This window comes from Aegilops tauschii, chromosome 4 (genome assembly GCF_002575655.3).
Source record: "Aegilops tauschii subsp. strangulata cultivar AL8/78 chromosome 4, Aet v6.0, whole genome shotgun sequence".
In the NCBI taxonomy this organism is placed as follows: domain Eukaryota; kingdom Viridiplantae; phylum Streptophyta; class Magnoliopsida; order Poales; family Poaceae; genus Aegilops; species Aegilops tauschii.
In genome coordinates this window covers 127,233,294-127,305,382 of record NC_053038.3, presented here as the reverse complement: position 1 = coordinate 127,305,382, position 72,089 = coordinate 127,233,294, and the positions used below count along the sequence as shown (strand labels likewise).

At 44.0% G+C, this 72,089-nt stretch overlaps 2 protein-coding genes and 1 non-coding gene across 10 annotated transcripts; all 3 read left to right on the top strand.

Moving 5' to 3' along the window:
• Positions 1-31,664: 31,664 nt before the first annotated feature.
• LOC109779567 (probable GTP-binding protein OBGM, mitochondrial) lies at positions 31,665-38,830 on the top strand. 8 transcript variants are annotated; one of them, XM_045227544.2, is made up of 7 exons: positions 33,432-33,739; positions 34,530-34,668; positions 36,155-36,297; positions 36,401-36,509; positions 36,887-36,969; positions 37,272-37,334; positions 37,425-38,830. In XM_045227544.2, the coding sequence occupies exons 3-7, from the start codon at positions 36,163-36,165 to the stop codon at positions 38,586-38,588; spliced, it is 1,554 nt and encodes a 517-aa protein (XP_045083479.1). In that variant the 5' UTR covers positions 33,432-33,739; positions 34,530-34,668; positions 36,155-36,162; the 3' UTR covers positions 38,589-38,830. The 8 variants fall into 8 exon arrangements, with proteins under 8 accessions (XP_020193775.1, XP_045083479.1, XP_020193777.1 ...); XM_020338186.3 differs by lacking the exons at positions 33,432-33,739; positions 34,530-34,668 and adding an exon at positions 31,665-31,834; XM_020338188.4 differs by lacking the exon at positions 34,530-34,668.
• Positions 38,831-39,188: 358 nt separating this feature from the next.
• On the top strand, positions 39,189-39,261 carry TRNAK-CUU (transfer RNA lysine (anticodon CUU)). Its single transcript has one exon. It is a non-coding gene; the product is annotated as a tRNA-Lys (tRNA).
• Positions 39,262-41,434: 2,173 nt separating this feature from the next.
• On the top strand, positions 41,435-42,351 carry LOC109779568 (metallothionein-like protein 1). The gene is made up of 2 exons (XM_020338190.3): positions 41,435-41,725; positions 41,906-42,351. The coding sequence occupies exons 1-2, from the start codon at positions 41,673-41,675 to the stop codon at positions 42,078-42,080; spliced, it is 228 nt and encodes a 75-aa protein (XP_020193779.1). The 5' UTR covers positions 41,435-41,672; the 3' UTR covers positions 42,081-42,351.
• The last annotated feature ends 29,738 nt before the right edge of the window (positions 42,352-72,089 follow it).

The following is a 72,089-nucleotide window of genomic DNA, read 5'->3' as shown; positions in this document are numbered from 1 at the left end:
TACATGAACTCCTCAAACTACGGTCATCACCGGGAGTGGTCCCGATTATTGTCACTTCGGGGTTGCCGGATCATAACACATAGTAGGTGACTATAGACTTGCAAGATAGGATCAAGAACTCACATATATTCATGAAAACATAATAGGTTCAGATATGAAATCATGGCACTTGGGCCCTAGTGACAAGCATTAAGCATAGCAAAGTCATAGCAACATCAATCTCAGAACATAGTGGATACTAGGGATAAAACCCTAACAAAACTAACTCGATTACATGATAAATCTCATCCAACCTATCACCGTACAGCAAGCCTACGATGGAATTACTCACGCACGGCGGTGAGCATCATGAAATTGGTGATGGAGGATGGTTGATGATGACGACGGCGACAGATTCCCCTCTCCGGAGCCCCGAACGGACTCCAGATCAGCCCTCCCGAGAGACATTAGGGCTTGGCGGCGGCTCCGTATCGTAAAACGCGATGAATCCTTCTCTCTGATTTTTTTTCTTCCCGAACATGAATATATAGAGGTTGAGTTGAGGTCGGTGGAGCGCCAGGGGGGCCATGAGGTAGGGGGCGCGCCCAGGGTGGTAGGCGCGCCCCCACCCTCGTGGACAGGGTGTGGGCCCCCTGGCCTTGATTCTTTCACCAGTATTTTTTATTAATTCCAAAAATATTCTCCGTGAAGTTTCAGGTCATTCCGAGAACTTTTATTTCTGCACAAAAATAACACCATGGCAATTCTGCTGAAAACAGCGTCAGTCCGGGTTAGTTCCATTCAAATCATGCAAGTTAGAGTTCAAAACAAGGGCAAAAGTGTTTGGAAAAGTAGATACGATGGAGACGTATCAACTCCCCCAAGCTTAAACATTTGCTTGTCCTCAAGCAATTCAGTTGACAAACTGAAATTGATAAAGAAAAACTTATACAAACTCTGTTTGCTCTTGTTGTTGTAAATATGTAAAGCCGGCATTCAAGTTTTCAGCAAAGATTATGAACTAACCATATTCACAATAACACTTAGGTCTCATGTTTACTCATATCAATGACATAATCAACTAGCGAGCAATAATAATAAATCTCGGATGACAACACTTTATCAAAACAATCATAATATGATATAACAAGATGGTATCTCGCTAGCCCTTTCTGAGACCGTAAAACATAAATGCAGAGCACCTTTGAAGATCAAGGACTGACTAAACATTGTAATTTATGGTAAAAGAGATTCAGTCATACTCAATACAAATTAATAGTAATGGATGCAACGGTGCTCTCCAGCTGGTGCTTTCTAATAAGAGGGTGATGACTCAACATCAAAGTAAATAGATAGGCCCTTCACAGAGGGAAGCAGGGATTTGTAGAGGTGCCAGAGCTCGGTTTTGAAATAGAGATGAATAATATTTTGAGCGGCATACTTTCATTATCAACATAACAACCGAGAGATCTCGATATCTTCCATGCTACACACATTATAGGCGGTTTCCAAACAGAATGGTAAAGTTTATACTCCCCCACCACCAACAAGCACACTCCACGGCTGGTCCGAAACAACGGGTACCGTCCATACCAACAACAGTCCTGGGGGAGTTTTGTTTGCAATTATTTTGATTTGATTTGCTTAGAGCATGGGACTGGGCATCCCGGTGACCAGCCATTTTCTTGTTAGTGAGGAGCGGAGTCCACTCCTCTTGAGAATAACCCACCTAGCATGGAAGATATAGACAGCCCTAGTTGATACATGAGCTATTCGAGCATACAAAATAGAATTTCATTTGAAGGTTTAGTGTTTGGCACATACAAATTTACTTGGAACGGTAGGTAGATACCGCATATAGGATGGTATAGTGGACTCATATGGAATAACTTTGAGGTTTCTGGAAGTGGATGCACAAGCAGTATTCCCGCTTAGTACAAGTGAAGGCTAGAAAAAGACTGGGAAGCTACCAACTAGAGAGCGACAACAGTCATGAACATGCATTAAAATTAATAAACATTGAGTGCAAGCATGAGTAGGATATAATCCACCATTAACATAAATATCGTGGAGGCTATGTTGATTTTGTTTCAACTACATGTGTGAACATGTGCCAAGTCAAGCCACTTGAATCATTCAAAGGAGGATACCACCCTATCATACCACATCACAACCATTTTAATAGCATGTTGGCACGCAAGGTAAACCATTATAAACTCCTAGCTAATTAAGCATGGCATGAGTAACTATAATCTCTAATTGTCATTGCAAACATGTTTCATTCATAATAGGCTGAATCAGGAACAATGAACTAATCATATTTACAAAAAAAGAGGTCGAGTTCATACGAGCTTTTCTCATCTCAATCAGTCCATCATATATCGTCATTATTGCCTTTCACTTGCATGACCGAACGGTGTGAATAATAATAATAGTGCACGTGCATTGGACCAAGCTGGAATCTGCGAGCATTCAATATAAGGGAGAAGTCAAGGTAATATAGGCTCTTGGTTAAATCAACAATAATGCATATAAGAGCCACTTCAACATTTTCATTATGGTCTTCTCCTCTCGACCCCCAAAGAAAAGAAAAGAAATAAAACTATTTACACAGGAAAGCTTCCAACAAGCAAAAGAAGAACGAGAAATCTTTTTGGGTTTTCTTTTAATTATTACTACTACCAGCATGGAAAGTAAACTAGCTAAAAGCTACAACTAATTTTTTTGGCTTTTTCTTAAGGTTATTCAAGCACACAAGAAGAAAGCGAGAAAAGAAAATAAACTAGCATGGATATTACAATGAAAAAGTATGAGCACCGACAACTAGCATGAGTGTGTGAACATGAATGTAATGTCGGTGAGAAATACGTACTCCCCCGAGCTTAGGCTTTTGTCCTAAGTTGGTTTATGCCCATGGATCAAAGTTGTAGTTGGGGTCATACTGAGAAGCAGCAGCTATTGCCTCATGAGCTGCCGCTTGGAGGCGAGCTGCCTCCGTCCTCCTCTTATACTCGTTCGCCTCCTCCCTGGTTATAATATATCTCCCTTTTGCCTAAAAGTCAAAGAAAGTAGGAGCAGGGAGAGCAACATGGAAAGTGTGGCGCCTGTCAAACATTAGTCAGTACTGGAGAGGCTGTTCATTCCTCTCAATAAACTGATGGCGAACCATAGCATCATAATCTAGAAAAATGGGAGGCAATTCCATATCATTTTCATGTATGGGTATCTCAAGAAAATTAGCCACACGGGTTGCATAAATCCCACCAAACAAATCCCCACTTAAACCATTATTATGCAACCTTTGTGCAACAATGGCCCCCAAGTTATATTGTTTATCTCCTAAAACAGCACTCTTGAGAACACTAAGATCTGGAACACACATGTGACATGCCTCATCCTTACTGTTTATGCATCTGCCTATAAAGAGAGCAAAATAATGTATAGCAGGAAAATGAATGCTCCCTATGGTAGCTTGTGTTATTTCCCTAGATTCCCCCACAGTGATACTAGCAAGAAAATCCTTAAACTCAGATTTGCGAGGTTCACTAGCACTACCCCACTGCGGGAGTTTGCAAGCAGTATTAATATCTTCTAAGTCCATAGTATAAGATTTACCATAGAGATCAAATAGGACAGTGTGAGAATTATGTGAAGATGAAAATTTGAACCTTCTCACAAAGGAATCAGTTAGGTGATAATACTAAGGGCACTTATCTAGCATGAAGCCCTCGAGTTCAGCATTACGCACATATGCGTCAAATTCCTCCTTAATTCCTGCTCGAACCATGAAATCTTCTGACGGCCATTCACAAGGCCGCACTTGAGCTTCTCTTGGTAGTTCATGGTCCAGCTCACGCATTGCGGGCCTGGGACCTTGCTTCCTTGAAGAACCACCTTAGTACATTTTCCTAAACATATTTCTTCCTCTGAAAAATTGCTGAAAATTTTAGTAACTTAAAATAAAAGTGAACCAAACTCAACAATATTGATAGCAACTACTCCCACAAGTGCCTAGAGACTATATCATGCATTAGAACTACTTGGGACCATATAAATTTGACATGCAAGCTCAAGAACAGGGTCACCTAAGCAGCAAAAATTTGCAATGAATGAAGCACTAGAACAAAAACTAATTGGACCATTGGAGGAGTCACATACCGAAGAACACTCCCCCAAAGCAGTTTTGTGAGTGCAGCTTTGAGCAAGGAGATCGAAAATGGCAGCAAGATGAGCTAGAACTCGTGCTTGAGCTGGTTGGTGATTTTTTTGGGAGTAAGAAGGAGTGTGTGGTGGCTGGAATAAGTGGAGGGGGCTACTAGGGGTCCACGAGGCAGGGGGCGCGCCCAGGGGGGTGGGCGTGCCCTGGACCCTCGTGGCCAGGTGCATGCTCCCCCTGCTGTGTTCTCAGTGCCAGATATTCTCAAATATTCCAGAAAAAATCATATTTCAATTTTGGGGCATTTGGAGAGCTTTTATTTTCGGGGTATTTTTTATTGCACGGATAATTCAGAAAACTGACAGAAAAATACTATTTTTGCTTTATTTAATATAAATAACAGAAAGTAAAAGGAGGGTACAGAAGGTTGTGCTTTCTAACTTCATCCATCTCATGCTCATCAAAAGGAATCCACTAACAATGTTGATCAAGTCTTGTTAACAAACTCTTTTCGAATAACATGGAACCAGAGAAATTTCGAATAACACTAGGTTACCTCAACGGGGATATGCACATCCCCAACAATAAGAATGTCATATTTCTTCTTGACAGTAGGAAGAGAAAATTCAAAACCTCCAATAGTAATAGTTGAAATTTTTCTGATAGAATTTATACTGTGGACTTGAGGTTGTTTCCTCGGAAAGTGTACCATATGCTCATTACCATTAACATGAAAAGTGACATTGCCTTTGTTGCAATCAATAACAGCCCCTGCAGTATTCAAAAAGGGTCTACCAAGGATAATCGACATACTATCGTCCTCGGGAATATCAAGAATAACAAAGTCCGTTAAAATAGTAACGTTTGCAAGCACAACAGGCACATTTATCAGCCATTTGCAAAGATATTTCAGTAGGTGTCAACTTATTCAAATCAAGTCTACGATATAAAGAGAGAGGCATAACACTAACACCGGCTCCAAGATCACATAAAGCAGTTCTAACATAGTTTATTTTAATGGAGCATGGTATAGTTGGTACTCCTGGATCTCCAAGTTTCTTTGGTATTCCACCCTTAAAAGTATAATTAGCAAGCATGGTGGAAATTTCAGCTTTCGGTCTTTCTCTTATTTGTAACGATATCCTTCATATACTTGGCATAAGGATTCATTTTAAGCATATCAGTAAAACGCATACGCAAGAAGATAGGTCTAATCATTTCAGCAAAGCGCTCAAAATCCTCATCATCCTTTTTCTTGGATGGTTTTGGAGGAAAAGGCATGGGTTTCTGAACCCATGGTTCTCTTTCTTTACCGTGCTTCCTAGCAACAAAGTCTCTCTTATCATAACGTTGATTCTTTGATTGTGGGTTATCAAGATCAACAGCAGGTTCAATCTCTACATCATTGTCATTGCTAGGTTGAGCATCAACATGAACATCATCATTAATATTATCACTAGGTTCATGTTCATCACCAGATTGTGTTTCAGCATCAGAAATAGAAATATCATTGGGATTCTCAGGTGTGCCAACAACAGGTTCACTAGAAGCATGCAAAGTCCTATCATTTTTCTTCTTCTTCCTCTTAGAAGGACTAGGTGCATCAACATTAGTTCTCTGAGAATCTTGCTCAATTCTCTTAGGGTGGCCCTCAGGATACAAAGGTTCCTGAGTCATTCTACCCCCTCTAGTCACAACTCTAATAGCATTATCCTTTTTCTTATTATTTAATTCATTGAGCAGATCATTCTGAGCTTTAAGCACTTGTTCTACTTGAGTGGTAACCATAGAAGCATGTTTACTAATAAGTTTAAGTTCACCTTTAACACTAGCCATATAATCACTCAGGTGTTCAATCATATAAGCATTTCGTTTCAATTGTCTACCAATATAAGCATTGAAGTTTTCTTGTTTAACAATAAAATTATCAAACTCATTTAAGCATTGGCTAGCAGACTTAAAACGAGGAATATCACCTTCATCAAATCTATAGAAAGAATTTACCTTTACTACCTATGTCGGGTTATCAAGACCATGTATTTCTTCAACAGGTGGCAAATTAAGACCATGTATTTCTTCAATAGGAGGCAAATTATTAACATCTTCAGCTTTAATACCTTTTTCTTTCATAGATTTCTTTGCCTCTTGCATATCTTCAGGACTGAGAAATAGAATACCCCTTTTCTTCGGAGTTGGCTTAGGAGTTGGTTCAGGAAGTGTCCAATTATTTTCATTAGTCAACATATTATTCAATAGCAATTCAGCTTGATCAACTGTTCTTTCCCTGAAAACACAACCAGCACAACTATCCAGGTGGTCTCTGGAAGCATCGGTTAGTCCATTATAAAAGATATCAAGTATTTCATTTTTCTTGAGAGGATGATCAGGCAAAGCATTAAGTAATTGGAGAAGCCTCCCCCAAGCTTGTGGGAGACTCTCTTCTTTAATTTGCACAAAATTATATATTTCCCTTAAAGCAGCTTGTTTCTTATGAGCGGGGAAATATTTAGCAGAGAAGTAATAAATCATATCCTGGGGACTACGCACACAACCAGGATCAAGAGAATTAAACCATGTTTTAGCATCACCCTTTAATGAGAACGGAAGTAACTTAAGGATATAGTAGTAGCGAGTTTTCTCATCATTAGTGAATAGGGTGGCTATATCATTTAATTTAGGAAGATGTGCCACAACAGTTTCAGATTCATAGCCATAAAAAGGATCAGATTCAACCAAAGTAATTATCTCAGGATCAACAAAGAAATCATAATCCTTATCAGTAACGCAGATAGGTGAAGTAGCAAAAGCAGGGTCATATTTCATTCTAGCATTCAAAGACTTTTCTTTCAGCTTAGCTAATAATTTCTTAAGATCATATCTATCATTGCAAGCAAGAAAGTCTCTAGCAGTTTCTTCATCCATAACATAACCCTTAGGCACAACAGGCAATTCATATCTAGGGGGAGAATCTTCATCATCACTTTCATCAATATTATCAGTTTCAATAATTTCATTCTCCCTAGCCCTAGCAAGTTGTTCATCAAGAAATTCACCTAGTGGCACAGTAGTATCAAGCATAGAAGTAGTTTCATCATAAGCATCATGCATAGCAGAAGTGGCATCATCAATGACATGCGACATATCAAAATTAATAGCAGAAGCAGGTTTAGGTGTCTCAAGCTTACTCAAAACAGAAGATGAATCAAGTGCAGAGCTAGATGGCAGTTCCTTACCTCCCCTCGTAGTTGAGGGATAAATTTAGGTTTTCTCGTCTTTCAAGTTCCTCATAGTGACCAGCGGATATAAATCCCAAGTGACTCAAAGAATAGAGCTATGCTCCCCGGCAACGGCGCCAGAAAATAGTCTTGATAACCCATAAGTATAGGGGATCGCAACAGTTTTGGAGGGTAGAGTATTCAACCCAAATTTATTGATTCGACACAAGGGGAGCCAAAGAATATTCTCAAGTATTAGCAGTTGAGTTGTCAATTCAACCACACCTGGATAACTTAATATCTGCAGCAAAGTATTTAGTAGCAAAGTAGTATGGAAGTAGCGGTAACAGTAGCAAAAGTAACAGTAGCAGCTTTGTAGTAATTGTAACAGTGGCAACGGAAAAGTAACTAAGCGGAGAACAATATGTGACACTACTAGGAAAAGGCCTATAGATAATATGGACATTAATGGCGCACCACACATGTGGTGCGCCACTACTATATAGCAGTGGCGCACCATGTGTTGGTGCGCCATTAGTGTCCAAATACTAATGGCGCACCACATCCACGGTGCGCCACTACTAACAATTTTTCTTTTCAAAACTAGTAATGGCGCACCAGGGGATAGTGCGCCATTACTAGTTTTAACTAGTAATGGCGCACCACACCCTCGGTGCGCCGCTACTATTTTTTTTCAAAACTAGTAATGGCGCACCGTGGGTGTGGTGCGCCATTACTAGTTAAACTAGTAATGGCGCACCACATCCACGGTGCGCCATTACTAGTTTTGCCCAAAAATTCCACCGAATGCACCCCCCCTTGGACCGCCTTTTCAGGTTTAAAAAAATAAAATAAAATGATGGAAATGTCAAAAAAATTTAAGTTTCCCATGTGATATGTGGTCTAGTTGTTGGGAAAATTTACAAATATGAATTTCGACTTTATTTGCAAAATCTCTCTGGAATTTGTAAAATGGGCATAACTTTTGCATACGAACTCGGATTAAAAAGTTTTTATATGAAAAATTATCTACTCGAAAAGATACATCCGAATTCAACCGGAGGGAACCCCGTTGAACATTTTTAGAACCCCCAAAAACCTAACAGAAAAAAGATACGGGGCTTTTAAGATCTAGAGGGGGAAAATGGAAAAAAAATCAAACTTACTAGTGGCGCACCATTTGATAGGTGCGCCACTAGTAACAGAAAAAAATAGTTTCAAATTTTTTTTTGGAAAAAATGTTCAAAATATGATACGTAATATGAACGAAAGTTTGAAATATTTTTTCAAAATTTCATCACACTCATGAACATGAACAAAGTCCTAGACATCAACAAGGTTTAATAGGATTGATATGCTAGATATATCAAGAAGTGCGTGTTAAGTGAGCTGGTGCTGGGGTTGGATAGAACTCTGAAGTTAGGCGTGCTTGCTGGAGTAGTGTGAGGATGGGTGACCTTTCGGGAAGTTTGACCACGGAGTGCGATTTGACTTGAGATTAAGCATATTGACCTGAGATTAAGCCATAATGACCCGAGATTAAGAAAAAAACGAAAAATAAATTTTGAAACAAATTTGAAAAAAAAATCTGAAAAAAAATTGAAAAAATTGTTAGTAATGGCACACTTCTATGTGTTGCGCCATTAGTATCTGGTATACTAATGGCGCACCGTGTGATATACTAATGGCGCACTCCCTGGTGCGCCATTAGTATCTGGTATACTAATGGCGCACCAGGGGTGCGCCATTAGTATTAATTACTAGTGGCGTGATGCTAGTGGACCACCTGTAGTGCGCCATTAGTGGCCAAAACAGGTGCGCCACTAGCAGGCCTTTTCCTAGTAGTGTGAAAAGCTCGTAGGCATCGGATCGGTGATGGAGAATTATGTCGGATGCGATTCCTCATGCAATAGTTATAACATAGAGTGACACAGAACTAGCTCCAATTCATCAATGTAATGTAGGCATGTATTCCGAATATAGTCATACGTGCTTATGGAAAAGAACTTGCATGACATCTTTTGTCCTACCCTCCCATGGCAGCGAGGTCCTATTGGAAACTAAGGGATATTAAGGCCTCCTTTTAAAGTACCGGACAAAAGCATTAACACTTAATGACTACATGAACTCCTCAAACTACGGTCATCACTGGGAGTGGTCCCGATTATTGTCACTTCGGGGTTGCCGGATCATACACATAGTAGGTGACTATAGACTTGCAAGATAGGATCAAGAACTCACATATATTCATGAAAACATAATAGGTTCAGATCTGAAATCATGGTACTCGGGCCCTAGTGACAAGCATTAAGCATAGCAAAGTCATAGCAACATCAATCTCAGAACATAGTGGATACTAGGGATCAAACCCTAACAGAACTAACTCGATAAAATGATAAATCTCATCCAACCTATCACCGTCCAGCAAGCCTCCGATGGAATTACTCACGCACGACGGTGAGCATCATGAAATTGGTGATGGAGGATGGTTGATGATGACAACCGCGACGGATTCCCCTCTCCGGAGCCCCGAACGGACTCCAGATCAGCCCTCCCGAGAGAGATTAGGGCTTGGCGGCGGCTCCGTAGCGTAAAACGTGATGAATCCTTCTCTCTGATTTTTTCTCCCCGAACGTGAATATATAGAGTTGGAGTTGAGGTCGGTGGAGCACAAGGGGGCCCACGAGGCAGGGGGCGCGCCCCCACCCTCGTGGACAGGGTGTGGGCCCCCTGGCCTTGATTATTTTGCCAGTATTTTTTATTAATTCCAAAAATATTCTCCATGAAGTTTCAGGTCATTCCGAGAATTTTTATTTCTGCACAAAAATAACACCATGGCAATTCTGCTGAAAACAGCGTCAGTCCGGGTTAGTTCCATCCAAGTCATGCAAGTTAGAGTCCAAAACAAGGGCAAAAATGTTTGGAAAAGTAGATACGATGGAGACGTATCAAGTCTCCATAGGTGGTCCACTAGATCCTGTTGTAGTTGTTAATGCACCTGTGTGTCTTGGATCTCCTGACACATATTGAGGAAGGCAGTCCAGGTTGCCGGTAGCTGATGCTCAACTTGTGCAAGAGGACCCTTGATACGTCCATTTTGCATCATGCTTTTATATTGATATTTATTGCATTATGGGCTGTTATTACAAATTATGTCACAATACTTATGCCTATTCTCTCTTATTTTACAAGGTTTACATAAAGAGGGAGAATGCCGGCAGCTGGAATTCTGGGCTGGAAAAGGAGCAAATATTATAGACCTATTCTGTGCAACTCCAAAAGTCCTGAAACTCCACGGAAGTCATTTTTGGAAATAATAAAAAATATTGAGCGAAGAAAATACCAGAGGGGGCCCACACCCTGGCCACGAGGGTGGGGGCACGCCCTACCCCCTGGGCGCGCCCCCTGCCTCGTGGGCCCCCTGGTGGCCCTCTGGTGCCCATCTTCTGCTATATGAAGTCTTTCGTCCGAGAAAAAATCATAAGCAAGCTTTCGGGACGAGACTCCGCCGCCATGAGGCGGAACCTTGGCGGAACCAATCTAGGGCTCTAGTGGAGCTGTTCTGCGAGGGAAACTTCCCTCCGGGAGGGGGAAATCATCGCCATCGTCATCACCAACGATCCTCTCATCGGGAGGGGGTTCACCTTCATCAACATCTTCACCAGCACCATCTCCTCTCAAACCCTAGTTCATCTCTTGTATCCAATCTTTGTCTCATAGCCTGAGATTGGTACCTGTAGGTTGCTAGTAGTGTTGATTACTCCTTGTAGTTGATGCTAGTTGGTTTATTTGGTGGAAGATCATATGTTCAGATCCATTATGCATATTAATACCCCTCTGATTATGAACATGAATATGCTTTGTGAGTAGTTACGTTTGTTCCTGAGGACATGGGAGAAGTCTTGCTATTAGTAGTCATGTGAATTTGGTATTCGTTCGATATTTTGATGAGATGTATGTTGTCTCTCCTCTAGTGGTGTTATGTGAACGTCGACTACATGACACTTCACCATTGTTTGGGCCTAGAGGAAGGCATTGGGAAGTAATAAATAGACGATGGGTTGCTAGAGTGACAGAAGCTTAAACCCTAGTTTATGCGTTGCTTCGTAAGGGGCTGATTTGGATCCATATTTTCATGCTATGGTTAGGTTTACCTTAATACTTCTTTTGTAGTTGCGGATGCTTGCAATAGGAGTTAATCATAAGTGGGATGCTTGTCCAAGCAAGGACAGCACCCAAGCACCGGTCCACCCACATATCAAATTATCAAAGTACCGAACGCGAATCATATGAACGTGATGAAAACTAGCTTGACGATAATTCCCATGTGTCCTCAGGAGCGTTTTCCTTCATATAAGAGTTTGTCCAGGCTTGTCCTTTGCTACAAAAAGGATTGGGCCATCTTGCTGCACTTTATTTACACTTCTTACTTGTTACCCTTTACAATTTATCTTATCACAAAACTATATATTACCTATAATTTCAGTGCTTGCAGAGAATACCTTGCTGAAAACCGCTTATCATTTCCTTCTGCTCCTTGTTGGGTTCAACACTCTTACTTATCGAAAGGACTATGATAGATCCCCTACACTTGTGGGTCATCAAGACTCTTTTCTGGCGTCGTTGTCGAGGAGTGAAGCGCCTTTGGTAGGTGGAACTTGGTAAGGAAAATTTTATATAGTCTGCTGAAATTTACTGTCACTTGTTACTATTGAAAGTAATCCTTTGAGGGGCTTGTTCGGGGTATCTTCACCCTGACCAGTAGAGCAAATAGTTACTCCTCAACCTACTGAACCTACTGAAAATGTTTACTTCGAAATTCCTTCGGGTATGATAGAGAAACTACTAGCTAATCCTTTTGCAGGAGATGGAACATTGCATCCCGATTTACACTTAATCTATGTGGATGAAGTTTGTGGATTATTTAAGCTTGCAGGTATGCCCGATGATGTTATCAAGAAGAAGGTCTTGCCTTTATCTTTGAAGGTAGATGCATTGACATGGTATAGGCTATTTGATGATATGGGATCATGGGACTACAAACGGTTGAAATTGGAATTCCATCAGAAGTTTTATCCTATGCATCTTGTTCATCGTGATCGTAATTATATATATAATTTTTGGCCTCGCGAAGGAGAAAGCATCGCTCAAGCTTGGGGGAGGCTTAAGTCAATGTTATATTCATGCCCCAATCATGAGCTCTCAAGAGAAATGATTATTCAAAAAATTTATGCTCGGCTTTCTGACAACAATCGCTCCATGCTCGATACTTCTTGTATTGGTTCCTTTATGATGAATACTATTGAATTCAAATGGAAATTATTGGAAAGAATTAAACGCAACTCTGAAGATTGGGATCTCGATGAAGGTAAGGAGTCAGGTATAACACCTAAGTTTGATTGTGTTAAATCTTTTATGGATACCGATGTTTTCCGTAAATTTAGCACTAAATATGGACTTGACTCTGAGATAGTAGCTTCTTTCTGTGAATCATTTGCTACTCATGTTGATCTCCCCAAGGAGAAGTGGTTTAAATATCATCCTCCCATAGAAGTAAAAGTAGTTGAACCTATTAAAGTTGAAGAAAAGACTATCACTTATAATGATACTATTGTTCCTACTGCTTATGTTGAGAAACCACCTTTTCCTGTTAGGATAAAGGATCATGCTAAAGCTTCAACTGTGGTTCATAAAAGTAATATTAGAACTTATACATCTCCTGAGCAAGTTCAAGTTGAACCTAATATTGCTATTGTTAAAGATCTCTTGGCTGATAATATTGATGGGCATGTCATTTATTTCTGTGAGGAAACTGCTAGAATTGCTAAGCCTGGTGCTAAAGATAAACATAGACATGTTGTAGGCATGCCTGTTATTTCTGTTAAAATAGGAGATCATTGTTATCATGGCTTGTGTGATATGGGTGCTAGTGCTAGTGCAATACCTATTTCCTTATACAAAGAAATTATGCATGATATTGCACCAGCTGAGATAGAAGATATCGATGTTACCATTAAGCTTGCCAATAGAGATTCTATTTCACCAATTGGGATTGTAAGAGATGTTGAGGTCTTGTGTGGGAAAGCTAAATATCCTGCTGATTTTCTTGTTCTTGGTTCCCCACAAGATAGCTTTTGTCCCATTATATTTGGTAGACCCTTCTTGAACACTGTTAATGCTAAGATAGACTGCGAAAAGGATGGTGTTACTATTGGTTTGGATGATATGTCTCATGAGTTTAATTTTTCTAAATTTCGTAGACAACCCCGTGATCAAGAATTGCCTGGTAAGGATGAAATTATTGGTCTTGCTTCTATTGCCGTGCCTCCTAGTGATCCTTTAGAACAATATTTGCTAGACCATGAGAATGATATGTTTATGAATGAAAGAAGGGAAATAGATGAAGTATTCTTCAAACAAGGACCTATTCTGAAACACAACTTGCCTGTCCAAATCCTAGGGGATCCTCCTCCACCCAAGGGTGATCCCGTGTTTGAGCTTAAACCACTACCTGATACTCTTAAATATGCTTATCTTGATGAAAAGAAGATATATCCTGTTATTATTAGTGCTAACCTTTCAGAGCATGAAGAAGAGAAATTATTGAAAACTCTGAAGAAGCACCGTGCTGCTATTGGATATACTCATGATGATCTTAAGGGCATTAGTCCCACTCTATGTCAACACAAAATAAATTTGGAGAAAGAGGCCAAACCAGTTATTGATCATCAACGACGGCTGAATCCTAAGATGAAAGAAGTGGTAAGAAAGGAAATACTAAAGCTCCTTGAGGCAGGTATAATTTATCCCGTTGCTGATAGTTAGTGGGTAAGTCTTGTCCATTGTGTCCCTAAGAAGGGAGGTATTACTGTTGTTCCTAATGATAAAGATGAATTGATTCCGCAAAGAATTATTACAGGTTATAGGATGGTAATTGATTTCCGCAAATTCAATAAAGCTACTAAAAAGATCATTACCCTTTGCCTTTCATTGATCAAATGCTGGAAAGATTATCCAAACACACGCATTTTTGCTTTCTAGATGGTTATTCTGGTTTCTCTCAAATACCTGTGTCGTCTGATGATCAAGCAAAGACCACTTTTACTTGCCCTTTCGGTACTTTTGCTTATAGATGTATGCCTTTTGGTTTATGTAATGCACCTGCTACCTTTCAAAGATGCATGATGGCTATATTCTCTGACTTTTTTGAAAAGATATGTGAGGTTTTCATGGACGATTTCTCCGTTTATGAATCCTCTTTTGATGATTGCTTGAGCAACCTTGATCGAGTTTTGCAGAGATGTGAAGAAACTAATCTTGTTTTGAATTGGGAGAAATGCCACTTTATGGTTAATGAAGGTATTGTCTTGGGGCATAAAATTTCTGAAAGAGGTATTGAAGTTGATAAAGCTAAAGTTGATGCTATTGAAAAGATGCCATGTCCCAAGGACATCAAAGGTATAAGAAGTTTTCTTGGTCATGCCGGTTTTTATAGGAGGTTCATTAAGGACTTCTCAAAAATTTCTTGGCCTCTGACTAATCTATTACAAAAAGATATACAATTTGTCTTTGATGATGATTGTGTAGAAGCATTTGAAATACTTAAGAAAGCATTAATCTCTGCACCTATTGTTCAGCCACCCGACTGAAATTTACCCTTTGAAATTATGTGTGATGCTAGCGATTATGTTGTAGGTGTTGTTCTGGGGCAAAGAGCTTATAAGAAATTAAATGTTATTCAATATGCTAGTAAAACTCTAGACAATGCCCAGAGAAATTATGCTACCACTGAAAAAGAATTTTTAGCAGTTGTTTTTGCTTGTGATAAGTTCAGACCTTATATTGCTGATTCTAAAGTAACTATTCACACTGATCATGCTGCTATTAAATATCTTATGGAAAAGAAAGATGCTAAACCTAGACTTATTAGACGGGTTCTCTTGCTACAAGAATTTGATTTACATATTATTTGATAGAAAGGGAGCTGAGAACCCCGTTGCAGATAACTTGTCTAGGTTAGAAAATGTTCTTGATGACCCACTACCTATTGATGATAGCTTTCCTGATGAACAATTAAATGTCATAAATGCTTCTCGTACTGCTCCATGGTATGCTGATTATGCTAATTACATTGTTGCTAAATTTATACCACCTAGTTTCACATACCAGCAAAAGAAACTTTTTCTGTGATTTAAGAAATTACTTCTGGGATGACCCACATCTTTATAAAGAAGGAGTAGATGGTGTTATTAGACGTTGTGTACCTGAGCATGAACAGGAATAGATCCTACGCAAGTGTCACTCCAAGGCTTACAGAGGACACCACGCTGGAGATAGAACTGCACATAAGGTATTGCAATCCGGTTTTTATTGGCCTACTCTCTTCAAAGATGCCCGTAAGTTTGTCTTATCTTGTGATGAATGTCAAAGAATTGCTAATATTAGTAGACGTCAGGAAATGCCTATGAATTATTCACTTGTTATTGAACCATTTGATGTTTGGGGCTTTGATTATATGGGACCGTTTCCTTCCTCTAATGGGTATACACATATTGTAGTTGCTGTTGATTACGTTACTAAGTGGGTAGAAGCTATTCCAACTAGTAGTGCTGATCATAACACCTCTATTAAGATGCTTAAAGCAGTTATTTTCCGAGGTATGGAGTCCCTAGATATTTAATGACTGATGGTGGATCACATTTTATTCATGGTGCCTTTCATAAAATGCTTGCCAAGTATGATGTTAATCATAGAATTGCATCTCCTTATCACCCACAGTCTAGTGGTCAAGTAGAATTGAGTAATAGAGAGCTCAAATTAATTTTGCAAAAGACTGTTAATAGATCTAGAAAGAATTGGTCCAAGAAACTTGATGATGCATTATGGGCCTATAGAACTGCATATAAAAATCCTATGGGTATGTCTCCGTATAAAATGGTTTATGGAAAAGCATGTCACTTACCACTCGAACTAGAACATAAGGCATACTGGGCCATTAAAGAGCTCAATTATGATTTTAAACTTGCCGGTGAGAAGAGGTTGTTTGACATTAGCTCACTTGATGAATGGAGAACCCAAGCCTATGAGAATGACAAACTGTTTAAAGAAAAGGTTAAAAGATGGCATGACAAAAGGATACAAAAGTGTGAGTTTAATGTAGGTGATTATGTGTTGCTATTCAACTCTTGTTTAAGATTTTTGCAGGAAAACTTCTCTCTGAATGGGAAGGTCCTTACGTTATCGAGGAGGTCTATCGTTCCGGTGCCATAAAAATCAACAACTTCGAAGGCACAAATCCGAAAGTGGTGAACGGTCAAAGAATCAAACATTATATCTCAGGTAATCCCATAAATGTTGAAACTAATGTTATTGAAACCGTAACCCCGGAGGAATATATAAGAGACACTTTCCATAACGTTTCAGACTCCGAAAAGGAATAGGTATGTGGTACGGTAAGTAAACTGACTCCAAAACAGTTCTAATGGCAATTTTTTCCGTTTTGGAATATTTAGAAAAATAGGAAAATAAGAAGTAGTCCGGGAAGGACACGAGGCTTCCACGAGGGTGGGAGGCGCGCCCCCCTGCCTCGTGGGCACCTCGTGTGCTCTCCGGACTCCGTTTTCTTGCACGATACTTCTTTTGGTCGGTAAAAATTCATTATATAATCTCCCGAAGGTTTTGACTCCTGTATCACACAAATATCCTCTGTTCTTGTTTCGAGCTGTTTCCGCCGCAGATTAGAGCAAAATGTCATCTCAGGATTCTGACGGAGAGAGCTATATCGCACACCTCACTGCTGACCCCAAGACCTATGGAGATCTATCTCCTTGTGGACGAACTACGGATGAGGAGGAGGATGCTCATTTAATTAAGATCAAAGATTCAAGTTTGGAGGAGGAAGATGTCCCTCTACCTCAACCTTGGGATATGCACGTGAAGTTTAAGAAGTCTAGTCTCCCTAAAAGGGCTAAATTTTCTAACAACCAATCTATTCCTTCTCGTTTTCGGCAGAAAAGCAAAGGAGATTTATGCGACAAGATCTTGAAGCTGGAATCGGAGGTCGATGATTTAAAGGAGGAAATCGCTCTTCTCAATTACAACATGAAGAAGCTAAAAAGAACAATTGTCATCATCACCACCACCTTCCTCGCCCCCGAAGAAAGAGACATAATCACATGGGTATGGGCACTCCCCTTGGCAACTGCCAAGCTTGGGGGAGGTGCCCTGGTATCGTATCACCATCACACTCCTATCTTTACCGTTTTTCTTAGTCCGATCCTTTTAGTAATATCTTGATCTAGTAGAATAAAGTTTTTGGTATGATCTAGTTTTGAGTTTTGCTTTATGATCCCTCTATGTAATCGAGTCCGTGAGCTATATAATAAAGATTAGTGTTGAGTCAAGGGCTTGATTATCTTGCTATGATCTTGAGGGAATAAAAGAAAAAGAAAAAAAATAAAAAGAAATAAAGAGATCATATTGATCTTATGGAGAGTAATGACTTCACATAGAAAGAGTATGATGATTAAAAGTTGTTGAGAGTTGACAAACATAGCTTTGGTCATCGTTGCAATTAATAGGAAGTAATAAAGAAAGAGAGTTTTCACATATAAATATACTATCTTGGACATCTTTTATGATTGTGAGCACTCATTAAAGTATGACATGCTAAAGAGTTGATGTTGGACAAGGAAGACAACGTAATGGGTCATGTTTTCTTATATCTGAGATAAAGTATATTGTCATGGATCATCCAACATGTTGAGTTTGTCGTTCTCCCTCATGCTAGCCAATTCTTTGCACCAAGTAGAGATACTACTTGTGCTTCCAAACACCCTTAAACCCAGTTTTGCCATGAGAGTCCACCATATCTACCTATGGATTGAGTAAGATCCTTCAAGTAAGTTGTCATCGGTGCAAGCAATAAAAATTGCTCTCTAAATATGTATGATTGATTAGTGTGGAGGAAATAAGCTTTATACGATCTTGTGATGTGGAAGAAATAAAAGCGACGGACTACATAATAAAGGTCCATATCACAAGTGGCAATATAAAGTGACGTTCTTTCGCATTAAGATTTTGTGCATCCAACCCTGAAAGCGCATGACAACCTCTTCTCCCCTCTGCGGAGGGCCTATCTTTTACTTTATCTCTTACCCTTATGCAAGAGTCATGGTGATCTTCACCTTTCCTTTTTACATTTTATCCTTTGGCAAGCACATTGTGTTGGAAAGCTCCTGATGTATGTATCCAATTGGATGTAAGTTAGCATGATCTATTATTGTTGACATTACCCTTGAGGTAAAAGGTTGGGAGGCGAAACTATAAGCCCCTATCTTTCTCTGTGTCCGATTAAAACTCCGTAACCACAAGTATTGCGTGAGTGTTAGCAATTGTGAAAGACTAAATGATAGTTGAGTATGTGGACTTGCTGAAAAGCTCTTTTATTGACTCTTTCTGATGTTATGATAAATTGCAATTGCTTCAATGACTGAGATTATAGTTTGTTAGTTCTCAATGAAGTTTCTTATTCTTATTGACATTGTGAATAGATTGTTACTTTATCATAAGAAATCATATGACACTATCCATATATGTTGCTGTTATGAGAATGATCATGATGCCCTCATGTATGTATTTTATTTTATCGACACCTCTATCTCTAAACATGTGGACATATTTATCGTTATCGGCTTCCGCTTGAGGACAAGCGAGGTCTAAGCTTGGGGGACTTGATACGTCCATTTTGCATCATGCTTTTATATTGATATTTATTGCATTATGGGCTGTTATTACACATTATGTCACAATACTTATGCCTATTCTCTCTTATTTTACAAGGTTTACATAAAGAGGGAGAATGCCGGCAGCTGGAATTCTGGGCTGGAAAAGGAGCAAATATTAAAGACCTATTCTGCGCAACTCCAAAAGTCCTGAAAATCCACGAAAGTCATTTTTGGAAATAATAAAAAATACTGAGCGAAGAAAATACCAGAGGGGGCCCACACCCTGGCCACAAGGGTGGGGGCGCGCCCCTGCCTCGTGGGCCCCCTGGTGGCCCTCCGGTGCCCATCTTCTGCTATATGAAGTCTTTCGTCCGAGAAAAAATCATAAGCAAGCTTTCGGGACGAGACTCCGCCGCCACGAGGCGGAACCTTGATGGAACCAATCTAGGGCTCTGGCAGAGCTGTTCTGCCAGGGAAACTTCCCTCCGGGAGGGGGAAATCATCGCCATTGTCATCACCAACGATCCTCTCATCGGGAGGGGGTCCATCTTCATCAACATCTTCACCAGCACCATCTCCTCTCAAACCCTAGTTCATCTCTTGTATCCAATCTTTGTCTCATAGCCTGAGATTGGTACCTGTAGGTTGCTAGTAGTGTTGGTTACTCCTTGTAGTTGATGTTAGTTGGTTTATTTGGTGGAAGATCATATGTTCAGATCCATTATGCATATTAATACCCCTCTGATTATGAACATGAATATGCTTTGTGAGTAGTTACGTTTGTTCCTGAGGACATGGGAGAAGTCTTGCTATTAGTAGTCATGTGAATTTGGTATTCGTTCGATGTTTTGATGAGATGTATGTTGTCTCTCCTCTAGTGGTGTTATGTGAACGTCGACTACATGACACTTCACCATTGTTTGGGCCTAGAGGAAGGCATTGGGAAGTAATAAATAGATGATGGGTTGCTAGAGTGACAGAAGCTTAAACCCTAGTTTATGTTTCATGCTATGGTTAGGTTTACCTTAATACTTCTTTAGTAGTTGTGGATGCTTGCAATAGGAGTTAATCATAAGTGGGATGCTTGTCCAAGCCAGGATAGCACCCAAGCACCGGTCCACCCACATATCAAATTATCAAAGTACCGAACGCGAATCATGTGACCGTGACAGGATTTTGAAAGAGTTCAAAATAGATCAGCAAAGAAGGAGTTCTTGGCTGTGTTACAAGGTGTGAGTATTGAGTAAGACTCAAGACCTGACCACGGCAGAAGAGAGAGAAAGGACGAAGGTCGTCCCCTATGCTTTAGACGTAGGCTCTACAGTATGCTATGCTGTGTACCGCACCTGAAGTGTGCCTTGCCATGAGTTAGTCAAGGGGTAAAATAGTGATCCAGGAATGGATCACATGACAGCGGTTGAACTTATCCTTAGTATCTAGTGGACTAAGGAATTTTCTCGATTATGGAGGTGGTAAAAGAGTTCGTCGTAAAGGGTTACGTCGCTACAAACTTTGACACTAATCCGGATGACTCTGAGTAGTAAACCGGATTCGTATAGTAGAGCAGTTATTTGGAATAGCTCCAAGTAGCGCGTGGTAGCTGCATCTACAAGATGGCATAGAGATTTGTAAAGCACACACGGATCTGAAAAGTTCAGACCCGTTGACTAATAACCTCTCTCACAAGCGATGAACAAACCCCATGGGTGTTGGATTCATTACAGTCACATAGTGATGTGAACTAGATTATTGACTCTAGTGCAAGTGGGAGACTGTTGGAAATATGCCCTAGAGGCAATAATAAAATGGTTATTATTGTATTTCCTTGTTCATGATAATTGTCTATTGTTCATGCTATAATTGTATTAACTGGAAACCGTAATACATGTGTGAATACATAGACCACAACATGTCCCTAGTAAGCCTCTAGTTGACTAGCTCGTTGATCAATAGATGGTTATGGTTTCCTGACCATGGACATTGGATGCCATTGATAACGGGATCACATCATTAGGAGAATGATGTGATGGACAAGACCCAATCCTAAGCATAGCACAAGATCGTGTAGTTCGTTTGCTAAGAGCTTTTCTAATGTCAAGTATCATTTCCTTAGACCATGAGATTGTGCAACTCCCGGATACCGTAGGAATGCTTTGGGTGTACCAAACGTCACAACGTAACTGGGTGGCTATAAAGGTGCATTACAGGTATCTCCGAAAGTGTCTGTTGGGTTGGCACGAATCGAGACTGGGATTTGTCACTCCGTATGACGGAGAGGTATCTCTGGGCCCACTCGATAATGCATCATCATAATGAGCTCAATGTGACTAAGTAGTTAGTCACGGGATCATGCATTACGGAACGAGTAAAGTGACTTGCCGGTAACGAGATTGAACGAGGTATTGGGATACCGACGATCGAATCTCGGGCAAGTAACATACCGATTGACAAAGGGAATTGTATACGGGATTGATTGAATCCCCGACATCGTGGTTCATCTGATGAGATCATCGTGGAACATGTGGGAGCCAATATGGGTATCCAGATCCCGCTATTGGTTATTGGCCGGAGAGGTGTCTCGGTCATGTCTGCATGGTTCCCGAACCCGTAGGGTCTACACACTTAAGGTTCGGTGACGCTAGAGTTGTTATGGGAAATAGTATGTGGTTACCGAAGGTTGTTCGGAGTCCCGGATGAGATCCCGGACATCACGAGGAGTTCCGGAATGGTCCGGCGGTGAAGATCGATATATTGGACGAAGGGTATTGGAGTCCGGAAGTGTTCCGGGGGTACCAGGCTATGGCCAGCATGACCGAAAGGTGTTTCGGGAGCCCCGGCAAGTGTTGGAGGGCCTCATGGGCCAAAGGGGAAGGGGGCAAACCAGCCCACTAAGGGGTGGTGCGCCCCCCACGCCCTTTCCCACGTTACTTGGGGAGGTGGGGCGCCTCCACCTGCTTGGCTTGGGGGGCAAGTCTCCCTAGGATTTTCCCTAGGGAGATCCAATCTGCTTGGCCGCCGCCCCCTAGGGGAAACCCTAGGGCGCCTCCCCCTCTCCCCTTGCCCCTATATATAGTGGAGGGGTGGGAGGGCAGCCGCACCTCTTCCCTGGCGCAGCCCTCCCTCCTCGTACACCTCCTCCTCCTCCGTAGTGCTTAGCGAAGCTCTGCCGGAGAACCACGAGCTCCATTGCCACCACGCCGTCATGCTGCTGGAGTTCTCCCTCAACTTCTCCTCTCCCCTTGCTGGATCAAGAAGGAGGAGACGTCCCCGGGCTGTATGTGTGTTGAACGCGGAGGCACCGTCCGTTCGGCGCTAGATCGGATCTTCCGCGATTTGAATCGCTGCGAGTACGACTCCATCAACCGCGTTCTTGTAACGCTTCCGCTTAGCGATCTACAAGGGTATGTAGATGCACTACTCCCCTCTTGTTGCTAGTAAACTCCATAGATTGATCTTGGTGATGCGTAGAAAATTTTGAATTATTGCTACGTTCCCCAACAGTGGCATCATGAGCTAGGTCTATGCGTAGATTCTATGCACGAGTAGAACACAAAGTAGTTGTGGGAGATGATTTGTTCAATTTGCTTACCGTTACTAGTCTTATCTTGATTCGGCGGCATTGTGGGATGAAGCGGACCGGACCGACCTTACACGTACTCTTACGTGAGACAGGTTCCACCGACTGACATGCACTTGATGCATAAGGTGGCTAGCGGGTGTCTGTCTCTCCCACTTTAGTTGGATCGGATTCGATGAAAAGGGTCCTTATGAAGGGTAAATATAAATTGGCATATCACCGTTGTGGCTTTTGCGTAGGTAAGAAACGTTCTTGCTAGAAACCCATAGCAGCCACGTAAAACATGCAACAACAATTAGAGGACGTCTAACTTGTTTTTGCAGGGTATGCTATGTGATGTGATATGGCCAAAAGGATGTGATGAATTATATATGTGATGTATGAGATTGATCATGTTCTTGTAATAGGAATCATGACTTGCATGTCGATGAGTATGACAACCGGCGGGAGCCATAGGAGTTGTCTTAATTTATTGTATGACCTGCGTGTCAATGAAAACGCCATGTAATTACTTTACTTTATTGCTAACCATTAGCCATAGTAGTAGAAGTAATAGTTGGCGAGACAACTTCATGAAGACACGATGATGGAGATCATGATGATGGAGATCATGGTGTCATGCCGGTGACGAAGGTGATCATGCCGCGCCTCGAAGATGGAGATCAAAGGCGCAAGATGATATTGGCCATATCATGTCACTTTATGATTTGCATGTGATGTTTGTCATGTTTACATCTTATTTGCTTAGAACGACGGTAGCATAAATAAGATGATCCCTCACTAAAATTTCAAGAGACGTGTTCCCCCTAACTGTGCACCGTTGCGAAGGTTCGTTGTTTCGAAGCACCACGTGATGATCGGGTGTGATAGATTCTAACGTTCGCATACAACGGGTGTAAGCCAGATTTACACATGCGAAACACTTAGGTTGACGGTAGCATAAATAAAGCCCATTAAACATCCAAAATAGAATATATAATAGCATGGAGCAATCAAAAATTATAGATACGTTGGAGATGTGTCAGTGGCCGAGCGCGCGGGGGTGGGAGGCGAATCTGGACTATTGGCTTGACTTTTCGCGTGACAGTGTGGCCCAGGCGTGTTTTCCCCTTGCGCCGGAGCCAGCGAGCGCCCCCCAGTGCGTTGGGTTCGGCCTGCGATCGCCGGGCCCAAAAACAGGCCGAGCCGGTGGATTTCGGCGACTTGGGGGCGCGAGTGGGGGGTTTTTTCGGTGGCAACGCGTAAAAAGGCGCCCTGGGGGGCCTGTTGGGGGTGCGGGTGGAGATGCTCTTACTTGGTGAACTTACCAGCTACTCGCTTCTACATGCTTCAAGATGGAGGCTGCCAGAAGCGTAGTCTTCTATAGGACTAGCTATCCCCCTCTTATTCTGGCATTCTGAAGTTCAGTCCACAGATACTACCCATTTCATTGATATCGATGCATATGTAGTGTAGATTCTTGCTTGCGAGTGCTTTGGATGAGTACTCACGGTTGCTTTGCTACTTCTTTTTCCCCTTTTCCCGGTTATTGTGATCATATGATGGAGTCCAGGAGCCAGAGGATCCCGAGGATGTTTCTACGTGGATTTCGGCTTCAAGGAGTAGTTAGGAGGTCCCACGCGGGAGGCCTTGCCTTTTCGATCGTTGCTAATTTGTGCTAGCCTTCTTAAGGCAATCTTGTTTAACTTATGTCTATACTCAGATATTGTCGCTTCCACTGACTCCTTTGTTTTTGAGCTGATGTATTCGAGCCCTCAAGGCCCCTGGCTTGTAATATAAAGCTTGTATTATTTTAATTTGTGTCTAGAGTTGTGTTGTGATATCTTCTCGTGAGTCCCTGATCTTGATCATACACATTTGCGTGTATGATTAGTGTATGATAGAATCAGGGGCGTCACATGAGTGGTACGGTAACCCTGTCTTAGAGGTCATGTTGTTGCACAAGATGAACCTCCGAGCTATGGAGAAGCGATGGTAGGCCTGGATTCCGACAAATAGTTAGAGGCCGTGAAATCCGAGATGGGATCCATGTATGAAAACAAAGTATGGACTTTGGAAGTATTACCTGAAGGGTGAAGGCCATTCAGAATAAATGGATCTTCAAGAAGAAGACGGACGCGGACGGTAATGTCACCGTCTATAAACCTCGACTTGTGGCAAAGGGGTTTTCACAAGTTCAAGGAGTTGACTACGATGATACTTTCTCACCCGTAGCGATGCTTAAGTCCGTCAGAATCATGTTGGCAATAGCTGCATTTTTCGATTATGAAATCTGGCAGATGGATGTCAAAACAGCGTTCCTTAACGGTTTCCTTAAGGAAGAGTTGTATATGATGCAATTGGAAGGTTTTGTCGATCCAGAGAATGCTGACAAAGTGTGCAAGCTCCAGCGATCCATTTATGGACTGGTGCAAGCATCTCGGAGTTAGAATCTTTGCTTTGATGAGGTGATCAAAGCGTTTGGGTTTATACAAGTTTTTGGAGAATCTTGTATTTACAAGAAAGTGAGTGGGAGCTCTATAGCGTTTTAATATTATATGTGGATGACATATTGCTGATTGGAAACAATGTAGAACTTTTGGAAAACATGAAGGCATATCTGAACAAGAGTTTTTCAATGAAGGACCGAGGAGAAGATGCATTCATATTAGGCATCAAATCTATAGGGATAGATCGAGACGCTTAATAGGACTTTCACAAAGCACATACATGATAAAGTTTTGAAGAAGTTCAAAATGGATCGGTCCAAGAAGGGGTTCTTGCCTGTCTTGCAAGGTGTGAATTTGAGTAAGACTCAATGCCCAACGACTACAGAGGATAGAGAAAAGATGAGTGTCATCCCCTATGCTTCTGCCACAGGCTCTATCATGTATGCGATGTTGTGCACAAGACCAGATGTCAGCCTTGCCATAAGTATGGCCGGAAGGTTTCAGAGTGATCCAGGAGTGGAACACTGGACGAGGTCAAGAATATCCTTAAGTACCTCAAAAGGACTAAGGAAATGTTTCTTGTTTATGGAGGTGATTAAGAGCTCGTCATAAAGGGTTACATCGATGCAAGCTTTGACACTGATCCGGATGACTCTAAGTCTCAAACCTTTTATATTTCCTTGTTTATGATAATCGTTTATTATCCATGCTATAAATTGTATTGACTGGAAACTCAAATACATGTGTGGATACATAGACAACAACGTGTCCCTAGTGAGCCTCTACTAGACTAGCTCGTTGATCAAAGATGGTTATGGTTTCCTAGCCATAGGCACGAGTTGTCATTTGATAACGGGATCACATCATTAGGAGAATGATGTGATGGACAAGACCCAAACTATGACTTGATCGTATCAAGTTTATTGCTATCGTTTTCAGCATGTCAAGTATTTGTTCCTATGACCATGAGATCATGCAACTCACTGACACTGGAGGAGTACCTTGTGTGTATCAAACGTCGCAACGTAACTGGGTGACTATAAAGGTGCTCTAGAGGTATCTCCGAGGGTGTCTCTTGAGTTGGCATGGATCAAGACTGGGATTTGTCACTCCGTATGACAAAGAGGTATCTCAGGGCCCACTCGCTAATACAACATCACAATGAGCTTGCAAGAAACGTGACTAAAGAGTTAGCCACGGGATCTTGTATCACGGAATGAGTAAAGAGACTTGCCAGTAACAAGATTGAACTAGGTATGGAGATACCGATGATCGAATCTCGGGCAAGTAACATATCGATGGACAAAGGGAACTGCATATGGGAGTAGCTGAATCCTTGGCATCGAGGTTCGATCGATAAAGATCTTCGTAGAATATGTAGGAACCAATATGGACATCCAGGTCCCGCTATTGGTTATTGACTGTAGAGGTGTCTCGGTCATGTCTGCATAGTTCTCGAACCCGCAGGGTCTACACACTTAATGTTTGGTGACGATCTAAGTATATTTGAGTTATTGTGTTGGTGACCGAAGGTTGTTCGGAGTCCCGGATGAGATCTCGGACATGACGAGGAACTCCGGAATGGTTCGGAGGTGAAGATTGATATATAGGATGAAGGGATTCGGATTCCGGAAGTGTTCCGGGAGGTACCGGGTTTTCGTCGGAGAACCGAAAAGAGTTTCGAGGGCCCCCGACAAGTGCTTGGGGGCCTCATGGACCAAGGGAAGGGGGCACACCAGCCCATAAGGGGCTGGGCGCCACCCAAACCCCATCCCAATTGGCCAAGGGGTGTGGGAGCCCACCTAGGGCTGGCACCCCACTTGGCTTGGGGGCCAAACCACCCTAGGGTTTCCCTAGGGCGCCCCCATCTGTGGTGGCCGCCCTCCCCTAGGGGAAACCCTAGGGCGCCCACCCCTCCTCCCTTCCCCCTATATATAGAGGTGGAGAGGGAGGGCAGCCGCACTCATCTATGCCACGACGCTGCCCTTCCTCTCCCTCATAGTTCCTCTCTCTCTCTCTCTCTCTCTCTCTCTCTCTCTTGGATCGCTTAGTGAAGCTCTGCCGAGATTGCTTCACCACCACCGTCACCACGCTGTCGTGCTGCCGGGAACTCGAGCTACTACTTCACCATCGCTCGCTGGATCAAGGAGGTGAAGGCGTCATCAAGCCGTACGTGTGTTGAACGCGGAGGTTCCGTCCGTTCGGCACTTCATCAGGAGTTCGTGAACGGATCGTGATTGGATCGCGAAGATGTTCGACTACATCAACTGCGTTTCTTAACGCTTTCGCTTAGCGATCTACAAGGGATGTAGATCAAATCTCTCCTCTCGTAGATGTTTGTCTCCTAGATTGATCTTGGTGAGCGTAGGAATTTTTTTGTTTCCCATGCAACGTTCCCCAACAAAGAGTATTCCTTCGGAAGCCCTCGCAAGAGTCACCTCGGGTGGGCTAAGAGCGCGCCACTCTCAGCCGCCGTCACGTGTCGCACTCTCGGCGCTCTCTTTGATTTTTGTTTTGTTTTTATTTTTCCACATGCGTTTTCGGCCTTTTGGTTTTCCTCTAGTTTTCCTTAGGTTTTAGAACAAAAAAATTGATTTTTTCGCGAAAAAACTCGGTTTTTTCCTTTCACGAGAGGCACAGATTTACTTCTCGTGGAGGTATAGATTTGCTTCCGTGAGAGCATGGTTGTGCCTCTTGGAAACGGAAAACAAATGATTTTTTTTCCTTCCGCGAGAGGCACAACTAAACGCGTTTTCCCTTCCGTGAGAGGCACAGCCGTGCTTCTCGAAAATGAAAAAAACACACGTTGTCTCCTTCCGTGAGAGGCATGTATTTGCTTTCGCGAGAGGCACAGCCATGTCTCAGAAACAAAAGAATACGTTATTTTCCTTCTGCGAGAGGCACATTCATGCGACCGTGCCTCTCGAAAACGAAAAAATGTGTTTTTTCTTTTTTGCGAGGCACAGATTTACTTCTTGTTAAGGCACGGATTTGCTTCCGTAAGAGGCACAGTCGTGCCTCTTTCGGAAAGTGAAAAAATGTGCTCCCGGCTCAGTTTTTCCGTCTGTTTTTTTCGTGAAAACCTATCAACATGGGATCTACTTTTGAAGATCTCGGCGCGAGGAATTCAATGGTGAAAACGGTTAGAGATTTGAGGCACGGTGTCGGTGTACAAAAGTAGGGGCTCTCCTTTTTACCCCTTTACTTGTGCACGGGCAGTCGGAGCCGCGCCCACGGCCACACTAAGGAGGGCAGAGGAGGAAAGCCGGAGGCACAAGACGTCCAGAGCAACGCCAAGACCAGAGACACAAAGAGCCGGAGGGCGAGGTGGGCTCCCCCGGCAAAGTCCTTGCCAGGGCGGCCTCCGCAGCCCCGGCAAGAGCCTTGTCGGGGCAGCTTGCCCGATGCCAGCAAAGTGCGCCACCCTTGAGCCAAGGGTTCCAACACCATCAACCACATCGGGACCAAGGCTCGGGAGGCACCTCCGTGGTGGCATGCAGATCTTTGTGAAGATCAGAAGCATACAAGATCAGATGAGGACCAGAAGACGACGATCCTCGGCGGGACCCTAGCCGAGGAAATCCATGAGACCCCCGGCAAGATCCTTGCTGGGGACGACCGCGATGCCGCGGCAAAGCCCTTGCCGGGGCCCCGGCAAGGCCCTTGCCGAAGACACCTGCGAGGCCACAACCAGGCCCGCGTCTGCCAAGACTCCACCGCCGTTCCCATACAGCTGCCAGCCCAACCAGCTTGGCAGGCACCTGCATGGCAACGTGCGGCTTCCAGACCAGCTCAGCAAGCACCTGCGTGGTGGCATGCAGATCTTCGCGAAGACCCTACCACCGCGCCATCTCAGCAGCCTGCCAGCCTACATGGCGCTGCATGCATCATTGGCCTGGACGCGTGTCGGAGCAAGGCGAGGCGGCGACGGACGGGACGGGCCTCGTTACCGCCCCCAGTAAAGCAACGGGACACCTGGGGGGCGCATTTCATGCGTCTTGTCCCGTAATGATAAGCGATAAGCTTGCGCACTGTACACCTTTCCACCTCCTGTGTGCCACTGTGGCGACCCCTTTTTGTCTATAAAAGGAGTCCCGAGGCGTCTAGGAGAAGGATTCGGATCTTTTGGGCCGGACACGCACCGTAGCTAGCTCAAGAACTCAAGAACACTCAAATACATACACCAAAGCAGGACTAGGGTATTACGCATCTTCGCGGCCCGAACCTGGGTAAACGATCCTTGTGCTAACCGCCAGACCCGCTCTTTGCACAACCCCGCGCCCGCCAACCATAGAAGGGATCCCAGCGATCCCATAGGTGTCGTTTCCCCGACATCTTTGGCGCGCCAGGTAGGGGGCACGATTGTGGAAATCTAGTTTGGTTGGAGCAGCGACTTCATCGTGGTCATCACCCCAAGGAATAAGACGACCAAAGGGGCGACGTCATCGACCGGTGCGGTGGACGCTCACGCAACAGCAGAAAAGCTAAGTCATGCGAAACTTTGAGCAATTCCCTTTTGTATATAAGGTTATTGTCCTCAAAGATTTTGCCCTATGTATGGAAAACCTGCACGCGATGGGGCCCTTCCACTATTGGCAACGCCTTTGCTCTGTTTCGAGTCCGCTCAACAGTTCAAACGGCTGCGTCGAGAACGGCAGGGTGACCTTCTGCAATTGGCAACGTTCTCGTTCTGTCTCGAGTCCGCTCGACGGTTCGAGCGGCCGCGTTAAGAGCAGTAAGGTGGTTTGCCTGGCAGCAAGCATACCCGGCAGGCTATTGGGGATCCGTCCTCAAGGCGCCGTGGCCTGGGTTATGCGCCGGCCAGCCTACCCGATCCACGTAGGGTGGACATACAAAGGGAGATCAAACAGGGAAATAACATGCATCGTTTCCAAAAGTACTGCAGAGTTATATTACACCAATTGTTGCTACGGTTCTAACTAAAGATAAAAATTGTCTTGGTCATGAACCTGCAGCGGCGATAAGAAACGGGGCGCCTAATCCCGGCGCTGGCCCTCCACCCTCTGGATTCCGCCGACGCGGCTGATGATGGGCTTGATACGCTCCTCGAGCGCTGCGAGGTCCACGCCCTCTGGCAAGCTCTCCAGCGCAGCGTCGAAGTCAAGGTTGGGGTTCCAGTACGCCACCTTGGTGAGGACCTTGGTCATGGCACCCCGGCAAAGCTTCCGGGCCTCATCGGCCAGAGAGGCCGCCCTGTTGGAGCGGAACAGCTCCAGGGCTCCAAGAACACCCTCGAAGAACAGCGTCAGCTTGGCCTTGGGACTCACGTTTGGCTCCGGGACGTACCTCACGTGCGGCATCCCCATGGCAGCCGGCTGCGTGGTAATCCTGCCAGCGACGTCGGTGAGGCGGCTGACCCAGAGGTTCTCGCCTTTCACGAAATCCTCGTGGTTGGCGGTCTCGTTCTTCCGCAGCTGCCTCTCCTTCTCCAGATTCTTGGTCAGGGTCTCTTCCCGGGCCCTGACCTCCGAGAGCGTCTCCTCGAGACCCTCCAGCTTCAGCTTGAGGTCTTTTATGGAGTCGTTGGCTTTGGAGAGCTCCTCCGCCTTGCCGAGGACCACGCCCTGCGCCTCCACCAAGGCACCGTTGAGCGTGTCCTTCTCCTTCGCCACCTTCAGAGCTTGCTCCTTTAGCCTGTCTCGCTCTGTCTCCAGCTCTTTCACCTTGCCGGTATGGACCAGAGCTTGAGCATCGAGCGCTTCCTTGTGTTTCTGCTCCAGCTCCTGGGTCCGCTGCAAGACGAGCTTCTCCACCTCCTCGTCCTTGCCGTGGAGTGTGGCAGCAAGCTTCTCCTCACGGGCGGCGAGATCCTCCTCCTGGGAGTTCAGTTCGGCTTGGTGCTGGTGCCGGGCGGCCTCGTCCTTGGCGGCCTGTGCCCTCGCCTCGTCCTGGGCCTTCTCGATGTCGGCCTGCTTCATGACAAGCTCCAACTTGCGCTCGGCCAGCAGGTCCTGGGCAACCTTCAACTCCTCATGGGCTTGGCGAAACCAAGCCTGCGTCTCGGCGATGCGCCCCTCAAGGTCCACCTCCGCCTTGTCCACCGTCGTCATCCTGGACTTGGCCTTGTCCAGGCGGGCACGGTGAAGCGCCTGGAGCTTCTAGAAGTTGGCACTCATCGCCCGAAGGAGCTCCTCTTCTTGGGAACCGCCGCCACCGGCGCTCGGCTCGTCGTCCACCTCCCACGGACGGTGAGCACACGGTTTAAGAGATAAAACATTTTGAATAAACGGATCTATGAAAAAGGAAAAATTCTTATATTGTACTAAAAACTAGCGCATATGCAATGGGCCATTTATCGCAACCTTGAAAGATGGGAGTGACCTTTGTAAGAGAAAAGAAGTATACAAATCACCCCCAAATCCACTCTTTGGGATACATAAGCCCCTGAACTCAAAATCGGGACAAATAACACCCTGAAATTACTAAAACCGGGTTAATAACCCCCTTGAGTGGTTTTTGTCTAATCTGAAGCGGTTTTTGTCCCACCATGATGTTGATTACGCTGGACAAAAATGTTGAGTGGGTCCCATTAGTCAGTTGTCTCTCTCCTTTCTTTCCTTTATCACCTAGTCCCCTTCCTTTCTTTCTTCGTCAGAGCGCCGTCGCCTCCAGAAACGCCTCTCCTCTTTCGTTTGCTAGGGCTCGGCAATCGCAGGCACTGTCCGCCGCCCGCCATCACCGCCGTCGTCTGCCGCTTGCCCGTCGCCGAAGGAACGAAGCCATGTGTCCAGGTGCGTGTGCCTCCATCTCCGCTGCCGCTCTGCTTGGCTTCTGGTGTCGTTCGTCGGCGGAATCGCGAGCTCCGGTGTAAGATTGCGTGCGCCGAAGAGGTGTGGGTTTCGGGTGAGGGGAATGGGGCGTCTCAGTGCTAGGGATTTAGGGGGAGAAGGAGTGTTTTGGATGATGCCCTGTTCTGCTCAAGTGCGTTTTGGATGATGCCCTGTTCTGTTCATGAAAAAAGGGGTGATTTTGTTAGGAAAAATGTGTGACTTTTCAGCAGAATTTGGTGCAGGACAAACTGGTCTCTCTCGTGCAAAGTAAATGGGGCTGAATGAACTTGCATTGCTAGGAGAATTTATTGTAGATGATTACCCTGTTTGGTTAAGGAGAAAAGTGCACTTTCTTGTCTGAATGAACTGAACATGTTAGTCCCATAGTAAATATCTGTTATGCTTGTCTGAATGAAGTGTTTTTGTTTTTGTTTGTAATATTTGGTTCACTGTAGATGATCTTTTCATAACAGCATACACTATATTTGTATATTTGGTTCATTGTAAATAAAACATAGTATTGCATACAGGACAACACATATAAGAAGATCAGACATATATTCTGAATCTTTTCAGATCAGCATACAGTATACAATATACATAAGAAGATCAGCCATAGCACTGGGATTTTGCTTTGAACCAAATTCTGAATCTTTTCATATCATCATAGAGTATACAGTACACATAAGAAGATCAGACATAACACTGGGATTTTGCATTGTACCAAATTCCAAATATTTTCATAACACTTCCAAGAAGCATTGTACCAAATTCCGAATTTTGCATAACAAGATACAAGACAAATTCTGAACCTTTTTAACAGCATACATTCTGAATTTTGCTTAACAGCTTACAAAGAAAAACAACATACATAAATGACTCCCTACTGGACTAATTTCTCCAGAATGCATCTTCTTCTTCATGACAATCATTCCCAAAAGTGTGAAATGACAAAGCAGAACAGAGTAAACACAAAGGACAGCTGCAGTTTCTGATTCCTCTTCTTCAGGACATCAACTTCTCCACAATGCTGACTTCCAAATCACACACATACGCATCCAGCATCTTGTTCTTCGCCAAGCTGGCATTGAGCAGACCATTTTCATTCCTCAGCCGTTCCTTCAATCGATACACAACATCCCGCAAATCACCAGAGCATCCTTCGGAACCTCACCGTCCGGATATAAAAAGCAACGGGCTCCTGTAGGAGAACAGCAACGTTGATTATTGATTTGGTCCCTCCTTCCAGCGAAGACCGGGCGACGTAGCCCTGTTGCAAGCTGAGAACGCTCCACCACAACCGCAGAGTGCGCGTGCAGGACGCAGCGCCGCAACAGTTTCACTGCCACACGACGGACGGCTCAGGCTCGGCCATGCAGGGCGGAGCTACAGGGTGTCCAGGGTGGGCCGCGGCCCACCCTGGAATTTTGTAACAGCCCTATAGACCTATACATATAGAGATGGGCCATTGCCTAAAAATAGATATGGGCCAGAGAAGGAAAAAAATGGCCCAGCAACACTTTGACCCAAACAACGATCCACGCTCAAACGCCAGACAGAGCCGTGGAGACGCACCACGCACACCCACCCTCACTACCTGACGCACGGGAGAACCTACCCGCCGCCCAGCCGCCGGCCGCCCTGTCCCTGCCTCCGCCTGCCTCGCCGCCCTCGCCGGTCGCCGGAAACTAAGCCGCCCAGGAGGCTCCTCCGCTCCTCCCTCTCTGTCTCGCCCGCGGCCCGCCCGGCGCTCGGCGCCAACCTCGCCAGCGCCCCCGGCCGAGACCCTGCCCTGACCCGGCCGCCTGGCGCCTCTGCAAGCCGGCGGCAGCCGCCCAGTCGGCACTCGGCTCGGCCTGATTTGAGGTACCATTCGTCCATTCCCCAATTCCCTAATTTTTAATTTAGGTTTTGCGACGACGGCGATCTTTTTCTTTTGAATGAGTGCACCGAGCATTAGTAGTTTGGACGGATAGGTAGAGCAATTTAGTGGGGAGACAGCTAGTTGCATGAGTAAGAAATTTCGCCCGGGTTAATTAATAACAAGCATGGCTTGGTGAAGATCCTTGTTCAGATCAGTTCGAATATATACTACTCCGTACTATAGAAAGACAAAATCCAAAAAGCACAGATCTTATCAGCTATGAAACATTGAAACCTCCCCAAATTAACACATCAACCAATTTGCTCGCGTAACCATTTGCTTCTATTTGTTGTGTTGTGCATTATCCAGTACAACACACGAACATGAACCGACGAACACACATATTGCAGAATTATTGAACAATGAAAAGGACCGGAGGTATTGCAAAACTTTTTCACAAACATGCTTTGAAGATAGGAAAAAAGGATATGTCAGATTGGTATTGATTCTACCGGTGGAAACGACAAATGTTGAGAACATTTTCTGCCATAAGTTTAGTCAAGAGCAAGTTGAGAAATAAGATGGGTGATAGTCTTTTGGATGATTGCCTAGTCGCATTGCTCACATACATTGAGCGGGATGTTTTCTCTGAGGTCAATTAAGATGATATAGCTGATACTTTCATGGCCATGCAAAAGCGTAGGCCAGAACATAGTCTTCTTTAACTTCTCAAAGTGTGTATACTTTTTAGCCTTCTTTTATGCAAAACTGAGACTTGAATGTGAATTTTAGGCCCTGTTCAGAATCTCTCCACTCCGTGGAGCTGTGGAGCTCGGTTTGAGCCGCTCTGTGAAAATGAGCTGCAGCCTGCTCCTCTTCGGGAGCGCAGTCGAGGGAGCGGAGAGGAACCGAACAGGCTCTTAGTGTGTTTGTAAGGCCATATTGATCTATTTCTATGTGGTATTGGCAATTAGTTACGATGTACACACGTCATATTTGTTGTCAATTTTTTTTTTGAGGCGGACCACCCTGATGTCAAATGCTAGCTCCGCCGGCCATGGCAATGTGTCGTGCGCCCAACGGCCGGACGGGAGACTAGTAAATTCGAGGAAACGCCAACAGTGGCCGGCCGCACGTACGGAGCCATCGTCGCTGGCCGCTGCCACTTGTATGAGCTCGCGATTCCGCCGACGAACGACACCAGAAGCGAAGCAGAGCGGCACCGGAGATGGAGGCACACGCACCTGGACACATGGCTTCGTTCCTTCGGCGACGGGCAAGCGGCAGACGACGGCGGCGACGGCGGACGGCGCCTGCGATTGCCAAGCCCTAGCGAACGAAAGAGGAGAGGCGTTTCTGGAGGCGACGGCGCTCTGACGAAGAAAGAAAGGAAGGGGACAAGGTGATAAAGGAAGGAAAGGAGAGAGACAATTGACTAATGGGACCCACTCAGCGTTTTTGCCCAGTCAACACGTAATCAGCATCATGGTGGGACAAAAACCACTCAAGGGGGTTATTAACCCGGTTTCAGTAATTTCAGGGTGTTATGTATCCCAAAGAGTGGATTTGAGGGTGATTTGTATACTCATTTCTTGTAAGAGTGCTCCTTTGCAATCAGCGGAAGGGTGGAGGGCCAACCTGGGCCGTGGCCCGCCCATCGCTGGAAACCAAATTTAGCTAGGCCCAGGCCACACCACCTGACCAGCATAACGCAACACGCAGCAGCCCAGCATCCAGGAACTCACGGCACGGACAACAAACACTGTTTTCTCTACCGGCCGCCGCCGGATCGTCACACAGGGCACAGCCGCCTCTCCCCCCCCCCCCCCCCCCCCCCCCCCCCCGCGTGCGTATGACTAGCCTACCGGCAGCCAGCAGCGCGACGACGGCGAGTCGGCCGACCCGCGTAAGCTGCACAGCTAATTTTCTTTGATTCATTCAAATTTCTTTCATTTAGGTTATTGTCTATTCGTATGTGGACTGTGGGGGCATAAATAAACCACTGAAAAATCTTATTGTTTACATTTTATGCAAAGCCATTATTGTTTACAGTTTAGGCATTGTTCTGTACATTTTGACAAAAAAATGATCCAGTTTGGCAGGTATCAATAATTCACTCAATTCGTCTGTGGTTTGATGTCTCCAAGCTTTTGTAATGGCTAACTAAAATAGTCTAATGGGGAAACTGTATTTCGGTATAGCTTCTTTTGTTTATATGATTATGTCTACTCACTTGATCTTGTAACAAATGTGAACAGAGGGTACTCACTAATGGCAACGATTCAGAATTTGAATTTTTTCGCGTTCTTCTGTAGCTTGGCCCGCCCAACAATTTGTTTGTAGCTCCGCCATTGCGGCGAAATCAACGCTACTGCGGCTTTCTAATCCAGCAGTTTGTGTTTCTGCTAAGACTACAGTAGTGAAGATGTGGCGGCGGCCGCAAGCTGTCCTGTGTCGCATCTCGCCGGCGAACCTGTCTCCAGTGGCATGGGCTGGTGGTGGGGCGAGCTACCATGGCTCCTTGCCAGAGGGGGGGAGGGGAAAGGCGGCGCCTTTGCAGGTCACAGCCTATCTTCTTACAACTTTACGTGGGCTACACTTTTCCTCAAGCTTGTTCCGACGAATCAACGATGAGCCGAGGCATTGAATACCCATTGTTCCAGGCACGTGGGATGGTGGACAGGTTCCGGCTACTTGCCAGAGGTGGCGATGGTGGCAATGGCTGCATCAGCCAAAGGCGCTCCAGGTCCGACCGCCAAGGCAGGCCCGATGGTGAGCCTTTCCAAATTTAATCCATTCTCTTTTTTTGTGCACTGCTCATTGCTGTCATATGTATGCAAACCATCCAAGTCCTTGTAGACTGATAAAGCTCTGAATTCAGAGTCTGAATATTGATGCAACTATGGTTGTGGTGTTATCGGTTCTGTTTGTTTGCACCATTGACCATCCAATTGTATGTTACTATGGTGCAACGGATCATCTGATTTGTTTGTGTTTCATTGAGCTCCGGATGCTGTGAAATATCATTGTAGATTTATACTGTGCCATCTACACTATGTCAAAATGTTTCTAATAGCCCAAGTTATTTTCTGCTACTTAGTCTAGTTTTCATGCGCCCAGAATTTCTTATTCACAATAAAATATTGCAGGTGGCGATGGAGGGACTGGTGGTAATGTCATTCTTGAGTGCTCAAGATCTGTCTGGGATTTCAGTAACTTGCAACATCACACGGTATGCTTTTGGTATCATCATATTTTGTGTTTCGGTATGAGATATATAGATGTCATGTGCTCTTTGTTTTGCTAGATGCATGATCCCTTTTCTTAAAAGAACTAATCTCTTGGTGTAAATTCTTAGCTTGTGTATATTATCGAGTTAGAAGCTCACCCTTACTTCTGTTGGACTTACGACTAAGAGTGACTTACTCACACTGTATCTTAATATCACATTGAGCCTTTGCAAATGAAGAAGATTCTGCAGAATTTATGCTTTTCCATGTCATGGTTTTACACTTATTTACTTCGTGTTTCCAGAAAGCAGTCCGAGGAGGCAATGGACTTTCTAAGAAACAGATAGGGACAAGAGGTCCTGACAAGGTTACCACAAATATATGTACATACATGTGCATTTCGCATTTACTAAGTTCCTTTTCGAAATATATAACATTCTCTTCGTGTGTCTGACAGGTCGCCCAAGTACCAGTTGGCACAGTGATTCATCTAGTCCGAGGAGAGCGACCGTCTTTCACTGTAAATAAACCAACCAGATCTCTAGATCCATGGGATATCCCAGATGCTGTGGATGACTCTGCAGACAGTTCCAATCAGAAGAACAAGGATGGCATTAATGGAAATGAAGCTGAAAGAGAAAGAAGCAATCAGTGGGAGAAGCAAACATACCCTAGTACATGCTCCAAGGCTAGATTTTCGAACGCTGAAGATAGTGATGCAAGTAGCATTCAACCTCAGGTCGATTTGGATGAAAATGATCAGTTTGATGACGACGATGAAGAATTTTGGGAGGATGAAGAAGAGACGGAGGAAGAGGCTCTAGATTCAGATGAGGAGGGGGAAGAAGATGACATACAGTATTCTGTTGCTGAAATGACAAGACCTGGGCAACGGTTGATCGTAGCACAAGGAGGGGAGGGTGGGCTAGGGAATGCTTCTATCGGCAGAGACGTCCGTCTATCCAAAGGAAACAGACAAGAGGAGGTAGCCCGTTTAAGTACTGGACAGCCAGGAACAGAGTCTTTTCTTGTCTTAGAACTGAAGAGCATTGCTGATGTTGGCCTTGTTGGTTTGCCTAATGCCGGAAAGAGCACACTTCTGAGTGCTCTCTCTAGGGCTCGCCCGGAGATTGCTGACTATGCGTTCACCACACTAAGGCCCAATATTGGTAGCCTAACCTACGACGACTACTTGTCAGTGAAAGTTGCTGACATACCTGGTCTTATCAAAGGTGCCCATGAGAACCGTGGCCTGGGCCATGCCTTCTTGAGGCACATTGAGCGCACCAAAGTTCTGTCCTATGTGCTTGACCTGGCAGCAACACTCAACGGTAGGAAGGGTATCCCACCATGGGAGCAGCTACGCGATCTGGTCGTGGAGCTAGAGCATTACCAAGAAGGCATGACAAAGCGGCCATCGTTGATTGTGGCAAACAAAATAGATGAAGAGGGAGCTGACGCGATGTATGAAGAACTGAAGGGGAGAGTGCAAGGTGTTCCGATATTTCCAGTGTGTGCCATCTTGCAAGAGGGAGTACCTGATCTGAGAGTTGGCCTGAGAGACCTTATGGATGCCTCGGATCGGCAAGGTGTCGATTTGAGCAAAATTATTGTAGACTAAAAGGCTTTGCCCCTCGTTGGAGAAGAATTGTTCTCCGATTTTTTCCCCTTGGGCACTGTCTGCTTACAGATGCACTGTAGATCCGTGTTGCAAAAATTGCTCTAATTTTCTGTGTTGCAGAATAGATCATCCATTGTTTTAGAAAATTCAGTGTAATAATAACTAAGGGTAACCAGTATGTATGCTTTGGTCTTTCATAGGAACAGCAATGCGTACTACCAAAAAGGTTCATTCAAGTGCTATTTCTAGTGTCCCAAAATTTTACAGTAATTATTTCTCTCGAAATAAATATAATTTGCATTTGCATTTAGGACGGTGTACTGGTGAGTTTTGCATGGGGCCTATCACCAAGAACTTGACTGAAACCTCTAGGCGTACTTTGCTTTGTTTCTCAACGTCATGGTCTCATGGACGTGCACTGACGTCCATTTGGTCCAGATGCCATGGATTTTCATTGTTGGTGACTGGTGTCTGCTGAAAATTGCGCCAAAGTTAAGCAACTTTGCTGATCTCCATTTATTTTATTTCAAAGAATTTAGGTCACCGTTTGTCAACTTTTCCGAGTATAGAGAAGAATTAGGATGCTGAAAACTGTCACAAGCCCGTCTAGCTCAGTTGGTAGAGCACAAGGCTCTTAACCTTGTGGTCGTGGGTTCGGGTCCCACGGCGTGTTCATTTTTTATTAACCACCATTGTCTTGGGTTCGAGCCCCACGGTGGGCGTGTTCATTTTTTTAACCACCCTTGTCTTCCTGTGCTTAGAGAACGGTTTGTTGCGTGTGCAACACTAGAGCTCGCAGTTAAATGGAGTCGTTTTTTTTTCTGAACATTCCCAGCTGCAGTTTTTTTGGATCCACCAGGCCATTACTTTTCCTGTCAATTCTCAGCTGTCCATCTACATACATATATTGGTATTTATATACTGTATATGCTACCAGTTCAATGGAGCCAGTTCATGATTTCAAAAAAAAGTCCATGCTACATATATTGGTATATTGTTGACAAGATCATGCCCCAACTCACTTGGGTATTAAGTCTGAACAAAATGAACCTAGTCCTGAAAGCGTTGTCATTTCTGAAAAAGACGGCACGGCTGCCAAACCAATCCTCTAAACTTGCTGAATTTGAATGACCATATTACACAGGAAGCGTTTCAAAGTGACAAGTAACAGCAAGCATCTTTCGGCTTGAAATTTAGGCATGAAAGCTATCTTTCTGGTACAAGTGCGAAGCATTTCAAAACGATAAGTGACAGCAACCAACTTCAACTTGAAATCTAGGCATGAAAGTTATCTTTTGGATATGGGCGCAAGCATTTCAAACTCACAAGTCACATCAACAATTTTAAGAAACTAGGCATTAATAAGTGACGTAGCAAATAACTCCAGCACGTTAGTTCAATCTAATAGAAATTTACTGCAAAATATGCTGATTTCTTTTTCACTGAAGACTCTTGTGATCTGATGCCTGATGTTTCCACGTTTGTAGCCATAGTTTAGAAACCTGCCCAGGTTTGTTTTTCTTTGAGATTGGAAGTAATTATTGGAACAAATAGTTTCATCTAGCTTCATAATCCATGTGCAGCCAAGACGTCATTAAAAAAAATCTTCAAACTGTGATATGAATAATTATTCTGAAACTATGATTCATAGGAGAAAATAGGCCTTGTTGAGTTTCTGTTGATGAGATATTCTCCGCCGCGGAGTTTGTCCAGTACTCAATTCTCTTTATTTTTTGACGTGCAGGACTAGTTAGTACCTAAGGATGTGACATAATCTTTGTTAATGTTTTGTGATAAAGTTTTCTATGTCCCGCATCAAACTAAGATATCTCCTTCTAGATTGTCGACGTATTGGATGTGATGTTTTGTTGCGGTTTCGGTTAAAAGAATTATAACAAACAAGTTGTGATCTAGCATCATCAATGTTTCAAAAAAGTAGTTCTCACATAGTAGTCTTCATAAGGATCATTGCTGGTAATGCATACCATTGTGATTCATACGGGCTCTTCCTGAAACAGAAAACTGTTACTTGCAATTGGAGTGGAGAAAACAATTGCTTCCAGTACAAGTATACCCCATGCTTTCAAAATACTAATTCGTTATGTGCCCGCTCGATTCCAGAGGGAACTAGTAAAATAAGAAGAAAGTTACCCCAAGAAAAAAAACAAAGAAAGTACTTATGTTCACCATACTTTCTTTAAAAGAAATAGAAATATTACACTTTTATTCCCTACAATTTGTAGATAGATATTGAATGAATGGTTCTTTGTTTAATATCTAAAGCTACTTGATGTACCGCAAAAGAAATTTTGAGAAGCAACAAAGAAGGCCCATTTCTTGCCGTCTTGCAGTTGAGAAAGTCTTATATAGAAAATCATAGATTTTTCTTTTCTTTTTGAGAAGATACAAAATGATGTCGAATAGTGTGAAATCAAAAGAAGGGGAAGGGAAGGGAAGTCAACTACGCATTATTCCTCTTGACACAAACCATCCAAGTCTTCATCAAGGAACAGTATACTGCGAATGTAACCCAGAGATAGAGATTTGAAGGTAGAGGAGGTCCATACGTTGGATTTGTTGTCGTGCCGAACTATTATTAGTGGGCTTGGATATTTTTTTATTCGTTCTTCAGAAAGCAACCAGAAAGATCAGCTCAGATTGTCTTTGTGCTTAACTTAACCAGCTACCGCAACCCCTTTTATCACTACAAGAAATTCACTTGTAATGTCAAAAACGCTCTTGTATTATGAGACGGAGGGAGTTACATCTAACAGTCTCAAGGATAATCAAAATTATCGAGTGGAGAGCTTTCTGTCTCTGTCTTAAGGCAATCGATTTCGAGAAATTGGATTAATTCGGGGAGGCCGGCGTACGTATAGCATCGTGCCACGCAACGGCAGCTTATTAGCTAGACTAGCGTGGCCTCCTCTTGCACGCTACCAAAGCTTTGTGTACACCATTCGGCTATAAATAGTGGCGCCGGTGGGAGGCTATCCATTCAATTCAATTGTGCTCATCATCATCCCCGATACCAAAGCTCATCTTCTTCTCCTTGAAATCTTTTTGGGTTCACAGATTTGGAGGATGTCTTGCAACTGTGGATCCGGTTGCAGCTGCGGCTCAGACTGCAAGTGCGGGTATGGATGTTTTTTACAATTATTTTTTAACATTAATGGATGCTTCTCCTTGCAAACTACTCTCGTGCTATTTATGTACTACTTCATCCGGTGATCCTTTTAGCTGTTCAAGCATCAGTTCCTTTTGTGGTGATGAACTATTGATCTGATTTGCCGACCGGTTGCCTTCGCCCGTTTCAGGAAGATGTACCCTGATCTGACGGAGCAGGGCAGCGCCGCCGCCCAGGTCGCCGCCGTGGTCGTCCTCGGCGTGGCGCCTGAGAACAAGGCGGGGCAGTTCGAGGTGGCCGCCGGGCAGTCCGGCGAGGGCTGCAGCTGCGGCGACAACTGCAAGTGCAACCCCTGCAACTGTTAAGCTGCATGCACTCGTACGTACGTGTGTTGGTGTGAGAGTATACGTGAATAACGAGCGTCTGATCTGATGGAGTCGAGCAAGGGTGCGTGTGCGTGTGCGTGTGGTTTGCTTGCTCGCTCTCCCATGCTCTGCCCATGGTGTCCTTGTGTGTATGTGTGTGTGCATGTGTCCCTGTAATTGCTTCATCTATCCCCACTATGGATGGAGTGATGAATATGTAAGAATGAAAGATTTACCTAATTAACTACTCCTAAATCGCTACTTCGGTTAACTGATTTTCTTGGCGGCGCATCTTCAGCTATTTATCCCCTAACATGAAGTATACAGCGAAGGAACAAATTGCCCCAAAAAATTATTGATTCCTCCTATTTTTTCTTTTCGAAAAGGGGGCTCCCCGGCCTCTGCATCAGAACGATGCATGCGGCCACTTTTATAAAAAATAAATAGGTTCAACAAGGTCTTGCAGTCTCAAAACAAGTAAATAAAAAGCTCACAAAGAGCCAAACAAGCCACAACCGGTTGGCACAAAAAAGATAGGAAAACTAATTGCCTATCCTATTACATGACCGCCATCCAAACCGGTTGAAAATATCCCGTGCTACCATCTTCCACCGGATAGATCCAGTAACCAAACGCTCCCTGGCCTCCGTCGGAGTGTGTAGCGACCACATACGGATCAATGCAGTGGCCCGAAAGATAACGTGCAAAAAATGAATATTTGATGTTCTGTTAAAGACCAAATCATTTCTGCAGTTCCAGACTGCCGACAATAAAGCACATACTCCTACGCGGATGTGGCTGGCTGTTTCGAACTCTATCCCGTTAATCCACGTTCCAAATAACGCGCTGACAGAGTTCGGAGGAGTAATGTTAAAAGCGATGTGCACCGTCCGCCATAGAATCTTAGCCAACGGGCAATCCAGAAACAGGTGCTGGATAGTTTCATCCCGATCACAGAACCTACACCTAGTAGGTCCTGTCCAGTTACGCTTTGCCAGATTGTCTTTAGTTAAGATAACTTGTTTATGCACAAACCACATAAACACTTTGATCTTCAACGGAACCTTGACTTTCCAGACATATTTGGAACTAGGAATGGAGCTAGAATTGATAACATCAATATACATTGATTTAACTGTAAACTCCCCAGTCCTAGTAAGCTTCCAGCGCAACTTATCGGGCTGTTGAGACAGCTGAACCTCCATTAGTCTAGTCACTAAATGGAGCCACGCATCCCAACGATTGCCGACTAGCGTCCTTCTGAATTGAATATTAAGGGGGATGGATTGAAGTACTGTTTCAACGTAAGCATCGCGTCGTTGAACAATACTATAAAGCGATGGGTATTGAAGCGCAAGGGGTGTCTCTCCTAGCCAAGTATCTTCCGAGAATCGCATGCTAGCACCATTTCCAACAATAAACTTTGTCCTATTGAAAAAGGTTGCTTTAACTCTCATGAGCCCTTTCCAAAAAAGGCGACTCCAGCGGCCTCGCTGTCACCTGTGACAATGTTTTGGACTGAAGATATTTACTACGGAGAATCTGTGCCCATGTGGCCTCAGTCTCAACAGATAACTTATACAGCCACTTACTGAGAAGACATCTGTTCTTGACCTCAGGATTTTCAATCCCAAGACCCCCTTGGTATTTTGGTTGACAAATGATATCCCATTTGGCAAGTCTGTATTTTCTTTTTAGCTCATCACTCTGCCAGAAGAAACGGGATCGATAGAAGTCCAGCCTTTTCCTTACTCCAACTGGAACCTCGAACAAAAGAAACATAGGCATACTCGTGAGAACCGAATTAATAAGAATTAATCGGCCTCCGTATGACATGAGCTTGCCCTTCCAGCAACTCAGTTTATTCTCAAATCGATCCTCGATGCACTTCCATTCTCTGTTCGTCAGCTTACGATGGTGAATTGGTATACCTAAATACGTAAAAGGTAACGACCCCAATTCGCACCCAAACAATTGCTTATAAGCCTCTTGTTCATCCTTGGCTCTTCCAAAACAGAACAATTTGCTTTTATGAAAGTTAATCTTTAACCCGGTCAATTGTTCAAATAAGCATAACACCAGCTTCATATTTCTCGCTTTCGCCAAGTCATGCTCCATAAAGATGATCGTATCATCGGCGTACTGAAAGATAGAGACACCTCCATCCACTAGGTGAGGCACTAAACCACCCACCTGACCGGCCTCCTTAGCCCTTCCTATTAAAATTGCCAACATATCAACTACAATGTTGAACAAAATAGGAGACATCGGGTCACCTTGTCGCAGGCCCTTATGTGTCTAGAAATAATGACCTATGTCGTCATTCACCTTAATTCCAACACTCCCTTTTTGTGTGAAAGATTCAACCTGGCGTCGCCAGGCTTCATCGAAACCTTTCATGCGTAAGGCCTGTTGAAAGAAAGGCCATTTGACTTTGTCATACGCCTTCTCAAAATCCACCTTGAAAACCACTCCATCGAGTTTTTTAGTGTGAATTTCGTGGAGCGTTTCATGAAGGACCACAACCCCTTCTAGGATGTTTCTGTCCGGCATGAAAGTAGTTTGGGAATGCTGCACCACAGAATGCGCAATCTGCGCGAGCCTATTAGTCCCAACCTTGGTGAAAATTTTGAAACTAACATTAAGAAGACAGATCGGCCTGAACTGCTCAATCCTCACAGCTTCTGTTTTCTTAGGAAGCAGGGTTATCATTCCAAAATTCAGGTGAAATAGCTGAAGCTGACCAGAGAATAAATCATGGAACATCGGTAACAAATCCCCCTTAATAATATGCCAGCACTTTTTATAGAACTCCGCCGGAAATCCATCCGGCCCAGGAGCCTTATTATTTTTCATCTGAGAGATAGCTTCAAACACCTCCTTCTCCGAAAATGGGGCTGTCAGAATATCATTCTCATCAGCAGCAAGTTGAGGAACATCCTCAATTCTAGACTCATCCAGGGATACACTATTATCCTCCGGAGGCCCAAACAACTGCTTATAGTATTCGGTGATGTAAAGTTTTAGGTTTTCCTGTCCTAAAATCATCCCTTCGTCATGTTCAAGCTGAAAGATTCTCTTCTTTCTATGCTTGCCATTAGCGATCATGTGAAAGAATTGAGTGTTTGCGTCCCCCTGGACGACTTTGCGAACCTTAGCCCGCAGCGCCCACTTCAATTCCTCTTCACGGAGAAGCTCTTTCAACCTCATCTCCGCCTCAAGCTTTTCATGAAGCTCCGTGGCTTGAAGAATTGTGGACTCGGCTTTTAGATCCAGGGACTGAATAAGTGAAAGGAGCCTTTCCTTCTCAACCTTATAAATCCCACTAAGATGCTTAGCCCACCCACGCAAGAAACTTCTCAAGTGCCTTATCTTATTCTGCCAACGCTCAACCGCAGTCCTACCTCCTGCATCCTTCGCCCATTCCCTAGCTATCAGATCCAAAAAGCCTTCTCGTTCAAACCAAGCCATTTCGAACGAAAAGGAATTTTTGTTCCCCATGCGAGTGGCCTCACCAGAGTCCACGAGCAGAGGCATGTGGTCAGAAATACCGTGCGAAAGTGCCTGGACCGTAACCAAAGGAAATTTCTATTCCCATTCGATGCTCGCAAGGACTCGATCCAACTTCTGAAACGTCGGGTTAGGCAAATTATTAGCCCAGGTAAACTTTCTACCCGAAAGCTCTATCTCTCGCAGATCCAAGCTTTCAATAATGGTATTAAACATGAATGACCACCTGCCGTCTAAATGATCATTGTTCTTTTCCTCTCTTCTTCTAATTATGTTAAAATCACCCCAACCAGGATTGGAAGCTGCTCGGAACTGCAAATACGGACAAGGTCTGCCAAAAACTCTGGTTTAAGTTCAGGCTGTGCGGCACCATAAACCGCCACGAGAGCCCAATTAAACCCATCGGCCTTCGACCTAACCCGGAACTTAACTGCAAAATCACCCATCACGACACTTCGGACTTCGAGCGAATCGCATCTAACTCCAAGTAAGATCCCACCCGATCTTCCTCTCGGAGGCAAGCAATGCCAATCAAAATCGACACCGCCCGACAAAGTACTAAGAAACTGGGGAGAGAAATTATCTCTACCAGTTTCCGAGAGCGCAATAAAATCCAGCGTATGCTCGATAGACACATCTGCAAGAAACCTTCTTTTAGCCAAGTCTTTCAGACCTCTGCTATTCCAAAAGATTCCTTTCATATTTCATCATGAAATTTTTAGTAGTACGGATCCTAGCACTCCTATGCACCGCCAACGCAGGATAGACCTTCCGCTTCCACTTGCGTTTAGGCTTGTTTTGATCCTCCACCCGGTCCTCACAACCGGGCTCCATGGACCTAACTACTGCGTCATCAAAGGTATCATCCTCTTCCTCTGACTCAGGGTGGGATGGTACAAGATCCGTACAGAAATTATCGAGTACTCTGACCCCCAACGCATCTATCTCAGAATCATTCATAATCCTGACCGCAGCTAAGTTACGAATCATTTCTAAAGCGCGTTCCGCTTCCAAATCCAGAATATCATTAACGGAGTTAGAGATTTCACTATCATTTCTCCCTAGTGAAACTCCTAATTGATTTGCATTATTAATAATCTCATCATTAGAAAAATGCAGAATGGAATTGGAGGTATTGACCGACATACCAGTAGTGGCCTCAATGCCACGAAGCTTGGCCGCCCTCATGGCGCACCGCTGCTGCATGTCATCAACCTCCGGGAGATCCTGGAGACGACAGCTCATCCGTCGCCCCTCGGAGACCGGATCCGGAATCCCTCCAAAAGCAATGACCTCCTCCCAAGATGCGGTCGCCGTCGGCCTCGAACCGAGTCCCGGGGCCGCCGGTGCGCCAGCAGAGGTAAGCACATGGGCCTCCTGCCCGTGCTTCCCTGCCACCCCTGCCCTCTGGCCGGTGGGCATCGTGGGCGCCACCGGAGGCGCGCCCCCCTAGTCGCTGGGGAAGAGAAGGGAGTCGAGGCCACCTGCCCCGGACTCCCTCCCCTAGGCCTAGCCGCCAGCATCGGCCTCGTCGCCGCGAGAGGAGAAGAGGGAGCCGAGGCCACCTACCCCGGGCCCCCTCCCCTAGGCACAACTGTCGTCAGCGGCTCCGTCGCCGCCAGAGGAGAAGAAGGAGCCGAAGCCACCTGGCCCGGGCCCCCTCCACTAGGCGGCCCTGAACCGACGCCCTGGGGCGCAGGAGCGTAAGCGGAGGGGGTACGTGGGCCGCCTGCCCGTACTCCCCGCCCGCGGGCGTCACAGGTGAAGCGGCCACCCTAGCCGCTGGAGGAGAGGAAGGGGCCGAGGCCACCTGCCCAGGCCCCCCTCCCCTAGGCCCAGCCATCGTCGTCGGCACCGTCGCCCGAGTAGAAGCAATGGTCAGAGCGGGAGAAAGAGGGGCCTCCTGCCCAGACTCCTCCCCCCTCCATCGACCGAGGTCATCACAGAGACAACCACCTCCGAGCCCCCGAGCACGGGACCATCAGCAGCATCAAAGTCTAGCGGGGGTAGCACACGCTCCATCACGTCATCAGACTCCATCCGGTCACTCCATAGTCTGGGAGGAGCAGAAGCTGGCTCAAACGACCCAAATCTCAGAGTGCTCATCGGCACCGAGGGGGATGGAGCCGTCCCGTCCCCGGGCGTCTGAGAGACGGACCCCGAACCGTTGGACAACTCTCGTCCAACATCATCTACTGGCGCCTCCTTTGCACCAGCAGGATCATCTCCCTCGTGCATGTCTACATCAGACCCATTGATGGCCTCTGCGAAAAGATCGGCATCCTCAGACTCAATCTCGAGGGGGAAGATTTCACCCCTATAAGTCCACTTAACCACATCAGGCACAAACTCAATATCCAGAACACTCACCAACAATCGGGCCACCCCGTGAGCTCTGGTGAAGGCCATATCCACTCTCTCAGTTTTCCCAACCAAAATACCCAGGCTAGCGACAACCCGAGCATCCTGCATCGGCTTTGAGGGAGCCCCAGAGACGTAACCAGACCTGAGTAAGAGGCTTGCCCTATGGCTCAACCTTCTTCCACTCATGGAACTCCAGGATACATTCTGTGCCAGGCACTCTACACAGCCCGAAACTCAGAAGTCTCTGCAAATACTCAACAGAAGGGAAGTCAACCTTATACATGTTACCCTCGAGACTGACAAGCTCCCACTGGTAGTCACCTGGAACCAACTCCATAAGCCTCTGCACAATCTGAGTCTCAGAGACATCACATTTGGTAACTTTCACAATTCCAGTGGTCATGCTCTCGGTCTCCTCTGGGATCTCCCTCGCACTAGGAGACTCAAAGACAATCAACTCAGCACAATACACTCCATAAATGGTAATAGTCGGCATCTGATCACGCAGAATCGGGCACTCTCCCGTAGCATGTGCCGGCTTGAGGCAGGTATCACAAAGCTCAGTTACGCATTCCGCAATAAAGTGGCCCTTCTCACCACAACTATAGCACATCATCTTCTCCTTCTTGAGTGCCCACTTGGACGCGCTATCAGTGTCTGCCATGTCTGCAATCTCGACTGGACCCGTAGCTGGGATCTCTGCCGTAGCCAGCGCGGTGACCACCTCCATGGCCTGACCGGACAGCTCCGGCATCTGACCGGGGTCGGCCGCCTCCGCGGAGTCTGTCTGCTGCAGGACAACAGGTGGAGGAGGCTGACGTTGCCGGTACTGGCCACCTCGGCCACCATGGCCACGATGACCACGGTAGCCACCTCGCTGCCGGTAGTCAGGACCCGATGCCCCCTCAACAAAGCCCCCCGGAGGGCCGTAAAAAGGCCTCTCAGCTGTACCATCGCTCTGCCAAGCATAACCACGGTCGCCACCCGTCAACGACGATCCTCGGTGTTGGCCTTCACCATACGCATTGTACCCATCGTCACCCCATTGTCCCCAGGGCGGTCCGTTAGCACCACTGTTCCCTCCAGCACCTGACTGAGTCGTCGGTGCATGCGCCTGCGCCGTCCCAGACCGCTTCTGCGTCGGCCTCACGACGTGGTGCGGCGGCGGCGCCGTCTGCGGCTGATTGCTGGGCACCTGAACGGGCACAGCGGCCGGCCTAGGCTGCGGTGACCGAGGCCCTTGCGTAGCGCCGCCCCGTCCCGCAGCCCCAAGCGACCCAGCGGTGGTGGCCGAGGTCCAGAAGCAGTCCCGCCCCGACCCGCGGCGGCCACTGCAGCGGGATTCTGCACGGGCGGACGCAGCCCAGGCTGGCCTCCACCGCCCCCCACCGGAGGTCTCGGAGCAGACGAAGCCACAACACCATGCCCGACTCCAGCCGCCTGCACCGTCACACCAGCACGAGCAACGGCAGCCGCGGTCGGCGGCTTCTTCCCTGGCGACGCACCCGCACCTCGTCCAGCCATGGCCCCGAGGGGAGGAATACTCGTAGCACGCTCCGAACCACACGACGGGAACCCCGGTTTCGCCCAGCATCGAGGAACCCTAGCACTCCGTGATGGCAAACGAGACGAGCATCGATCGTACGATCTGTTGCATGTGTCGGCGCCTCTGAGTTGGGTTGGTGCCGGTTTAGCCTGGGCCTCATACCTAGCTAACCCCGGCCCTCCCAAACTCGGCCCATGCACATTCAGAGACGGCCCATCTCAGCCAAGCAAAGAATTCAAACGCAGCGCTCGGGCCGCAGCGATCCCGATCTCCAGATTTCCTGGCGTGACCGCCGCGGTCATCGCCGGCGCCGATGTAGCCATAGTCCGGCGAGCGTTCCTCTTTTTCTTAACTAGGATCCACGATTCTGGCCGAATTAAATAAAAAACAGTAAGGTTTGGGAGACTGACCTTCGGGAGAGGACCCTTCCAAGGCCTGATCGCCGTCGCCGCCGTTCTCCGATGAATGACACGGCGAACCATCTCCTTCTTCTCTCCCGCGTGCAGCCCTATCCTGGCCGGATCATTAGGGGGCAAAACCTTGTCGATAGTTGTCACCACTTCATCTTCGTCGTAGCGGCATTGAAGAACTCGCAAATTTGGTCGGATGGCGTCGGTGTCAAAACCGGTGGATCTCGGGTAGGGGGTCCCAAACTGTGCGTCTAAGGTCGATGGTAACAGGAGATAGGGGACACGATGTTTACCCAGGTTCGGGCCCTCTCTATGGAGGTAATACCCTACTTCCTGCTTGATTGATCTTGATGAATATGAGTATTACAAGAGTTGATCTACCACGAGATTGTAATGGCTAAACCCTAGAAGTCTAGCCTGTATGACTATGGTAATGTGTATCTGTCCTTTTCGGACTAAGTCCTTCGGTTTATATAGGCACCGGAAGGATCTAGGTTTACACAAGGTCGGTTACAAAGGAAAAGAATCTACATATTTGGTCGCCAAGCTTGCCTTCCACGCCAAGGAGAGTCCCATTCGGACACGGGTGTAGTCTTCGGTCTTTGTATCTTCACAGCCCATCAGTCCGGCCCATGGCTAACAGGCCGGACGCCTGAGGACCCCTTAGTCCAGGACTCCCTCAGTAGCCCCTGAACCTGGCTTCAATGACGAGGAGTCCGGCGCGCAAATGTGTCTTCGGCATTGCAAGGCGGGTTCCCCTTTCCGAACCAAGATAGTCTCCGGACGTGATGATTGTATCCGGACCTGTAACACACACCACACACAACCGCAAAGAGAATATAATACTCTGCGAGTCCAATCTGCTGATGACATCATATCTATCCGGTCATAATTTCGAACCGTCGTCTCACCTGCGGCCCCACGTTCCGAAACGTGGTTGTCATTGACACGTCTTATCCAAGCAGAGATCGTGTCCCCTTATTAAGGGATTCTTTTATCGACACGGGCGTGGGTAACCCAACCGTCCTCAGGGTACAACTCCTTGGGAATAGGATTTTAAGGCCCGGGAGGAGGCGTTCGATATTCTCGGCCTTTATAAAGGGACGTAGACCCGCCCTTCCTCTCCACGCTTGCTTCTTCCTCGACTCTTACTACCTCGAGTTCCAACACCCAGGTTTCACCCTCCGTAAGCTTCAGTCATGTCCGGATCCAGCCGTCAAGGCCGGTGGGTGGCTTCTTCTGTCACAGAGGAGGATATTGCAAAGCTTCGGGCGGCAAGATATCTGACTGCAGAAATCCTCCATCGGCTTCCTGCGGAGGGGCAGGTTATCCCTACCCCTAGATCCGGTGAGAGGGTCGTGTCGTTTCTCACTTCCTCCAAGGATTAGGGTTTGCCCTCAATCCCTTTGTTCGGGGGCTCATGTTCTATTACGGATTAGATTTTCACGACCTCGCCCCGAACTCTATTCTTCTCATCTCGGCATTTATCGTCACGTGCGAAGCCTTCCTCCGAACTCCTCCACACTTCAGCTTGTGGCTCAAGACCTTCAATGTGAAACCGCAAATGATAGAGGGGGAGCAGGCGGATGATACGTCCATTTTGCATCATGATTTTATATTGATATTTATTGCATTATGGGCTGTTATTACACGTTATGTCACAATACTTATGCCTATTCTCTCTTATTTTACAAGGTTTACATAAGGAGGGAGAATGCCGGCAGCTGGAATTCTGGGCTGGAAAAGGAGCAAATATTAGAGACCTATTCTGCACAACTCCAAAAGTCCTGAAACTCCACGAAAGTTATTTTTGGAAATAATAAAAATTACTGAGCAGAAGAAATACGTCAGGGGGGCCACCACTTGTCGATGAGGGTGGGGGGCGCGCCCCCTGCCTCGTGGGCCCCCTGTTGGCTCTCCGGTGGCCATCTTCTGCTATATGAAGTCTTTCGCCCAGGAAAAAAATCATAAGCAACCTTTCGGGACGAGACTCCGCTGCCACGAGGCGGAACCTTGGTGGAACCAATCTAGGGCTCCGGCAGAGCTGTTCTGCCGGGGACACTTCCCTCCGGGAGGGGGAAATCATCGCCATCATCATCACCAACGCTCCTCTCATCGGGAGAGGGCAATCTCCATCAACATCTTCACCAGCACCATCTCCTCTCAAACCCTAGTTCATCTCTTGTATCCAATTCTTGTCTCCAAGTCCGGGATTGGTACTAGTAGGTTGCTAGTAGTGTTGATTACTCCATGTAGTTGATGCTAGTTGGTTTATTTGGTGGAAGATCATATGTTCAGATCATTTATGCATATTAATACCCCTCTGATTATGAACATGAATATGCTTTGTGAGTAGTTACGTTTGTTCCTGAGGACATGGGAGAAGTCTTGCTATTAGTAGTCATGTGAATTTGGTATTCGTTCGATATTTTGATGAGATGTATGTTGTCTATCCTCTAGTGGTGTTATGTGAACGTCGACTACATAACACTTCACCATTATTTCGGCCTAGAGGAATGCATTGGGAAGTAATAAGTAGATGATGGGTTGCTAGAGTGACAGAAGCTTAAACCCTAGTTTATGCGTTGCTTCGTAAGGGGCTGATTTGGATCCATATGTTTCATGCTATGGTTAGGTTTACCTTAATACTTTTGTTATAGTTGCGGATGCTTGAAATAGAGGTTAATCATAAGTGGGATGCTTGTCCAAGTAAGGGCAGCACCTAAGAACCGGTCCACCCACATATCAAATTATCAAAGTACCGAACACGAATCATATGAACGTGATGAAAACTAGCTTGACGATAATTCCCATGTGTCCTCGGGAGCGCTTTTCTCTATATAAGAGTTTGTCCAGGCTTGTCCTTTGCTACAAAAAGGGTTGGGCCACCTTGCTGCACTTTATTTACTTTTGTTACTTGTTGCTCGTTACAAATTATCCTATCACAAAACTATCTGTTACCACTTATTTCAGTACTTGCAGAGAATACCTTGCTGAAAACCGCTTATCATTTCCTTCTGCTCCTCGTTGGGTTCGACACTCTTACTTATCGAAAGGACTACGATAGGTCCCCTATACTTTTGGGTCATCAAGACTCTTTTCTGGCGCCGTTGCCGGGGAGTGAAGCGCCTTTGGTAGGTGGAATTTGGTAAGGAAAAATTTATATAGTGTGCTGAAATTTACTGTCACTTGTTACTATGGAAAGTAATCCTCTGAGGGGCTTGTTTGGGGTATCTTCACCCCGACCAGTAGAGCAAAGAGTTTCTCCTAAACCTATTGAACCTACTGAAAATGAAAATTAAAATGAAAATGTCCACTTTGAGATTACTTCGGGTATGTTAGAAAAACTGCTAGCTAATCCTTTTGCAGGAGATGGAACAAAGCATCCTGATGAGCACCTAATATATGTGGATATAGTTTGTGGATTATTAAAGCTTGCAGGTGTACCCGGTGATGTTGTTAAGAGGAAGGTTTTCCCTTTATCTTTGAAGGGAGATGCATTGACATGGTATAGGCTATGTGATGATACGGTATCATGGAACTATAAACGATTGAAATTGGAATTTCATCAGAAGTTTTATCCTATGCATCTTGTTCATCGTGATCGCAATTATATATATATAATTTTTGGCCTCGCGAAGGAGAAAGCATCGCTCAAGCTTGGGGGAGGCTTAAATCAATGTTATATTCATGCCCCAATCATGAGCTCTCAAGAGAAATAATTATTCAAAGTTTTTATGCTCGGCTTTCTGATAACAATCGCACCATGCTCGATACTTCTTGTGCTGGCTCTTTTATGATGAAGACTATTGAATGCAAATGGAACTTATTGGATAGAATTAAACGCAACTCTGAAATTGGGATCTCGACGAAGGTAAGGAGTCAGGTATGACACCTAAGTTTGATTGTGTTAAATCTTTTATGGATACCGATGTTTTCCGTAAGTTTAGCACTAAATATGGACTTGACTCTGAGTTAGTAGCTTCTTTCTGTGAATCTTTTGCTACTTATGTTGATCTCCCCAAGGAGAAGTGGTTTAAATATCATCCTCCCATAGAAGTAAAAGTAGCTGCACCTGTTAAAGTTGAAGAAAAGACTGTCACTTATAATGATCCTGTCGTTCCTACTTCTTATGTTGAGAAACCACCTTTCCCTGTTAGAATAAAGGATCATGCTAAAGCTTCAACTGTGGTTCGTAAAAGCAATACTAGGACTTATACACCTCCTGAGCAAATTAAAGTTGAACCTAACATTGCTATTGTTAAAGATCTCTTGTCTGATAATATTGATGGGCATGTTATTTATTTCTGTGAGGAAACTGCTAGAATTGCCAAACCTTGTGCTAAAGATAAACATAGACCTGTGGTAGGCATGCTTGTTATTTCTGTTAAAATAGGAGATCATTGTTATCATGGCCTATGTGATATGGGTGCTAGTGCTAGTGCAATACCTTTTGACTTATACAAAGAAATTATGCATGATATTGCACCTGCCGAGTTAGAAGATATTGATGTCACAATTAAACTTGCCAATAGAGATACTATTTCACCAATGGGAATTGTTAGATATGTTGAAGTCTTGTGTGGGAAAACTAAATATCCTGCTGATTTTCTTGTTCTTGGTTCCCCACAAGATAGCTTTTGTCCCATTATATTTGGTAGACCCTTCTTGAACACCGTTAATGCTAGGATAGACTGCGAAAAGGATGTTGTTACTATTGGTCTAGGTTATATGTCTCATGAGTTTAATTTCTCTAAATTTCGTAGACAACACCGTGAAGAAGAATTGCCTAGTAAGGATGAAATAATTGGTCTTGCTTCTATTGTCGTACCTCCTAGTGATCCTTTAGAACAATATTTGCTAGACCAAGAAAATGATATGTTTATGAATGAAAGAAGGGAAATAGATGAAGTATTCTTTAAACAGGAACCTATCCTGAAACACAATTTGCCTGTTGAAATCCCAGGGGATCCTCCTCCACCCAAGGGTGATCCCATGTTTGAGCTTAAACCGTTACCTGATACTCTTAAATATGCTTATCTTGATGAGAAAAAGATATATCCTGTTATTATTAGTGCTAACCTTTCAGAGCATGAAGAAGAGAGATTATTGAAAACTCTGAAGAAGCACCGCGCTGCTATTGGATATACTCTTGATGATCTTAAGGGCATTAGTCCCACTCTATGTCAACATAAAATAAATTTGGAGGAAGATGCCAAACCAGTTCGTGATCATCAACGACGACTGAATCCTAAGATGAAGGAAGTGGTAAGAAAGGAAATACTAAAGCTCCTTGAGGCAGGTATAATTTATCCCATTGCTGATAGTCAGTGGGTAAGTCATGTCCATTGTGTCCCTAAGAAGGGAGGTATTACCGTCATTCCTAATGATAAAGATGAATTGATTTCGCAAAGAATTATTACAGGTTATAGGATGGTAACTGATTTTCACAAATTAAATAAGGCTACTAAGAAAGATCATTACCCCTTACCTTTTATCGATCAAATGCTAGAAATATTATCCAAACACACGCATTTTTGCTTTCTAGATGGTTATTCTGGTTTCTCTCAAATACCTGTGTCGTCTGATGATCAAGCAAAGACCACTTTTACTTGCCCTTTCGGTACTTTTGCTTATAGATGTATGCCTTTTGGTTTATGTAATGCACCTGCTACCTTTCAAAGATGCATGATGGCTATATTCTCTGACTTCTGTGAAAAGATTTGTGAGGTTTTCATGGACGATTTCTCCGTCTATGGATCCTCTTTTGATGATTGCTTGAGCAACCTTGACCGAGTTTTGCAGAGATGTGAAGAAACTAATCTTGTCTTGAATTGGGAAAAGTGCCACTTTATGGTTAATGAAGGTATTGTCTTGGGGCATAAAGTTTCTGAAAGAGGTATTGAGGTTGATAAAGCCAAGGTTGATGCTATTGAAAAGATGCCATGTCCCAAGGACATCAAAGGTATAAGAAGTTTCCTTGGTCACGCCGGTTTTTATAGGAGGTTCATTAAGAACTTCTCAAAAATCTCTCGGCCTCTGACTAATTTATTACAAAAAGATATACCATTTGTCTTTGATGATGATTGTATAGAAGCATTTGAAATACTTAAGAAAGCATTGATCTCTGCACCTATCGTTCAGCCACCTGATTGGAATTTACCCTTTGAAATTATGTGTGATGCTAGTGATTATGCTGTAGGTGCTGTTCCAGGGCAAAGAGTTGATAAGAAATTAAATGTTATTCAATATGCTAGTAAAACTCTAGACAATGCTCAAAGAAATTATGCTACTACTGAAAAAGAATTTTTAGCAGTTGTATTTGCTTGTGATAAGTTCAGACCTTATATTGTTGATTCTAAAGTAACTATTCACACGGATCATGCTGCTATTAAATATCTTATGGAAAAGAAAGATGCTAAACCTAGACTCATTAGATGGGTTCTCTTGCTACAAGAATTTGATTTGCATATTGTTGATAGAAAGGGAGCTGAGAACCCTGTTGCAGAAAACTTGTCTAGGTTAGAAAATGTTCTTGATGACCCACTACCTATTGATGATAGCTTTCCTGATGAACAATTAAATGTCATAAATGCTTCTCATACTGCTCCATTGTATGCTGATTATGCTAATTATATTGTTGCTAAATTGATACCACCTAGTTTCACATACCAGCAAAAGAAAAAGTTTTTCTATGACTTGAGACATTACTTTTGGGATGACCCACATCTTTACAAAGAAGGAGTAGATGGTGTTATTAGATGTTGTGTACCTGAGCATGAACAGGAACAGATCCTACGCAAGTGTCACTCAGAAGCTTATGGAGGACACCACGCTGGAGATAGAACTGCACATAAGGTATTGCCATCCGGTTTTTATTGGCCTACTCTCTTCAAGGATGCCCGTAAGTTTGTCCTGTCTTGTGATGAATGTCAAAGAATTGGTAACATTAGTAGACGTCAAGAAATGCCTATGAACTATTCACTTGTTATTGAACCATTTGACGTTTGGGGCTTTGATTATATGGGACCTTTTCCTGCCTCTAATGGTTACACACATATTTTAGTTGCTGTTGATTACGTTACTAAGTGGGTAGAAGCTATTCCAACTAGTAGTGATGATCATAACACCTCTATTAAGATGCTTAAAGAAGTTATTTTTCCGAGGTTTGGAGTCCCTAGATATTTAATGACTGATGGTGGTTCACATTTTATTCATGGTGCTTTCCGTAAAATGCTTGCTAAGTATGATGTTAATCATAGAATTGCATCTCCTTATCACCCGCAGTCTAGTGGTCAAGTAGAATTGAGTAATAGGGAACTCAAATTAATTTTGCAAAAGACTGTTAATAGATCTAGAAAGAATTGGTCCAAGAAACTTGATGATGCATTATGGGCCTATAGAACTGCATATAAAAATCCTATGGGTATGTCTCCGTATAAAATGGTTTATGGAAAAGCATGTCACTTACCTCTCGAACTAGAACATAAGGCATATTGGGCTATTAAAGAGCTCAATTATGATTTCAAACTTGCCGGTGAGAAGAGGTTATTTGATATTAGCTCACTTGATGAATGGAGAACCCAAGCCTATGAAAATGCCAAGTTGTTTAAAGAAAAAGTTAAAAGATGGCATGACAAAAGGATACAAAAGCGTGAGTTTAATGTAGGTGATTATGTATTGCTATACAACTCTCGTTTAAGATTTTTTGCAGGAAAACTTCTCTCTAAATGGGAAGGCCCCTACGTTATCGAGGAGGTCTATCGTTCCGGTGCCATAAAAATCAACAACTTCGAAGGCACAAATCCGAAGGTGGTGAACGGTCAAAGAATTAAACACTATATCTCAGGTAATCCTATAAATGTTGAAACCAATGTTATTGAAACCGTAACCCCGGAGGAATACATAAGGGACACTTTCCGGAATGTTTCAGACTCCGAAAAGGAATATGTATGTGGTACGGTAAGTAAACCGACTCCAAAACAGTTTTTATGGCAATATTTCTCCGTTTTGGAATATTTAGAAAAATAGAAAAATAAGAAGCAGTCCGAGAAGGACACGAGGCCTCCACGAGGGTGGAGGGCGCGCCCTACCCTACTGGGCGCGCCCCCTACCTCGTGGGAACCTCGTGTGCTATCTGGACTCCGTTTTCTTGTACGATACGTATTTTGGTCAGTAAAAATTCATTATATAATCTCCTGAAGGTTTTGACTCCTGTATCACGCAATTATCCTCTATTCTTGTTTCGAGCTGTTTTTCTGACAGATCTAGATTATCATGACGTCTCCAAGTGCCCCCAAGGACAAGTTCTTTGAGAAGGTCATCAACCCTTACCTCGCGGAGGTGCTGCCACACTCTCAAACCATTGAGATGCGTGATGGGTTGCTGCACATCCGCGATGTTGAGGGACCGAAGGGGACCGGAAGCGTGGAGACGAGGCTCGAAGCAATGGAGCAACAAGTTTTCAAGTGCCAAGGGATGGTGGAGCGTGGACTCAACTCCAACCACATGATGCTCGCGGAGTTCACCAACAACCACAAGCTGGATGCCAACAACATTGGGGAGACCATCTTCAAGCTTCACGAGAAGATCGAGCACCTTCAAGCCCAAATTTATGACCTGCAAAACCAAAACTGTGAGTTTGAATATAGATTCAAAAGGATGAGTTTGGCTGCAGATTTGAGGATCCCGGAGACTCGATCATCCTTCTATGATGGTGAGCCTATGCCTTGGAAGATGGACGACAAGCCCGCATCATCAACAACTCCACCTTCTTCACCAGCAAAGGAGACGTAATCACATGGGTATGGGCACTCCCCTTGGCAACTGCCAAGCTTGGGGGAGATGCCCCGGTATCGTATCACAACCACATCTCCTTTCTTTACCGTTTTTCTTAGTTCGATCCTATTAGTAGTATCTTGACCTAGTAGAATAAAGTTTTGGCATGATCTAGTTTTGAGTTTTGCTTTATGATCTCTCTTTGTAATCGAGTCCGTGAGCTATATAATAAAGATTAGTGTTGAGTCAAGGGCTTGATTATCTTGCTATGATCTTGAGTGAATAAGAGAAAAGAATAAAAAAAGAAACAAAGAGATCATATTGATCTTATTGAGAGTAATGGCTTCACATAGAAAGAGTATGATGATTAAAAATTGTTGGGAGTTGGGAAACATAGCTTTGGTCATCGTTGGAATTAATAGGAAATAATAAAGAAAGAGAGGTTTCACATATAAATATACTATCATAGACATCTTTTATGATTGGGAGCACTCATTAAAATATGACATGCTAAAGAGTTGATGTTGGACAAGGAAGACAACATAATGGGTTATGTTTTCTTATATCTGAGATAAAGTATATTGTCATGGATCATCCAACATGTTGAGCTTGCCTTTCCCCCTCATGCTAGCCAAATTCTTTGCACCAAGTAGAGATACTACTTGTGCTTCCAAAAACCCTTAAACCAGTTTTGCCATGAGAGTCCACCATATCTACCTATGGATTGAGTAAGATCCTTCAAGTAAGTTGTCATCGGTGCAAGCAATAAAAATTGCTCTCTAATTATGTATGATTGATTGGTGTGGAGGAAATAAGTTTCATACGATCTTGTGATGTGGAAGAAATAAAAGCGACAGACTCCATAATAAAGGTTCATATCACAAGTGGCAATATAAAGTGACGTTCTTTCGCATTAAGATTTTGTGCATCCAACCCTGAAAGCGCATGGCAACCTCTGCTTCCCTCTGCGAAGGGCCTATCTTTTATTATTATCTTCTACCTTATGCAAGAGTCATGGTGATCTTCACCTTTCCTTTTTACATTTTATCCTTTGGCAAGCACAGGGTGTTGGAAAGATCCTGATAGATATATCTAATTGGATGTAGGTTAGCATGAGCTATTATTGTTGACATTACCCTTGAGATAAAAGGTTGGGCGGCGAAACTATAAGCCCCTATCTTTCTCTGTGTCCGATTAAAACTCCGTAACCACAAGTATTGCGTGAGTGTTAGCAATTATGAAAGACTAAATGATAGTTTAGTATGTGGACTTGCTAGAAAGCTCTGACATAGACTCTTTCTGATGTTATGATAAATTGCAATTGCTTCAATGACTGAGATTATAGTTTGTTAGTTCTCAATAAAGTTTCTGATTCATACTTCGCATGGTGAATTGATTATTACTTGAGCATAAGAAATCATATGACAATATCCATATATGTTGCTGTTATGAGAACAATCATGATGCCCTCATGTCCGTATTTTATTTTATCGACACCTCTACCTCTAAACATGTGGACATATTTATCGTTATCGGCTTCCGCTTGAGGACAAGCGAGGTCTAAGCTTGGGGGAGTTGATACGTCCATTTTGCATCATGCTTTTATATCGATATTTATTGCATTATGGGCTGTTATTACACGTTATATCACAATACTTATGCCTATTCTCTCTTAGTTTACAAGGTTTGCATAAGGAGGGAGAATGCCGGCAGCTGGAATTCTGGGCTGGAAAAGGAGCAAATATTAGAGACCTATTCTGCACAACTCCAAAAGTCCTGAAACTCCATGAAAGTTACTTTTGGAAATAATAAAAATTACTGAGCGGAAGAAATACGCCAGGGGGACACCACCTGTCCACGAGGGTGGGGGGCGCGCCCTACCCCCCAGGGCGCGCCCCCCTGCCTTGTGGGCCCCCTGTTGGCTCTCCGGTGGCCATCTTCTGCTATATGAAGTCTTTCGTCCAGGAAAAAAATCATAAGCAACCTTTCGGGACGAGACTCCGCCGCCACGAGGCGGAACCTTGGCAGAACCAATCTAGGGCTCCGGCAGAGCTGTTCTGCCGGGGACACTTCCCTCCGGGAGGGGGAAATCATCGCCATCGTCATCACCAACGCTCCTCTCATCGGGAGAGGGCAATCTCCATCAACATCTTCACCAGCACCATCTCCTCTCAAACCCTAGTTCATCTCTTGTATCCAATTCTTGTCTCCAAGTCTGGGATTGGTACTAGTAGGTTGCTAGTAGTGTTGATTACTCCTTGTAGTTGATGCTAGTTGGTTTATTTGGTGGAAGATCATATGTTCAGATCCTTTATGCATATTAATACCCCTCTGATTATGAACATGAATATGCTTTGTGAGTAGTTACGTTTGTTCCTGAGGGCATGGGAGAAGTCTTGCTATTAGTAGTCATGTGAATTTGGTATTCGTTCGATATTTTGATGAGATGTATGTTGTCTATCCTCTAGTGGTGTTATGTGAACGTCGACTACATAACACTTCACCATTATTTCGGCCTAGAGGAAGGCATTGGGAAGTAATAAGTAGATGATGGGTTTCTAGAGTGACAGAAGCTTAAACCTTAGTTTATGCGTTGCTTCGTAAGGGGCTGATTTGGATCCATATGTTTCATGCTATGGTTAGGTTTACCTTAATACTTTTGTTGTAGTTGCGGATGCTTGCAATAGAGGTTAATCATAAGTGGGATGCTTGTCCAAGTAAGGGCAGCACCCAAGCACCGGTCCACCCACATATCAAATTATCAAAGTACCGAATGCGAATCATATGAACGTGATGAAAACTAGCTTGACGATAATTCCCATGTGTCCTCGGGAGCGCTTTTCTCTATATAAGAGTTTGTCCAGGCTTGTCCTTTGCTACAAAAAGGATTGGGCCACCTTGCTGCACTTTATTTACTTTTGTTACTTGTTGCTCGTTACAAATTATCCTATCACAAAACTATCTGTTACCACTTATTTCAGTACTTGCAGAGAATACCTTGCTGAAAACCGCTTATCATTTCCTTCTGCTCCTCGTTGGGTTCGACACTCTTACTTATCGAAAGGACTACGATAGATCCCCTGTACTTGTGGGTCATCAGCGGAGTGCGGTGGCACCTTAGTGAGCAAGCTTGCCAGCGCTGTCTGGCTAAAAGGATCTTTCAAAGAATCTTCCGACTTATGGCAGCAGGAGTGGTTCTATAGCACCGAGCCCCGCGGTTCCAAGTGGGCAGCTGCGCCTGCGTTTCGATCCAGCCCCCCAATTCAGCTTGCATCATGGATTAATAAGGGGTTGGACTGGGGATCAGTTGACGAGGTGCGGACTCTGCAAAGTCACATCCAAAGCCTTATAGAGAAGGATATCGATATTGTCAACATTATTCAGGTAATGCTGGTCTGCCGGATCCTGCCGTGCCAGCGACGGCCTCTCCGTCTATGGGAGTTTAACCCAGAAGGGCCACGGACTCTTCAGCACTTCTTCGGCACTACGCACGAAGGAATGTGGAAATTATTCTTCGGGTGACGAAAACAATGGCCGGACACCACCGAAGATACTGGCCTAGACTGTAACCATCCGGACACCCCGGTAAGTACTCATCCGCCGAACACCTCATAATTAGATATTCTGTGGTAAGACACTGAGCAAACCATCTTCTTCCAGGGCTGGATAAATAAAGCGGAACAGATTAGGTGTCCGGCCCCTCTTCCCGAAGACTCAGCGGACCCCTTGTTAACAAGGATGCTGGCACCGGCACCGCATCAGGCGCCTGATACGTCTCCAACGTATCTATAATTTTTTATTGTTCCATGCTATAATATATTCTGTTTTGGACATTAATGGGCTTTATTATACACTTCTATATTATTTTTGGGACTAACCTATTAACCGGAGGCCCAGCCCAGAATTGCTATTTTTTGCCTATTTCAGAGTTTCGCAGAAAAAGAATATCAAACGGAGTCCAAACGGAATGAAACCTTCGGGAACGTGATTTTCGGAACAAACATGATCCAGAGGACTTGGACCCTACATCAAGACATCAACCAGGAGGGCACGAGGTAGGGGGCGCGCCTACCCCCTGGGTGCGCCCTCCACCCTCGTGGGCCCCATGTTGCTCCACCGATGTACTTCTTCCTCCTATATATACCCACGTACCCCCAAACTACCAGATACGGAGCCAAAAACCTAATTCCACCGCCGCAACCTTCTGTACTCGTGAGATCTCATCTTGGGGCCTTTTCCGGAGCTCCGCCGGAGGGGGCATCGATCACGGAGGGCTTCTACATCAACACCATAGCCTCTCCGATGATGTGTGAGTAGTTTACCTCAGACCTTCGGGTCCATAGTTATTAGCTAGATGGCTTCTTCTCTCTTTTTGGATCTCAATACAATGTTCTCCCCCTCCCTTGTGGAGATCTATTCGATGTAATCTTCTTTTGTGGTGTGTTTGTTGAGACCGATGAATTGTGGGTTTATGATCAAGTTTATCTATGAACAATATTTGAATCTTCTCTGAATTCTTTTATGTATGATTGGTTATCTCTGCAAGTCTCTTCGAATTATCAGTTTGGTTTGGCCTACTAGATTGATCTTTCTTGCAATGGGAGAAGTGCTTAGCTTTGGGTTCAATCTTGCGGTGTCCTTTCCCAGTGACAGTAGGGGCAGCAAGGCACGTATTGTATTGTTGCCATCGAGGATAACAAGATGGGGTTTATATCATATTGCATGAGTTTATCCCTCTACATCATGTCATCTTGCTTAAAGCGTTACTCTGTTCTTATGAACTTAAAACTCTAGATGCATGCTGGATAGCGGTGGATGTGTGGAGTAATAGTAGTAGATGCAGGCAGGAGTCGGTCTACTTGTCTCGGACGTGATGCCTATATACATGATCATACCTAGATATTCTCATAACTATGCTCAATTCTGTCAATTGCTCAATAGTAATTTGTTCACCCACCGTAATACTTATGCTCTCGAGAGAAGCCTCTAGTGAAACCTATGGCCCCCGGGTCTATTTTCTATCATATTAATCTTCCAACACTTAGCTATTTTTATTACCTTTTATTTTACTTTGCATCTTTATCATAAAAATACCAAAAATATTATCCTATCATATCTATCAGATCTCACTCTCGTAAGTGACCGTGAAGGGATTGACAACCCCTTTATTGCGTTGGTTGCGAGGATTTATTCGTTTGTGTAGGTGCGAGGGACTCGTGCGTGGCCTCCTACTGGATTGATACCTTGGTTCTCAAAAACTGAGGGAAATACTTACGCTACTTTACTGCATCACCCTTTCCTCTTCAAGGGAAAACCAACACAGTGCTCAAGAGGTAGCAAGAAGGATTTCTGGCGCTGTTGCCGGGGAGTCTACGCAAAAGTCAACATACCAAGTACCCATCACAAACCCTTATCTCCCGCATTACATTATTTTCCATTTGCCTCTCGTTTTCCTCTCCCCCACTTCACCCTTGCCGTTTTATCCGCTCTCTCTTTTCCGTTCGCCTATTTTTCGCTTGCTTCTTGTTTGCTCGTGTATTGGATTGCTTGCTTGTCACGATGGCTCAAGATAATACTAAGTTGTGTGACTTTACCAATACCAACAATAATGATTTTCTTAGCACTCCGATTGCTCCTCTTACCGATACTGAATCTTGTGAAATCAATGCTGCTTTGTTGAATCTTGTCATGAAAGATCAATTCGCCGGCCTTCCTAGTGAAGATGTCGCTACCCATCTAAATAGCTTCATTGATTTGTGTGATATGCAAAAGAAGAAAGATGTGGATAATGATATTGTTAAACTGAAGCTATTTCCCTTTTCGCTTAGAGATCGTGCTAAAGCTTGGTTTTCATCTTTGCCTAAAAATAGTATTGATTCTTGGAATAAGTGCAAAGATGCTTTTATCTCTAAATATTTTCCTCCCGCTAAGATCATCTCTCTTTGAAACAATATTATGAATTTTAAGCAACTTGATCATGAACATGTTGCACAAGCTTGGGAGAGGATGAAATTAATGATACGTAATTGTCCTACACATGGTTTAAATTTATGGATGATCATACAAATTTTTATGCCGGATTGAATTTTTCTTTTAGAAATCTTTTAGATTCGGCCGCGGGAGGCACTTTTATGGAAATCACTTTAGGAGAAGCTACTAAACTCCTAGATAATATTATGGTTAATTATTCTCAATGGCACACTGAAAGATCTACTAGTAAAAAAGTGCATGCGATAGAAGAAATTAATGTTTTGAGTGGAAAGAGGGATGAACTTATGAAATTATTTGCTACTAAGAGTGTTTCTTCTGATCCTAATGATATGCCTTTGTCTACTTTGATTGAGAATAATAATGAATATATGGATGTGAATTTTGTTGGTAGGAATAATTTTGGTAACAACGCGTATAGAGGAAACTTTAATCCTAGGCCTTATCCTAGTAATTCCTCTAATAATTATGGTAATTCCTACAACAATTCTTATGGGAACTTTAATAAGATGCCTTCTGAATTTGAGACTAGTGTTAAGGAATTTATGAATTCGCAAAAGAATTTCAATGCTTTGCTTGAAGAAAATTGCTTAAAGTTGATGAATTGGCTAGGAACGTTGATAGAATTTCACTTGATGTTGATTCTTTAAAACTTAGATCTATTCCACCTAAGCATGATATCAATGGGTCTCTCAAAGCCATGAGAATTTCCATTGATGAGTGCAAAGAAAGAACCGCTAGGATGCGTGCTAAGAAAGATTGCTTTGTGAAAGCGTGTTCTTCTAGTTTCTATGAAAATAAAGATGAAGATCTAAAAGTTATTGATGTGTCCCCTATTAAATCTTTGTTTTGCAATATGAATCTTGATAATGATGGGACTGAATATGATCCACCTTTACCTAGAAGGCGTTCCAAAAATTCAGAGTTTTTAGATCTTGATTCAAAATTTGGTAAAAGTGGGATTGAAGAGATCAAAACTCTAGATATTAATGAACCCACTATTTTGGATTTCAAGGAATTTAATTATGATAATTGCTCTTTGATAGATTGTATTTCCTTGTTGCAATCCGTGCTAAATTCTCCTCATGCTTATAGTCAAAATAAAGCTTTTACTAAACATATCGTTGATGCTTTGATGCAATCTTATGAAGAAAAACTTGAGTTGGAAGTTTCTATCCCTAGAAAACTTTATGATGAGTGGGAACCCAATATTAAAATTAAAATTAAAGATCATGAATGCTATGCTTTGTGTGATTTGGGTGCTAGTGTTTCCATGATTCCAAAGACTTTGTGCGATTTGCTAGGTTTCCGTGATTTTGATGATTGCTCTTTAAACTTGCACCTTGCGGATTCCACCATTAAGAAACCTATGAGAAGAATTAATGATGTTCTTATTATTGCAAATAGGAATTATGTGCCCGTAGATTTTATTGTTCTTGATATAGATTGCAATCCTTCATGTCCTATTATTCTTGGTAGACCTTTCCTTAGAACGATCGGTGCAATTATTGATATGAAGGAAGGAAATATTAGATTCCAATTTCCGTGAAGGAAAGGCATGGAACACTTTCCTAGAAAGAAAATAAAATTACCATATGAATCTATCATGAGAGCCACTTATGGATTGCCTACCAAAGATGGCAATACCTAGATCTACCCTTGCTTTTATGCCTAGCTAGGGGCGTTAAACGATAGGGCTTGTTGGAAGGCAACCCAATTTTATTTTTATTTTTTTTGCTTTTTTCTTCTGTTTAGGAATAAATCTTTGATCTAGCCTCTGGTTAGATGTGTTTTTATGTTTTAATTAGTGTTTTTGCCAAGTTAAACCTATAGGATCTTCTTGGATGATAGTTATTTGATCTTGCTGAAAATTGCAGAAACTTTCTGTTCACGAAAATAATTGTTAAAAATCACCGGAACGTGATAAAATATTTATTCCAATTGCTGCTGATCAATAAACAAATTTTATAGGTCTTCCTATTTTGGCTGAATTTTTGGAGTTCCAGAAGTTTGCGTTAGTTACAGATTACTACAGACTGTTCTGTTTTTGACAGATTCTGTTTTTCATGTGTTGTTTGCTTATTTTGATGAATCTATGGCTAGTAAAATAGTTTATAAACCATAGAGAAGTTGGAATACAGTAGGTTTAACACCAATATAAATAAAGAATGAGTTCATTACAGTACCTTAAAGTGGTGTTTTGTTTTCTTTCGCTAACGGAGCTCACGAGATTTTCTGTTAAGTTCTGTGTTGTGAAGTTTTCAAGTTTTGGGTAAAAGATTTGATGATTATGGAACAAGGAGTGGCAAGAGCCTAAGCTTGGGGATGCCCATGGCACCCCAAGATAATATAAGGACACCAAAAAATCCAAAGCTTGGGGATGCCCCGGAAGGCATCCCCTCTTTCGTCTACTTCCATCGGTAACTTTACTTGGAGCTATATTTTTATTCACCACATGATATGTGTTTTGCTTGGAGCGTCTTGTATGATTTGAGTGTTTGCCTTTTAGGTTACCACAATCATATTTGCTGGACACACCTTTTGAGAGAGACACACATGATTCGGAATTTATTAGAATACTCTATGCGCTTCACTTAAATCTTTTGAGCTATATAGTTTTTGCTCTAGTGCTTCACTTATATCTTTTAGAGCACGGTGGTAGTTTTGTTTTATAGAAACTATTATTCTCTCATACTTCACTTATATTATTTTGAGAGTCTTAAAAAGCATGGTAATTTGCTTAAATAATCCTAATATGCTAGGTATTCAAGACTAGTAAAAAACTTTCTTATGAGTGTGCTGAATACTAAGAGAAGTTTGATGCTTGATGATTGTTTTGAGATATGGAGTTAGTGATATTAAAGTTGTGCTAGTTGAGTAGTTGTGAATTTGAGAAATACTTGTGTTGAAGTTTGCAAGTCCTGTAGCATGCACGTATGGTAAACGTTATGTAACAAATTTGAAACATGAGGTGTTCTTTGATTGTCCTCCTTATGAGTGGCGGTCGGGGATGAGCGATGGTCTTTTCCTACCAATCTATCCCCCTAGGAGCATGCGCGTAGTGCTTGGTTTTTGATGACTTGTAGAGTTTTGCAATAAGTATGTGAGTTCTTTATGACTAATGTTGAGTCCATGGATTATACGCACTCTTACCCTTCCATCATTGCTAGCCTCTTCGATACCGTGCATTGCCCTTTCTCACATTGAGAGTTGGTGCAAACTTCGCCGGTGCATCCAAACCCCGTGATATGATATGCTCTTTCACACATAAACCTCCTTATATCTTCCTCAAAACAGCCACCATACCTACCTATTATGGCATTTCCATAGCCATTCCGAGATATATTGCCATGCTGTTTTAATATAATCTGAAAGTTTATGTTTTGCTCGAAAGCTTATGTTCCTCCTGTGCGGCTGTTTTAATATAATCTGAAAGTTTTCCAGTCGTCGGCTTCAGCCCCCTCGTAGGAAGTACGGGGGTGTTCGGAAAAGCATTTAATCACTCTTGATCCAACGTCTTGGTCCATGAAGGAGGTGATAATGCGGCGAACCAGGCAACCAGACTATAGGGAGTTAACACTTTCACTTAGCCATAGGAGTTTTATAGGGGGGACTACGATATAGCCCCTGGAATATGTACGGCTTATTCCAATATGGTGCATTACATATATGACCTAAAAAAAGGGTCCTTTGTTTGATACGGAGGGAATCGCGACAGATTCCGATAAGTCATCGAGTGGTTGACCAGCTCTCGCAACATCATGACAGTCGGTTTTCGGCTTTCTCTACTGAGGTGCTTGACCAGATGAACCGGAAGCACAATCGCAGTAGTTCTCCCTTTACTACCCTAGCTGATAGAGCGGAACGTACGGTAGCAAGCACAGGACCGGGCAACCCAACCATTGACCCAAGACATGATTCGGAGCTGATGCATATAAGGCCAAACTCACAACGCCGAAGTACGCTATAAAGCTGTTCGGACTTTGTTGGCAACTCATTTGTTCCCGTACCGAGCCCCTGGCAGGTTATGTGATAACCCACAAGTATAGGGGATCAATTGTAGCCTCTTTCGATAAGTAGGAGTGTCGAACCCAACGAGGAGCTAAAGGTAGAACAAATATTCCCCCAAGTTCTATCGACCACCGATACAACTCTACGCACGCTTGACGTTCGCTTTACCTAGAACAAGTATGAAACTAGAAGTACTTTGTAGGTGTTGTTGGATAGGTTTGCAAGAATATAAAGAGCACATAAATAAAAGCTAAGGGCTGTTAAGGTAAAGAAGCAACTAAATTAGTTTTAGTAAAGAGTGTTTTGTCACGAGGAAGTTATTTGTCCCTAGGCAATCGATAACTAGACCGGTAATCACTATTGCAATTTTATTTGAGGGAGAGGCATAAGCTAACATACTTTCTCTACTTGGATCATATGCACTTATGATTGGAACTCTAGCAAGCGTCCGCAACTACTAAAGTTCATTAAGGTAAAACCCAACCATAGCATTAAAGTATCAAGGCCTCCTTATCCCATACGCAAACAACCTACTTACTTGGGCCTGTGCTTCTGTCACTCACGCCACCCACCATAAGCAAATTATAAACATATTGCAAACCCTACAGCGGGGATCTCGCATGCTTGCGCGACACGGAGAGCACCATAGGACAGCACCAATAATAAAACATGCAACTCAAACCAATCTTGATCATCAAATAACCCATAGGACAAAACAGATCTACTCAAACATCATAGGATAGCCATACATCATTAGGAAATAATATATAGCGTTGAGCACCATGTTTAAGTAGAGATTACAGCGGGTAAAAGAGAGGTTACACCGCTGCATAGAGGGGGGAAGAGTTGGTGATGATGGCGGTGAAGTTGTTGGTGAAGATTGCGGTGATGATGATGGCCACGGCAGCGTTCCGGCGCCACCGGAAGAGAAGGGGAGAGGGGGACCCTTCGTCTTCTTCTTCCTTGACCTCCTCCCTAGATGGGAGAAGGGTTTCCTCTCTGGTCCTTGGCCTCCATTGCGTGGGAGGGGCGAGAGCCCCTCCGAGATTGGATCTGTCTCTCTGCCTTTCTCTGTTTCTGCATTCTGTTCTGTTGCCCTTTCACCGTTTCGTATATATATGGAGATCCGTAACTCCGATTGGATTGACACCTTCGCCATGATTTTTTTCCAAAAATTAGCTTTTTGCGACCGAAGAAGGGCATCAACCGCCTTACGGGTGGCCCACGAGGGTCAGGGGCGCGCCCATGGGGGCAGACACGCCCCTGCCTCGTGGCCACCTCGGGCACCGTCTCGCGTTGATTCTTCTTCCGGAATTCTCCAAATATTCCAAAAATATTCTCCGTCCATTTTATCCCGTTTGGATTCCGTTTGATATGGATATTCTGCGAAACATAAAACATGCAACAAACAGGAACAGGCACTGGGCACTGGATCAATATGTTAGTCCCAAAAATAGTATAAAAAGTTGCCAAAAAGTATATGCAAGTTGTAAAATATTGGCATGGAACAATCAAAAATTATAGATATGATGGAGACGTATCAGCATCCCCAAGCTTAATTCCTGCTCGTCCTCGGGTAGGTAAATGATAAAAAAGATAATTTTTGATGTGGAATGCTACCTAGCATAATCTTGATCACATATCTAATCATGGAATGAATATTAAGACATGAGTGATTCAAAGCAATAGTCTATCTTTTGACATAAAAACAATAATACTTCAAGCATACCAATCAAGCAATTATGTCTTACTGAAATAACATAGCCAAAGAAAGCTCATCCCTACAAAATCATATAGTCTGGCTATGCTCCATCTTCACCACACAAAGCATTCAATCATGCACAACCCCGATGACAAGCCGAGAAATTGGTTCATACTTTTTAACGCGCTTCAGCCTTTTCAACCATCATGCAATACATGAGCGCAAGCCATGGATATAGCACTATAGGTGGAATAGCATATGATGATGGAGGTTGTGTGGAGAAGACAAAAAAGGAGAAAGTCTCATATCGACGCGGCTAATCAACGGGCTATGGAGATGCCCATCAATTGATGTCAATATGAGGAGTAGGGATTGCCATGCAACGGATGCACTAGAGCTATAAGTATATGAAAGCTCAAACTGAAACTAAGTGGGTGTGCATCCAACTTGCTTGCTCATGAAGACCTAGGGCATTTGAGGAAGCCCATCGTTGGAATATACAAGCCAAGTTCTATAATGAAAATTCCCACTAGTATATGAAAGTGATAACTCCATGAGACTCTCTATATGAAGAACATGGTGCTACTTTGAAGCACAAGTGTGGTAAAAGGATAGTAACATTGCCCCTTCTCTCTTTTTCTCTCATTTTTTTGTTTTTTTTCTTTTCTTTTTTTGGCCTTTCTCTTTTTTATTTTTTTTATTTATTTTTTCGTCCGGAGTCTCATCCCGACTTGTGGAGGAATCATAATCTCCATCATACTTTCCTCACTGGGGCAATGCTCTAATAATGATGATCATCACACTTTTATTTACTTACAACTCAATATTACAACTCGATATCTAGAACAAAGATATGACTCTATATGAATGCCTCCGGCGGTGTACCGGGATGTGCAATGATCTAGCGTAGCAATGACATGAAAAAACGGACAAGCCATGAAAACATCATGCTATCTACGATCATGCAAAGCAATATGACAATAAATGCTCAAGTCATGTATATGATGATGATGGAAGTTGCATGGCAATATATCTCGGAATGGCTATGGAAATGCCATGATAGGTAGGTGTGGTGGCTGTTTTGAGGAAGATATAAGGAGGCTTATGTGTGACAGAGCGTATCGTATCACGGGGTTTGGATGCACCGGCGAAGTTTGCACCAACTCTCGAGGTGAGAAAGGGCAATGCAAGGTACCGAAGAGGCTAGCAATGATGGAAGGGTGAGAGTGCGTATAATCCATGGACACACATTAGTCATAAAGAAATCATATACTTATCGCAAAAGTTTATTAGCCCTCGAAGCAAAGTACTACTATGCATGCCCCTAGGGGGATAGATTGGTAGGAAAAGACCATCGCTCGTCCCCGACCGCCACTCATAAGGAAGACAATCAATAAATACATCATGCTCCGACTTCGTTACATAACGGTTCACCATACGTGCATGCTACGGGAATCACAAACCTCAACACAAGTATTTCTACAATCCACAACTACCCACTAGCATGACTCTAATATCACCATCTTTATATCGCAAAACTATTGCAAGGAATCAAACATATCATATTCAGTGATCTACAAGTTTTTATGTAGGATTTTATGACTAACCATGTGAATGACCAATTCCTGTCAACTCTCTAAATAGATATAAGTGAAGCAAGAGAGTTTAATTCTTTCTACAAAAGATATGCCCACGCTCTA

Excerpts from the sequence above, each read along its gene's own strand:
- LOC109779567 (XM_020338186.3), top strand. Across the intron at positions 36,298-36,400 it reads GAAAGGCGGCGCCTTTGCAG|GCACGTGGGATGGTGGACAG; the intron begins GTCACAGCCTAT and ends CCATTGTTCCAG. Across the intron at positions 36,970-37,271 it reads GTAACTTGCAACATCACACG|AAAGCAGTCCGAGGAGGCAA; the intron begins GTATGCTTTTGG and ends TCGTGTTTCCAG.
- LOC109779568 (XM_020338190.3), top strand. The coding sequence starts at position 41,673 with ATGTCTTGCAACTGTGGATCCGGTTGCAGCTGCGGCTCAGACTGCAAG. Across the intron at positions 41,726-41,905 it reads GGCTCAGACTGCAAGTGCGG|GAAGATGTACCCTGATCTGA; the intron begins GTATGGATGTTT and ends CGCCCGTTTCAG.